Genomic DNA, 67,108 nt, shown 5'->3' with positions numbered 1-67,108 from the left:
GTGACACCAGAAGGAAAGAAGAAAGATAAAGACTGGACTGTATACTCTCTGAAACCTAGGGTGTTCAATGATTGTAATAAAAGGTACAAATATGTTTTTACATGAGGTAGAACAAATGAATGTCAACATACTAGAAACCTAGGGTGTTCAATGATTGTAATAAAAGGTACAAATATGTTTTTACATGAGGTAGAACAAATGAATGTCAACATACTAGAGTGGGGATGTTAAAAATGGGGTGGGATTGGGGAAAAATACAATCAATACATACTAGAGAGTACAGTTAACAGAAACATTATATTATGCTTCCTTTAATATAACATAGGCAATATACGAAAGCTAAATGCATATAGGGGGGTACATAGGGGAAATGTATGGGATTCTTGGCATTGGTGATGTTGTCTGAATCTTTACTCTACTTTAATGCTATCTTTCCTTTTGTTGCTTCCTAGCTGTCATGTTTTGTTTTGGTTTGTTTTTTTCTTTTTGTCTTGTCTCTCTATCTTCTTTGACTCTTCCTCCTCCATTGTGAATAAATGGAAATGTCTTTATAAAGATAATGGTGATGGTGGTGAATACATAAATACATGATTATACAGGGAACCATTAATTGGTTACTTAGGATGGAATGTATGGTGTATGAACAAAACTGTCTTAAAATATGTGTTGATGAAGAAACCTTGAGGGCCCTATATTGAGTGCAATAAGCCAGACACATAAGGACAAATATTTCAGGGTCTCACTAATATGAACGAATTATAATATGTGAACTCATAGACATGAAATGCAAGTTATCAGAATATAGAACAAGGCTAAAGAATGGGGAGCTTATTATGAACAGAATGTTCAACTAGAGTGAACTTAAACATTGGGAAATGGACAGAGGTGATGGTAGCACATTGTGAGAATAACAGTGCTGAATGGTGTGTGAAGGTGGTGGAAAGGGGAAACTCAAAGTCACATATGTCATCAGAAGGAAAGTTGGAGGTTAAAAGATGGGAATGTATAAAACAGTGAATCTTGTGGTAGACAAAGTCTGGGATTAACTGTACAAGTATTAGAAATGTCTCTCATGAACTAGAACAAATATATGACACTATAACTAAAAGTTAATAATAGAGGGGCATATAGGGAAAAACATATACCTATTGCAAACCATATATTACACTTAGTAGTATTTTAACTTTCTTTCATCAACAGTAACAAATGTACTATACCAAAACTATGGCTCAAATAATGGATGGGGGATGATTAGGGGTATGGGAGGATTTGAGTTTCCTTTTTTGCATGTCTTTATTTCTTTTCTGGAGTAATGAAAATATTCTAAATATTGAAAAAAATTAACTGTGGTGATGTATGCATAGCCATATGGTGGTACCATGGGCAAGTGATTGCACACTTTGGATCTTTGAATTATTTTATGGTATGTGAACAATCTCAATAAAAAGTGGAAAAAAAATACAAGAGTTTGGAAAAATATAACAAAGACAGATGAAGGATTAATGTCTATAATATAAAAAAAGACTTTTATAAATTGAGAAAAAAGTTGTAAACGAGCCATTATAAAAATGGACCAACGACACAAAACCATAATTCTCAAAAGATCAAATCCACGTGGCCAGCAAACATTCAAAGGATGTTCAAACTCACTAATAGTCATGGAAATGCAAATTAAAGTACCAATACGTATTATTTTGCATCCATTAGAATGACAAGTTGGGAAGAGCTGTAAGGTCTATTGCTGTTTGAAATACACACCGTATTATTTCATCACATTAGAATAATAGCAAAACCTCAAGCTGCTCTCCCTTCACTGTGTGTATGTTTGACACAGTAAATTGTGAGCCTCTAGAAACACAAGGAATGAAACATAGTAGGCTGCTCACATGAGTCACCTGGAGGAGGAGAAACAAGGTGTGATGGCAAGGGATGGGGAGTAGGGAGATGAGCAAAATTGAAAGCAATTAAAGACTAAACTAAAACAAATCCAGAATATATGATACTATGTATCCCATTATGTAAAATTATGTGTTTTTTCAAAAGACAGAAATTTAAAAAATAGCATTAGTTCTATATCTAATAACTTACATAGATAACCATGATATTGTCCACTGAGAAAGTAAGTTATGGAGTACTATGTATGCTTGATATGCCTAATTCTGTTTTGGACAAAACAAATGATCTATCCCTGTCATCTGTCTATCTAAATCTATCTCTATCAGCTATCAATCTATCTGCTTACCTACACTAGTCCATACAAGGAGAACTTGTGAAAGAAAAAATAAGTATCATGGTGCTAACAATGGTTATCTCAATAGGGTGAAATTTATGGAGGTATAGAGTGGGGGAAGTAAATGATCAACTTATCTTTACATATATTTTTATTGTTTCAGCTACTATAATGCCATTTGTATTATTTTCTTAGCTAAAAAATGGCATAAAGAAAAAAGTTAGGAAAACAGAACACCATAAACATAATATCACTTTTCTACCTCAGCAATTGGAATTTGAAGAATTCTTCATTCATGGTTGAGAATCTTGCAAAGCTTTATGTACCTCATTTAAAATGTGAATTCTCTTTATCTAGGAATGTAATCAGAGCTGATCCTGAAGCATGACATTACCCCTACTTATATGTTGCTGTGAGAATCAGTGGAACTCTGATGGGGGGGAGGGGAAGGGACAATGTACATGCAAATACACCTGTATCTTTTCTAGACATCCATTTTGAATATAAAGTGCCCTTGGGTGGCTTTTTCCCCTTCCAAAATGCCTTGTTCATTTTAGTCTAGAGCAGAAATGCTTGGAAAAAAGGATTCCAGAAGGCCAACTAGTGTGTGATATGATCTGCAACTCTTTAGGGACAACAAAATTTCAACCAACCAAATATAGACCAGGCACTGGTTTCAGAACTGAGGATACAGCAATGAAAAAAAAAAAAAAGAAAAACAAATTCCACTACCTGCAAGGAAGCTGCATACTAATGGTGATTATAATAATAAACAAATGAATAAATACAGAATTTTTTATAAAGATAAATTCTATGAAGATAAATGAAGTAGAATGTCAGTGGGGAGAGTGACTGGACAGTGGTGGCAGATGGCAAAGCATAGTATTAGGTATTTATGGGTTTCTGTAAAGAGACAATATTTAAGCTGAAAAAATAAATAATGAGAAGGACTCAGCCATGCAAACTCTGCCAGAAGAATGTTCAAGCAAAAGTAACAGCATATGCAAATGATTGTCAAGAATATAATCCGGTTGGGTATGAAAAACAAAAAGAAGTCTGATTTGGCTAGATCAAAAGAAAAGGGGAAGTGTGGTACATAATGAGGGTGGAAAATAAGTAGGGTCCAGAAAGTGCAGGCATTGAAGATCATGATCAAGAAGTTTGAGTTATAGTGAATGCAGTAGGAAACTGCTACAGTGTTTTAAGCAGTGGAGAGTAGAAGTAACAAGAGTAGTTAGGAACTCTCAGTATTCCATGTAAAATGAAAGTGATTTGGACCACTGGTGTGGTAGTGAAGAAAAAAGTTGACTGAATCAGGATATATTTTGGAGGTAAGATAAACAGATCTTACTGATAGATAACTTGTGAGGTAAAGAGAGGAATCATAGATGTTATCCAGGTTTTAAAAGAATAACTGAATGGATGGTAGCACCATTTACTAAGATGGAAAAGACTGGGAGAGGAATAGGTTTTGCAAAAGGATATAAGTATTGGTGAGACATATTAAGTTTGTGATGCTTAGTGTGTACAAGAGTGGAGAAGTCAAGTAGGCGATTGGACAGAAGAATTTAGACCTAAATGGAAAGGCCAGGACTGGAGATATTAATTTTGGAATCATCAATGCATAGATGGTATTACTCTTTGGAGTGGATGAATTCAGCAAGAGATTATTGTAGATGGAGAATGTCCAGAACCAAGCCTTAGGTCATTCCAACATTTAATGGTGAAGAAGAGGAGGACCTAATAAAGGAGGTGAAAAGCTACCACTAAGTAGGAAGAAAGACAGAAGGTCATAGTGTTATAGAATTGAAGTAAAGGAAGTATTTCTAGAAGGAGGATAGGTTATTTTATCAAATACTGTCAGATTGTAAAATAAGATGAGAGGAGAAACCATTGAACCTGGCCACATGAAGGTGTTTGGTAACTTTGAGAAGTACAGTTCTACTGGAGTGATAGGGATAGAAAAGTTTAACTAGATGGTATCTATGCATATGGAAGTTTATTAAGGAGACATGACATGAATATATACAAGCACAAAATATATCTTGGAAGTTGCATTTTATAATTAAAATTAATCTTTGACCTCAACCTGTTTTCTTGTGTTTTACTTATTTTTTTTCATAAATAATGATTGTGGAAAAGAATCCCACAATGTGAAGGTCCATTTATCTCATTTACCTTAAAAATTATTCTCCAATATTTTCATTCCTTGTAAATTTTTTGCCTTAGTATCTGTTCATCCATTGACTCAACCCCTAAAGAGAGGAGAAAGGATACCACCTAGAAGAAGGTCTCAAAGCTGAGTTTTTGTGTCCTTTGGGGAAAAATGTATTCAAAACCCAGGATCTGGGGAAGAGAATAGGAATTTCTGAATTCCAAAAATATTATTTATATACGGAGAACAAATGGATGTCTGTAACATAAAATTTTATTATAAACCAAGGATAGAAAGAAGTTGGAATATAAGGTAAAGGAGATCCCTACTAGACCAGGAGAAGAAATAGAATACTCTTTAGAGGAGGAAAGAGAACAATGAGCAGGAGGAGGAGGGGGAAGAAAGATTCAGGAGGAGAGGAAAGAGAAAGAGGAAGAACAGAGGGAAGAAATAAATTAAACTCAGAGCATTATTGGCTTGGCTTCCTTTCCTTCTGAACATTTCCTTTCACACACTCATCTGAGTTTAGCAGGACAGAAGGCAATAGCCCTACCACACTAAGAGAACAGATAATGAACACTGCTTAAAAGAAGAGGAAATTCCTTTCAGCCCAAACCACCACCTTGAAATAATTCATCAAAATGATGAACATTAAGGGAAAGAGGAGAGTCACCCGCTATATATTTTCTAGGCCTCTTAGAAAATATGGAATTGTTCCTTTGACCACATACATGTGAATCTACAAGAAAGGCAATATCATAGACAGCAAGGGAATGGGCACTGTTCAAAAAGATTGCCCCACAAATGTTACCTGGCAGAAATAAAGGCTACAATGTTACCCAGCATGCTGTTGGTATTGTTGCAAACAAGTGAAGGGCACGATTCTTGCCAAGAGAATTAATGTGTGCATTGAGCATATTAAGCACTCGAAGAGCCAAGATAACTTCCTGAAATGTGTGAAGGGAAATGATCAGGAAAAAGGAAGCCAAAGGGAAACGTACCTGGGTTCAACTGAAGCACCAACCTGTTAAACTCAGAGAAGCACACTTTGTGAGAACCAATGGAAAAGAGCCTGAGCTACTGGAAACTATTCCCTATGAATTCATGGTACCAGAGGTGTAAAAAATAAAAAAGTGTTGAATTGTAAAATTAAATTTAAAAAAATAATAAAATAATATAAAATAAGCAGGGGAACACAAGCTCATGGCCATAAACTCTGTGAATGAGTTATACCCCAACAAAAGTTCAGTGAGAACCATTAAGGAAGAATAGCAGGTAGAACAGGAACCAATCCTTCCAAAGTGAGGTTTCTACTTATGCTTTTGCTTCAGCTAGACTAGTTTGAAGAGAAGGGGAAGGGGAGAACCCTTTTAGAAGAGAAATAAAAATATTGACAGAGTATTTACCCCAAAGAGACTGAATAACCTGAAAGAGATTTATAAACCAGAAGAGTCACCTCTAGCAAGTTATTTTTCCTGATATCAGGGAATGAGGACTCAAAGAAGTTTCACTCAGATACGGGTCAAATAACTTACATTTCTTCGTTACTGTACATATGGTTCATAGTATGTTATATTTCTACTCTGCTATACCTGGATTTGGGGTAATTGAGCCTTTAGTCTATTCAGCAACTTACAGGAAATGTCTTTATATCTCATTTAAGTCTGATTCTGATTCAACATCAGGGGAGATTTTAGTCAATTTTCACTTTTGTCCTTTCCTGTGTGTAGAAGAGTTAACCATTCTTCTTTTGTAAAACACCCTCCTTAGAAATATTTTTTTTCAATGACAAGCCAGTTCTCTCTGCTCCATTATAAATAATTCTTATGCTCTTAAACTTTTGAAACTTATTTTATAACTCTTTTGAGTCCTTTTGAAGTACTCTCCACCTTTCTTACCTGCAAGTCCCAAAGTTATCAATATTCCAGCAAAAGGGAGCTATTCTTTTGAGAAAATATGAATTGAAAACTTTGCAACTCATTTTTTATCCAATTTGAGCTAAGAATAAAACAGGACAAACCATACCAAAGGAGCATATCTTGGTTTGGGAGGTGGAGGAGGCATCCTGCACCGACAGAGACGCTTGACCTTAGGCGATGGTGATAAAGGCTCACAAGGAGGTAGCGGTGGTCTTTCTCTTGATGGAGGAATTCTACCTATAATCGTTTTTTTTTCTTTTTCTTGGAAAGTAGTCTTTTTGGACGTCATTTTGAAATCTTTCCTTAGTCCCAGTGCTTCCTTCTTTGAATCTATAGATGTGGCATCTGATTCATCAACTCCTTTCTTTTTAGCTCCAGGTTTATAGAGTGAATCTTCAGATTCGGCATCTGAATCTTTGAATACTGACTTTGAGGGTTTCCTTTGACCTTTCTTTGGATATTCATCAGATTCAGCATCAGTAGACTCTGTATCCTTCTTTGCACCCTTCTTGGAATCTTTCCTTGCATCTTTCCTATCTTTCTTTGAGGTTTTCTTATCTTTCTTTGACTCCCACTCAGATTCAGATTCAACATCAGTAGAATCTGTGTCCTTTTTTGCAAACTTCTTTTTGTCATCTTTCTTTGAATCTTTCTTGTCCTTGCTTTCATCTTTCTTACTCTTCTTTGGCTCCAATTCAGATCCTGATTCAACATCAGTAGACTCTGAGTCCTTCTTTGCTGGCTTCTTTTTGTCATCTTTCTTTGTGTCTTTCTTATCTTTCTTTTCATCTTTTTTACCCTTCTTTGGTTCCCATTCAGATTCAGATGCAGCATCTGTAGACTCTGCCTCCTTCTTTGCATCCTTTTTCTTGTCATTTTTCTTATCCTTCTTTTCATCTTTCTTTGAACCCTTTGAGTCTGCAGATTCAGCATCAGAAGAATCTGCATTCTTCTTTGCATCTTTTTTATTTTTGTCTTTCTTTGAAGGTTTCTTATCTTTCTTTTCATCCTTCTTTGAACCCTTTGAATCTGCAGATTCAGTATCAGACGTATCTGCATCCTTCTTTGCATCCTTTTTCTTGTCTTTCTTTGAAGGTTTCTTATCTTTCTTTGCATCTTTCTTTGAGCCTTTTGAGTCTACAAATTCAACATCAGAGCCCTTCTTTGGATCTTTCTTAGCATCTTTCTTTGTACCTTTCTTTGAATTATTCTGTGAGTAATTCTTGAGCCACATATCAAAATTCATGGATTCAGCACTAGACAACTCTAAATACATCATTAAATCCACATTTGAACTATTCTTTGAACAAGTTTCTGATCCGGCATCAGAATCCTCTGAGCTTTTCTTAGAATATTTGTTTCGATTGCTCTTTGCACATATGATTTCAGTATCTGTTTCCTTGGAATTCTTTGAATCTCTCTTATCTTTTTTTGGATCCTTCTCTGCAATGTACTTAGAATCCTTGGATTCTTGGCTTGTATCTGGTTTGAACTTTGACTTCTTAGATGGTTCACTTTCATATGATGACTTTGATGGAGTTTTAACTGCTTTATGTCCTCCCTTAGATTTCTTATCATTTACTGTTTTCTTGAAAGCTGGAGTTGTTTTATGTGGGCCTGTTGTTTTCTTGGAATCATTCTTCAAAGCTGTTCCTTTTTGGTCACCTTTAGTCTCTTTAGATTCTGACTTTTCAGGATGGGTTTTGGGAGTATAAGGATGTCTGAATGGATCCAGTCTCCTGACAGCAAACAAAATAGATGGCTTTTGGAAATTTCTACTTAAAGAATCACTTATCCATATATGAGCTGACTTCTGACCTTCCTCTAATTTTCTTTTGTCGTGCCTCTGAAAATATTGGTTAGAATAAAGACAAGCCTTTGTGAGTGAGTTATATCTTTTTACATTGCAACATGGAAATAGTTGCTAGCTTTCCATTAATTATTTAAAATTGGAAAAAAAATTCTTACAAGAGTGTGCGTATGTGTGTGTTCATGTGTATGATAATGCCACACTGAGTGTAAGATGACTTTAGGAGAGCATTTAGGATTCCTTCAATGATTCATATTACGATTAGAGAGGTCCACAATGATCCATGACATTCCAGGGCCTGTCCTGATGATCAAAAGTGAGTTCCTTTTGGACCCCTACATGGGAGAGATCATTTGGAACAGTTTGCTCACCCTTCAGCCCTGAATTAGCCATAAATAAGCTTATGAGCTTCAAGTCTCCCATAACATTACTTATGATAGCTATAGGCTTTGGGCCTAGTTTGATTTCTACTACTGCTTTCAAGGTTTCTAACAAAATAAGAGACTCAGACCCCTACTGTGAAGCACTGCAACAAAGAAATGTCTGTTCCATATTAATTTGTGTAGCAGTGGTACAATTTGTTTTCAACTTCCACTCAAACATTTGTTAAGTCTGATTGTCATAAGTGGCCACATAGACTGATTTAAGATTTAATTCTCATATTCCTTCAACTGTCCAGTATAGGTAGCAGTAGTTAATTAAGTGGTTATATGGAATTAAAGGAAGACCATGAAGAGAAGACTGAAACTTGGATCACTTCAGATGTAATGAATGGCTCTTGAATGAATGTGTTGATTTTAACTCTGCTTTGGGACATGATTTAAAATATTTTGCTAACTCCATGGGTGACCTCTGTATGCAAGCTTACTTTTTTTGCTAAAGGTAGGTTATCTCAACTTTATAGAAGCTATAGAAAATATGAATCTCCCGTATCCAGTATGCTAATTTCCATATTTTAAAAAAAATTGGAGGTAATTAAAACTCATCAAGTTCTGCTCCTGGTTCTAAGATTCAAATTTTGGATGTTCATACATTTGGAAAATGTTTCTTGTGAGATCTCACCAGTTGCAACATTTGATTCTCCAGCTTGCCTAGCCTCTTGTCCAAATAATGCCTCTAATTTAGGGAACCATCTATGAATAAAAGTTCAACTAAAACAGGTGGGGGCAACTTGTACTGGGAATTGTAAATTGAAAAACTATCTGCTTCCAACAGTAAAATTTGAATTACATATACCTTACTTATATATTGTTTTGCCAACCCATATTTAGCTTAAAAAATGACCTTTCAATACTCACAGGAACTGTGTTTTGTAATTCCGAAGGTCTTAATCTTAGTCTACCTGGCTGGGCTGGTTTGGGAAATGATTTTCTGCTTAATTCATTGACTAAAATAAGAGAGGATACAAAAGAATTTGAATTTAGTACCAGACTTCCATCATAACTGAAATATCCATGAGTGAAAAATATATCATTTAATTTAAACTAAGATATAATTCAAAATCTAGCTCTCCACAGAGGTTGTAGATAATTTGCACACCAATTAAAGAATATAAAAGCTGATTTTCACATTTAGCATTGAATTTTGTTTAAAATGACATACGTAATTTTATTTTCTAGATTAATCCAATTGTCACAGATTTATAAACCAGGAATCATAATGATTAAAATAATATAATTGAACAGTAGGAATGGAAACAGAGAAAGATTAACTGTTTCCTTTTTAATGTCTCTATTAAATCCTCTATCTTCATTTCTTTTCTGTATGTTGTTTTCGTTAGATTGCAGAAAATATGGCTTCTCCTTTTATATTTCCCCGTAGTTACTAGCACAATGCATAACATAATGTTTGTACTCAGTAAAAGTCTTGAATAATTAAATCTAAGGTATTTTTAGCACACTTCTGACCTCAATCATAACCCAAGACAGAGAAGTTAAGACCACAGGCCCAAACACTGCATTCAATTCTGAGAACCCTATTTAAAGAAGGAGATAGACACATTTGAGGGCATCCACAAAAGAGTGATCAGGAAGCTTAAACTATCTGGAAGCTGTATCAAAAGAGGAATTGGTGAGGACACTCAAGATAGTTCTCTTGGAGGTGAAGAGATCATGGGAAATGTGACCATCAAATTCAAATATTTAAAGAGCTTTTATGTGGAAGGAAGGAAAATAGTAGTAGTAATAGCATAGTATCAACTGCTAACATTTACATAGTGATTACTATGTACCAGAGTCTGTTCTAAGCACTTCATACAGATAAACTCATTTACCTTACAACAACTCTTTGAGGTAGATAATATAATTATCTCGATTGTAAAGATGTGGAAAAATGAACACAGAGGGAGATCATAAAGCAAGTGAGTAGCAGAGCTAACATTCAAACACAGGTAATTGAGTCCCTGAGTCCATGCTTTTAATTACAATATTATAAACTTATTTTACATGTTTTCTGAGGGAAGAACTAAAACCAATGGGTAAAAGTTGCAGAAGTTCAGGTGGATTTCAGCTCAACGAATTAAGGAAAAATTTCCTAAATTTGTAGCTGTTCAAAAACTGGACTCTTCACTAGCTGCTCTCATCCCTCTGACTACATTTGCTTTCTCTCTCTTGAGTTTGTAATTGTGCATTGTGAAAACAAAGGAATCTTATGCAAGAAAGGTTGGTTTGCATTATGAGAAAGAACAAACTAAATAACTCTTTCCTTTTAAACTAGCCAGTACAAGCTTACATCAATGTCAGAAAAATTTAAACACTCACACACATTCATACACATATACACACACCAACATACACATATACACACATGCTCATGTATGTATATATATGGTTCTATTAAATTTTAATAAAAATTAAAGGGCAGATTCTGGCTTTGTTGTACTGAATGAAGAAGAGTAGTCATTTGTCCCTAAAATTATTTTCAAATAAATAAATGTTCAATTCCAAAAATGAATTCTTACTTGGAATGGAATTATATGCTCTGATGTTTACTTCTTGTCTAGTAAAAAACAAAAAAAAAAAGAAAAGAGAAAGAAAGAAAGAAAGAAAGAAAGAAAGAAAGAAAGAAAGAAAGAGAAAATGCTTTAATTGGATTTGTACTATGGTTGACTATAATAACTATTATTATTATGAATAGATATTCAGTAGCAACATTTGATAAATATTGTACATTCTCTGATATCCCATGTCTAAGAATGTTTGTTTATAATTCATATCCCAGTTCCCGTCACCTAGAAAAAAATCATAGATGAAGAAGTATGCGTTTTCATCAGAAACCCGAACAAAAACTAACCTTAGGCTAAAACCTGAAGTAAAAACAATAAACTGACAAATTCTAAAATAAATATATCTTGCTTACATTATCTAGAACTGTAAATTGAAAGATTTTTCTCCCAAATCCTAGTAAACAAATCTAACCCAGGATTAAACCTATGTATTTTCTAAATTCTGTAAGTGACTTCTCAAATATAAGTACAAGTTCTTAATATTTTCAGAAGTTAAATCTAACCATTAATGTTATATGAGGTAGGGGCACACACAGTGTTGGCCTGGATTTTGAATTTTCTCTCCCCACAAGAAAAACTGACCAATGATATTTTCCATTTGGAAGGTTCTCATTTGATTTGATAATAATCAGTATTGTCCACTGATTATATACATGCCATTTGTTTCAAATAAAAACACATTCGTCTTTAAAATTATTTTCTCATTAGTTAGCTGTGATGGGAATTGTGACCATTGCTAACTCTGCAATTGTGCTTGTATACATATATATGCTAAACTTTGATTTTTTGACTGACCTAACCCATCAAGTCAGTAAACATAAAACAAGATAAAATGTCAGTCAAAAATGGCAAAACTATTTACCTTTGAGTCAAATCTATTTTCATTTCTTAAGTTAAGTACAAAACTTGTCCCGTTTTCATCATTCAATAATTCCTGAAATCATTAGGGAAGACATTGGAGACACAAATGAATAAATTATCTAATCCAGTGGTTCTCAGCTAGAAGTAAACATGATAATTAATTTAGAAACCTTTAAAAAGTAAATATGCTTGAGAACTGCCCCCAAACCTAAGAATTGTAATATCTGGAAGTGGGTTAACTTTTCTACCTTTAAAAAGTCTCCAGGGAGAACCTAAGATGGTGGTCAGGTGAGACAGGGCAAAAAACACCTCCATGAAAAATACTAGATAAAAGCCAGAAAGTGACCCAGAACACCAGTTCCAGCGATGCACCATCCAGACAAGGTCTGCTAAATCCACAGGGACCATGCATTTGGTGAAACCAGGAGTCTGCATTCTGAAATAGGGGAGTGAGCCAGCTGAAAGTCCTACAGCCATACTATGGTGTGGGAAAACCATGGGTTGGAGTTTGGAGATAGACTAGTTCTTGAAAAAGAAAACACATGAGTGGCTGTGGTTACAAGGGAGAGAACCATGTAGTAAAGTACAGCAGGAGTGGGCTGGGCCACCAGCTTAGTGTCTGGCATGGAGGACAGCCTACTGCTGATTGTCCTGGGGCCAGGGGGACAGAGGGGATCCAAAAGCAGAAAGAAACTGTGCCCCTTGAAGCCATCACCCCAGCGGGTGGGAGATGCTCCTGCCTGGGCTGGAGCTATAGCCCAGAGCCAGGCCAAGGGTCCTAGGGTGACAGGGAGTATTTCCCACAGCACTGCACACATGCCACAATATCAGCCATGGACAGTGGCCTTTAGTACACCCACAGCTAATTGTCCCAGAGCTGGGAAGGTGGAGCTGTGCAAAAAGGGGAAATTAACACACCCCATTCAACCATGTTTAAAACAGGCTGGGAACACCCCTGCAGCCCAGAGTTTCCCTGGAGGGCAGGCACACACACTTGACATGTGGCACAACCTTCCCTCATCAGAGGTCCTGGAAGAGCATGGCTGAGAAAGGGTTCCCAATTGGAAATCTCAGGGACCCTACACCAATAGGAAGGACTTGTGGGTCAGCAGCAGAGACAATCTGTGGCAAGACTGAAAAGAAAGCTTAGACTTGCAATAGCATTAAATCTCTGGTAGGTTTGACTATTAAAGCTGCCCCACCTCCCTAACCACCCAGACACATGCCCCTCATTCAGGGCAGACAGCACCAACAACACACCCAAACTTAGTACACTAATTGAACCCCACAAGAATCAGATCCCCACACATCACAAAGACAAATATGGGGAGAACTGACTTGAGGAGACTAGGTAACTCATGGATGCCATCTGCTGGTTAGTTACAGAAAGTGTATGCCACAAAGCTGTAGATCTGAAAAATTAGAGATCAGTATTTTTTATACCCTGAAAGAAACTTATCAAGTAAAGCAAATGCCAAGAGGCCAAAAACAACAGAAACTCTTAAAGTATATGGTAAAATCAGACAATAAGTAGAAACCCAGCCCAAACACCCAAATCAAAAGATCAGAAGAGACACAGTATTTGGTGCAATTAATCAAAGAACTACACACAAACAATGAGAGCAAGTCACAGGATATAAAGACAATGAAGAAGAGCATGGGACAGGATATAAAGGACATAAAGAAGACCCTAGAAGAGCATAAATAAGAAATTGCAAGAGTCAATTAAAAAAATAGAAGATCTAATGGAAATAAAATAAACTGTTGGCCAAATTAAAAAGACTCTGGACAATCATAATACAAGATCAGAGTAAGTTGAACCATGTCTCAGCATTCTCAAAGACCACAGAACAGAAAATGAAAGAACAAAAGAAAGAATGAGGAAAAAATTGAAAAAAATTGAAATGGATCTCAGGGATATGATAGACAAAATAAAACATCCAAATTTAAGACTCATTTGTGTCCCAGAAGGGGGAGAGAAGGGAAAAGGTCTAGAAAGAGTATTTAAAGAAATTGTTGGGGAAAACTTCCCAAACCTTCTCACAATATAGATATACAAAGCACAAATGCCAAATGAACTCCAAATAGAATAAATCCAAATAAACACACTCCAAGACATATTCTGATCAGACTGTCAAATACTGAAGAGAAGGAGTAAGTTCTGACAGCAGCAAGAGAAAAGCAATTCACCACATACAAAGGAAACAACATAAGACTAAGTAGTGACTACTCAGTAGCCACCATGGAGGCAAGAAGGCAGTGGCATGACATATTTAAAATTCTGAGAGAGAAAAATTTCCAACCAAGAATACTTTATCCAGCAAAATTCTCCTTCAAATTTGAGGGACATATTAAATTTTTCACAAACAAATGCTGAGAGATTTTGCTAATAAATGTCCTGCCCTACTTCAGATACTAAAGGGAGCCCTACCAACAGAGAAACAAAGAAAGGAGAGAGAGATATAGAGAAACATAATAGACGTATATGATTTGGTGTGTCCTAAATCACCAGGACACACATTCTTCTCTAGTGATCATGGATCTTTCTCCAAAATAGGACATAAAACAAGCCTCAATAAATTAAAAAAAATTGAATTTATTGAAAGTACATTCTCTGACCACAGTGGGATACAAATAGAAGTCAACAACCATTAGAGACTTAGAAAATTCACAAACAACTAGAGGGTAAAAATGAGGAGAAGATGAAAACATTCCCAGATAAACAAAAGCTGAGGGACTTCATCACCAGTAGATCAGTCCTATGAGAAAAGCTAAAGGGAATTGAGCAGGCTGAAAGGAAGGGACACTAAAGAATTGACTGAAACCATATGAAGAAATAAAGATTTCCAGTAAAGATCACATGGTAAATATAAATACCAATATTATTGTATTTTTGATTTGTAACTCCAGTATTTACTTCCTACAGGATCTAAAATATATAAACTGTAATGATAAATCAGTGGTTTTGGATTCAATGTAAAATATGTAATTTTTGACAAGAACTACATAAAGGTGGGGAAATGGAGGAGTATAGGAACATAGTTTACATCTCATATTGAAGTTAAAATGGTATCAAAGAAAAACAAGGTTGTTACAGATTTAAGAGGTTACTTTTAAGCCCTGTGGTAAGCACAAAGAAAGTATCAGAGAATATGACCATAGAGATGAAAAGTAGAGTATGGGTTATGAGAAGTGGGGGAAGGGACAATGGGGAGATAAATGAGTGTAGTGTTTCTGTTTGTGGTGAACAGAAATTTCTAGTAATGGATGATGGGAAGGTGATAGCATTACAACATTCTAAATGTGATTAATCCCACTAATGGAATGCTAGGGAGGGGTTGAAATGGGAAGCTTAAGGCTGTACATGTTTCCACAATTGAAAAAAAAAAGAAAAAGACAGTCTAAATAGATAATGACAATTAAATGCCAAGGATGATCCTGGATGGGATCTGGGGATGGAGGAGAGGAGGCTCAAAGGGACACAGATGGGACATAAGAAAAAAAAAGGAACTATATAATGTAAGTTTTGTATCAATGCTGAATTTCTTGAACTTCTTAGCTGTGCTTAATGGGATTGCATAAAAGAATGTTCTTGATCATGGGAAAGGTATATGTGAATTATATTGTTTGTTCAAGGATGTGTGCAGCTTGCTTTCATGTGATAAGAAGACAGAGCAATAGATGATGGGTGATAGATAGGGAGGGAGGGAGGGAGGGAAAGAAAGAAATGGTGTTGTGACAGGATGTTAAAGTTGGTGGACTGGGGTATTGGGGGAGGGGGTTTGAGGTATGCTGGAGTTCTGTGTATGGGTTTTGTATTGTTTTTGCAACTGTTCCTGTAAGTTTGACTTTATTTCAAAAAAAAAGTCTCCAAACTGATTTTGATATTCAGCTCCAGTTAAAAACCACTACTCTTTGGGTGCAGGGCAAGACAGCAGCATAAGGAGGTGTGGAACTTTGTTAGTCCTCTAGAGCAGCTAGTAGATAACCAGGAGAAAATAGTTAATAGTCTGAACAATGGTTTGGGGGACATCTGTGACCAGAAACATTTTGTACATGAGTCTGGAATGGGTGGAATGACCAAGATCTCAGCATAAGAACTGTAAGTGAAGCCCCCCAAATGGCAGAGCCTGGTGCCCCTCCAACACTGGCATGGCATGCTTAGTTGGAACACTTCCTGTGCAAAAAAAAGAAGCAGTCTCTACTAGGAGCAAGGGAAAATAGATCAACCAAGCTCCAATCACAGTTTCAATGAAGCATCTCAAAGTGTCAGCATGGTTGTCAGCTCCTGAGCTCTCTTGAGTACTCCAGGGAACCAATCAAGACCCACTCTGAATGAGCAGGGGCACACCTCCATGGAAATAACAAAATCAAATGGTCTCACCCACAGTTGAGTGTGTCATGTCCCCAAGGAAGCATTCAATCTAAAGGTTCCAGCCTAATCAAAAGAATAATTTCTGCCTCCATGATATTGCATTAAAGAACATGGTTTTTCTGGGGGACATAATATTTCCAAACTGGCACATTCCACCATGCTTGACCCAAAAAAGACATGTTCTTTCCAAATGCAAAAATACATTAATTCCATCACAGTATAGATAAATACAAAGTCTTATCAAAATCAGTTTCAGGTGTGGTTTGTCCTAAGACAACTTTCCTCTTTTGCTGTGGACATGTGAAACTCAGAACAAGTTATCTGCTTCCAATATAAAAAAGGAGGGGCAGTCACAGAGAAAACACTCCCATTGCCAAAGGAGAAATTGGAATGAAAACAAGGTTTATGGGAACTAAACACTCCTAAAAGCTGCAGGGTCAATTTCATTAGATTTCAAAGTGTGAGAGTCATTTATTGAATGACATTTTATCCTCGAGGCTAGATAGAATGGCATTACCATGCTTTCCAAAGGCCTTGGCAGCAGCCCTTTCCTCCAAACACTGGAATGAGTGCTCTGACATATCCATGCATTGGGGAGACCAGGTTCTTCTTGCCCCCACCATCATCAAGCATTGGGGTGCCACCCAGACTATGCATCTCTGAAGCAAAGACTCTCCCCTCTCAGTGGAGTGGTGGCCAGGCTTTTCCTAAACTCTGGGGAATGTGCTCCATACTCTCTGAGGCCTGAGGCAACAGCACTCTTCCTAAGCATCAAGGTGAAGGCCTGCCCTCTGCCTCTGGGGCAAACTCACCCTTTCCACATGCATGGGATGCTGTGCCCTCCTTGCTCAGGATTTCATGGCTTCAGACCTTGGCTTCCATGGTTCTGCCTCCTCTGAAGAAATTTTTCCTTCAGTCTGTCACTTTTCTGTCCCTTTTAGTCCAGACTGGCAGTGGTTCTATTTATACAGATCTCACACACACAAAAAAAAATGTTGGCTTGGCATGTAGCATGCAGGGCTCAAAACTATCAGACAATAGGACTTTTCACAAATCCTTTCTGGATAACTCCATCTCCAATCTTGGCTTGTACTGAAATGACTTGCTGGTTCCATGTTTCATTTAATCCTCACATGGGTATGAAGCCTCTGGTGTTTCACTTTCTGGAAGTCCAGATTTTTCCAGACCATCAATTTCTGGTTTCTTTTTACCCAAATGTTCATTTCTCAGCTTATCTCTTTCCTCTCACATTTTACTATAACCTTCAAGGAGAAGCCAGGCTGCATTTTCCATATTTAGTTTTGAAATCTCTTCAGCTAAGTATCCCTGCTCATTGCCTTCAAATTCTACCCTCCATCTGACACCAGAACTCAATCTTGCCAAATTCCCTGACACCTTAAAACAAGAATTGTCTTTCTTCCAGTCGACAATGACACATTCTTCATTTCTGTATGAGGCCGCATCAGAAGTATCTTTAGAGTCCATACACCTATCAACAATCTCTTCAAAACATACTAGATTCTTTCTATGAAGCTCCTAACACTTCTAAAATCTTCCTGTTATCCATTTAAAAAGCCTTTCCAACATGTTTGGAATTTGCAAACTCAGCAGAACCCCACTTCTCTGGTACCAAAATCTGTTCCAGTTTGCTAAAGCTACCATTATGCAAAATACTAGAAATGGATTGACTTTTATACAAGAGATTTATTAGGTTACAAATTTAAAGTTCTAAAGCCATGAAAGTGTCCATACTAAAGCATCTACACAAGAATACCTTCACTGAAGAATGACCAATGGCACCTAGAACACCTCTGTCAGCATGAAGGCATGTGACTAGCATCTGCTGATCTTTTGTTCCCAGATTGTTTCAAAATGGCTTTCTCCAAAATGTCTCTGGGCTTCTGTATTTTCTCCCAGTCCTTGTGCTTTCTTGCTTCTTTCTCTCAGGGCATTTCTCTCTAAACATCTGAGGGCCCTCTCTTAGCTTCTCTGGAGCAAACTCAGGGCTTCATCTCTTAGCTTAGCATCTCTAAAACAGCCTTCCATCTGCATCAACAAGCATCTCCCAGCATCAGTGTCTGTGTCAGCTCCTGAGCTCTCAAGTACTCCAGGAAACCAATCAACACTCACCTTGAATGGGTGGGTTCACACCTCTAAGAAATAACCCAGTCAAAAGACCTCACCCACAGTTGAGTGGGTCACATCTTCATGGAATCATTCAATCTAAAGTTCCAACCTGATCAAAAGACTAATACATCTGCCCCCACAAGACTGCATTAAAGAACATGGCTTTTCTGGGGGACATAATATATCCAGATTGGCACACCCACCATTGGTCTATCCACCCCCCAGGCAGGGACAGGGTCTACAGAGAATTAAAAGAAGCACACCTCTTTTCACTTGTGGGGAGCTCTGTACTGACAGGCACCACCTGCTGGGTGGTATAAGAAAAGCACAGAGTCTAGAGACTTCACAGGAAAGTCTGACAACCTGCTGTGTCTCATCCTCAGGGAAACTTGATACTGATTACATTCTATTCCTGAAATCTGGACCTGTCTTGTCTGGGAAAATATGTTTGAGTAGACTCTCCTGAAGAGATGTTTACATATAAGCAGGACAAGAACCAGATAACAAGAGCTGAAAAATTCTGATCAGTTAGAAGCAATGCCAGAGGTCTGGAATAAGTTCAACTGAAAGCCACAGAGGACAAAGAGAAGAAAGCCAAATAACAAGAAAATCCTAGGTAAAAGAGTGAGAATGACCTCTAGAATAAACTAATCAAGGAAACCAGCTGCCTAGACACCAACAAAATATTACAAGTCACTCTCGGATAAAATGAAGATATGGCCCAGTCAAAGGAACAAACTAACACTTCAAATGAGACACATGATTTGAAACAACAAATTAAAGATGTCCAAACAAACATGCTACATCAAGTAAAATATCAAATTAATGTATGGTGGGAAGATATGGCAAAAGAGGTGAAGCATATAATGAAAACACTGGGTGTAAATAAGGTAGAAATTGATAGTTTGAAAAACCAAATGGCAGAACTTATGGGAATGAAAGGCACAATAGAAGAGTTGAAAAACACAATGGGGATTAACAACAGCAGATTTGAAGAGGCAGAAAAAAGGATTAGTGGGCTAGAGGAAAGGACATCTAAAATTCTACACACAAAAGAACAGATAAGGAAAACAACAGAAAATATGAGCAACATCTCAGGGAACTGAATGAAAACATAAGCACATTAGTGTACATGTTATAGGTGCCCCAGAATGAGAAGAGAAGGAAAAGGGGGAAGAAAGAATAACAGAGGAAATAATCACTGAAAATTTCCCATCTCTTATGATAAACATGAAATTACAGATCCAAGAAGAACAGGGTACCCCAAACAAAATAGACCTAATCCAAGACACTTAGTTATCAGATTGTCAAATGTCATAGAAAAGAGAGAATTCTGAAAGCAGCAAGAGAAAAGCAGTCAGTCACAGAAAAGGGAAACTTAATAACATTATGTGCAGATATCTCAGCATAAAATATTGAGGCAAGAAGGCACTGGTAGGATATATTTAAGATATTGAAAGAGAATAATTGTCAGCAAAGAGTTCTATATCTTAGAAAACTATCCTTCAATACTGAGGGAGAGTTAAACTATTTTCTGATAAACAAACACTGAGAGAGTTTTTGAATATAAGGATCAATACAATAGGAATATATAACCATCTTAAATTTGTAAGCACCCATTGCTATAATTTCAGAATATATAAAGCATAAATTACAGAAATAAAAGTAATAGGAAAACTCGCAATTATAGCTGAAGAGTTTAGCATATTTATCTTAGTAACTAGTAGACCATGAACAAAATATATCAAGAGATATAGAACACTTGAATAACATGATTAACAAATTTGACATAACACATAGACACTACACCAAGCAACTGCAAAATACACTTTTTTTTCAAATGTACAGGGAGTGCTTACCAAAATTAATTATATGATCAACAGTAAAGCAGCTATCCAAAATATTTCAGAGCATTGAAATTATACTGAATATGTTCATTGAGAACATATTCATTGTGTCACATTCAATGAAAATTAGATAACTAAAAACTACCTAAATATTTGGAAATTAAGAATAAAATCTATGGGTTGAAGAATACATAACAATGAAAATTAAAAAATATTTTGACCTGAATGACAAAGAAAATATGATCTTTAAATATCTGTGGAATGCAGAAATGTATTTTGAAAATTTCAGTCTTAAATTCATATATTAGAAGAGAACCTGAAAATCTATGATCTAATTGTCCACCACAATGAGCTAGAAATAGAACAGTAAATTTAAGCTGAATTACATAGGAGGAAAAAAATAAAGATAACAGCAGAAAACAGTAACAGAGAAAACAAAAGCTTTATGTTAATAAAATTGAAAATGTAGAGGAAATAGACGTATTTATTAAATAAGAACACACATGAAGGCCGATGTTAGGTTGGATATATGGTAATAAAATATTTTTTCAAAAATCCATGGAACTGAGAATTTCCAGGAAGATAGTGGGATAGATGAGGTGGAGTAAATTTCTCCTCTGTGAAAGGAACTAGAAAAGGGCCAGAAGACACCCAGAACAGTGAGGGACTTCTACAATCCATGGTGGGGACTTGGATGAAAAAGCAGAAAAGCTGCATCTCAATGTATGAGGTAAATTTATTCATCTGGGACCACCTCCAGTGGCTGGCAGTGGCAAAGTGGCTGCTGTGGAGGGAAGTGAGCAGCTCTCCACTCACATGTACTCATCTCAGAAATTAGCTCCACATGGCCAGGAGCTCCCATGAAGAAAACTGGGAAGCAGGGAACCAGTGTTAACTGAATTTACTGTCCCTCCATGAAAGTCTGTGGTGTGCATAGGCGAGAGGTGTGGATAGGCAAGGGCACCACATAGAAGCACAAAGAGCCCCTCCACACCTCAGAGGCTCAGAGGTGTATGGCAGGCAGGGAACAAGGCATGTGAGATATGCAGCCCCACAGTCCAAGAGTGATTCTCTCAGAGGCTCAGGAATCACCAGACCTACTATGCCCTTCAGTAGACTCCCTGTTGTATGGCACAGGGCCCACACTGCACCTACAGGGCTTGCAGTATCCAGCACATATGGAGAAGAGTTGCACTGATTTGATTTACTTATGATTTGGACCCCACAAAGTGCTCAGGGAAAGTTGAGGGAAAGCTGGATTAAGAGTGAGAGAGGCTGAAGGGCACCATCTGCTGGGAAGACAGGGAAAGTGCCCTCCATCAAGGTGTGGCTTTGATACATATATATGTTCAAATAATCCTACATTTCCAGAAATAACCTTATGAAGAAAAGCAAATGCTCTGAAGCTAACAGAAAATCATAAAACACATGAAAAAAGAAGCAGCTCTGGACAAGTCAACCGACCAAATTAAAAAGCTGGAGGAGACAAAGAATTTGGAGCAATTAATCAAAGAAGTACACACAAATCTCCAAAACAACTTCAATGGGTTAGCTAAAGACATAAAAGACATCAAGAAAACACTAGAAGAACATAAAGAATTTGTAAGTGTAAATAAAAAATAGCAGATCTTATGGAACTAAAAAAATACCGTTGATCAAATTGAAAATACCCTGGAGACACACAACAGCAGATTTGAAGAGGCAGAAGAAACCATAAGTGAATTAGAGGAAAAGGTAATTCAATGCAAATGCATAAAAGAACAGATAGTGAAAAAATTTAAAAATTTTAAATGGATCTCAAGGAAATGATGGACAACATGAAGTGCACAATTATAAGAACCATTGGTGTCCCAGAAGGAGAAGAGAAGATTAAAGGGCTAGGAAGATTGTTTGGAAGACATAGTTGGGGAAAAACTTCCAAGACCTTCTAAATGACATAAATTTGCAAATCAAAGATGCCCATGAACTTCAAATGGAATAAATCCAAATAAAACCACTCAGATATGTACTTATCAGATTGTCAAATGCTGAAGATGAGAAAGTAGTGAAAGCAGCAAGAGAGAATTGATTCATCACATGCATGGGAAACCACATAAGACTAAGTACTGATTCACTCAGCAGAACCATGGAGGCAAGAAGGTAGTGGTATGACATATTTAAGACTCTGAAAAGAAAACTTGCCAGCCAAGAATTCTTTTCCTGCAAAGCTCTCTTTCAAAATTGAGGGAGATATTAAAATTTTCACAGCCAAACAACTGCTGAGACAATTTGTTACAAGAGAACTGCCCTAAAAGATATATTACATGGAGTTCTACAGCTAAGAAAAAAAGAAAGGAGAGAGAGAGAGGTCTAGGGAAGGACACAGAACTGAAGTGTATTAGTAAGGATGATTTAAAGGAAAAAAAAAAGAGTTGAGGAGAAATATACCTGACAAATAAAAACCAAAGGTTAAGATGGTTGGTTCAAGAACTTCCTTCACAGTAATAACATTGAATGTGAATGGATTAAACTCCTCAATTAGAAGATACAGAATGTCAGAATGGATTATAAAGTATGATTGATTGATATTCTGTTTGCAAGATATTCATCTTAGACCCCTTGACACAAAAAGGATTGAAAGTGAAAGGATGGAAAAAGTATCCCACACAAGCTGCAGCCAAAAGAAAGCAGGGGTAGCAATATTAATTTTAGATGAAAGAGACTTTAAATGTAAGGATGCCATAAGAGGCAAAGAAGGACACAACATGTTTAAAATAGTCACCAAGAAGAAATAGCTATCATAAATGTTTATGCACCCAATCAAGGTGCTCAAAAGTACATGAGACAAACAATAGCAAAACTGAATAAAGCAATATAGGTTTCCACAATAATTGTGGGAGACTTCAATACATCACTCTCTCCTACAGATAGATCAGACAGAGGAACAATAAGGAAATTGAGAACCTAGAAAAATGAGATAAATGAATGAGATTTAACAGACGTATACAGAGCATTATCCCAAATTACTAGGATATACATTATTCTCTAGTACTCATGGAACTTTCTCCAGGATAGATCATATGCCGAGGCATAAAACAAGCCTTCATACATTTAAAAAGATTGAAAATATTCAAAGCACAATCTCTGACCATAATGGAATGCAACTAGAAGTCACTATGAAAGATCTAGAACAGTCACAAATATCTGGAAGTTAAACAACACACTCCTGAACAATCAGTAGGTCAAAGAAGAAATTGCAAGAGAAGTTGCTAAAGATCTAGAGATGAATGAATATGAGAACACAACATATCAAAACATGGGATGGGGTAAAGTTGGTATTAATGGGGAAATTTATAGCTCTAAATGCATACATTAAAAAGGATGAAAGAGCTAAAATCAGCAAGCTAATGGAACAACCAAAAAAGATAGAAAATGATCAGCAAACTAATCCTAAAACTAGTAGAAGAAAAGAAATAACAAGGATTAAAGCAGAAATTAATGATATGGAGCACAAAAAAAATAGAATAAAAAAACCCAAAAGTTTGTTCCATGAGAAGATCAAGATTGATGCACTGTTAGCTAGACTGACAAAGACAAAAATAGAGAAGACCCAAATAAAATAATAAATGAGAGGGGGTACATTATGGCAGATTCACAAATAAATTTAAGAAATCAAAGAGGATATTATGAACAACTGTGTGACCACAAAGTAGAAAATTTATATAATTTGTTGGAAACAAATGAACAACCTAGAAGGACAAGAGAAGAAATAGAGGACCTCAACATGCTAATCACAAGTATAGATATCCAACCAGTCATCAAAAAGCTTCCTACAAATGAAAGCCCAGACTCAGATGGCTTCACAGGGTAACTCTACCAAGCTTTTCAAAAACAACTGACATCATTCCTACTCAAACTCTTTCAAAAAACTGAAGGAAATGGAACACTACCTAACTAATAATATGAGGCCAACACCAGTCTATTACCAAAACCAGATAAAGATGCTAAAAGAAAAATTACTGGCCAATCTCCTTAATGAATATAGATGCAAAAATTCTCAGCAAAATACTTGCAAATTATATCCAAAGACACATTGAAAAAAATCATACACCATGGCAAATTGGGGTTCATCCCTGGCATGCAAGTGTGCTTCAGCATAAGAAAGTCAATCAACACATTAACAAATCAAAAGCGAAAAATCAAATGATCATTTCAATAGATGCTGGAATACCATTTGTTAAATTCAGCATGCTTTTTTTTTAATTGAGATTGCTCACATACCATACAATTATCCAAAGATCCTAAGTGTACAAACAGTTGCCCATGGTGCCATCACAGAGCTGTGTATCAATCACCACAATTAATTTTTTTCAATTTTTAGAACATTTTCACTATTCCAGAAAAGAAATAAACACAAAAAAGGAAACTTAAATCCTCCCATACCCCTAATCACCCCTCCCTACATTATTGATTCATAGTATTGGTGTAGTACATTTGTTACTGTTGATAAAAGAATGGCAAAATACTACTAACTGTAGTATGTAGTTTGCAATAGGTATATTTTTTCCTATACGCCCCTCTTTTATTAACTTCTAGTTATAGTGTTGTACATTTGTTATAGTTCATGAGACAGATTTCTAACATTTGTACAGTTAATCATAGACATTGTCCACAACAAGATTCACTGTTTTATACATTCCCATCTTTTAACCTCCAACCTTGCTTCTGGTGACATACATGACTCTGAGCTTACACTTTCCACCACCTTCACACACCTCTCAGCACTGTTAGTTATTCTCACAATGTGCTACCATCACCTCTGTCCATTTCCAAACATTTAAGTTCACCCTAGTTGAACATTCTGCTCATAACATATTATAATTAGTTCATATCAGTGAGACCCTGCAATATTTGTCCTTATGTGTCTGGCTTATTTCACTCAGTATATTGCTCTCAAGTTTTCTTCATCAACCCATTTTTAAAGATGGTTTTGTTCATGCACCATACATCCCATCCTAAGTAACCAATTGATGGTTCCCTGTATAGCCATGTATATAGGTATTATCACCATCAGCAGTATCTATATAAGGACATCTCCATTTCTTCCACAAAGAAGGAGGAAGAGTCAAAGAAGGTAGAGAGACAAAAGAAAAAGAAAAAAGAAAGAGAAAAAACACGACAGCTAGGAAGAAACAAAAAGAAAGATAGCATTAAACTAAAGTAGAATACAGTCAGAAAACATCACCACAGCCAAGAGTCCCATACCCATCCCCTATGTCTCTCCTTATATGAATTTAGCTTTGGTGTATTGCCTTCGTTACATTAAAAGAAGCATAATGCAATATTTCTGCCAAGTATAGTCCCAGTTTGAATTGATTTTATATTTCCCCCAATCCCACCCTATGTTTAACACTTGCAATGCTATATTAATTTGTTCTTCCTCCTGTAAAAACATATTTACACCTTGAATCAAAATTGTTGAGCACCCTAGGTTTCACTGAGTTATACATCCCCAGTATTTATCTTTCCTCTTTCCTTCTGGTGTCCCACATGCTCCTAACCTTCTTCTTTCAACCACACTCCCTGTCACCTTTGTTCAGTGTACTTACATTGATGTGCTCCTATCTCTCAAAATTGCATTCCAAACCTCTTTCTCCTGTCTTTTCCTTTCTGTCTGTAGGGCTCCCTTTAGTGTTTCCTGTAGAGCAGGTATCTTGTTCACAAACACTGTCATTGTTTGCCAGAGAATATTTTAAGCTCTCCCACATATTTGAAGGAGATTTTTTGCCAGATATAGGATTCTTGGTAGGCAGTTTGTCTCTTTAAGTATCTTAAATATATCACCCCACTTCCTTCTTGCCTCCATGGTTTCTATTGAGAAATCTTCACATAGTCTTATCAAGCTTCCTTTGTAAGTGATGGATCACTTTTCTCTTGCTGTTTTCAGGATTCTCTCTTTTTTTTCTGACATTTGATAATCTGATTATTAAGTGTCTTGCCATAGGTCTATTCAGATCTATCTGTTTGGGGCATGCTGTGCTTCTTGAATCTGTAATATTATGTCTTTCATAGAAGGTGGGAAATTTTCATTGATTATTTCCTCTATTATTGCTTCTGCTCCTTTTCCCTTCTCTTCACCTTCTGGGAGACACATGACATGTACATTCCTATGTTTCATGTTGTCATTCAATTCCCAGTTATGTTGCTCATATTTTTCCATTCTTTTCCCCATCTGTTCTTTTGTGTGCAGGAGTTCAGGTGTCTTGTTCTCCAGTTCCTAAGTGTTTTCTTCTGCCTCTTGACATCTGCTGTTGTATGTTTCCATTGTGTCTTTCATCTCTTGTGTTGTGCCTTTCATTTCCATAGATTCTGCCAGTTGTTTTTCCAAACTTTTGATTTCTACCTATTTATACCCAGTGTTTTCATTATATGCTTCATCTCTTTTCCCATATCTTCCCTAAACTTTTTGAATTGATTTAACATTAGTTGTTTCAATCCCTGTATCTCAGTTGAAGTGTAAGTTTTTTCCTTTGACTGGGTCATAACTTCATTATTCTTAGTGTAGGCATGTGGTTTCCTTGGTTACCCCAATAATGTTTTCCCAGACCAGAACAGGGTCAGGTCTCAGAAGGAAGCAATAGCATCAGGTTTCCCTGATAGTGTGTCTTAGAAGATTATACACCCTGTGATGCCTCAGATCACTGTGATTTTCTGCCCAGCAGGTGGCATCTGTCAGCATGTCACTCCACACTGGTGTAAGGAGTTGTGTCCTTTGGCTGTATTCCGCCAGGCTCTGGGGTTTTGTTCTGAATGGAATGTGGGTAGTAGAGCTTGGCACCACCTCTTTCCTCTTAGGGAAGATACATGCCCTATGGAGGTATCATTTGCATTTGAATAGTCTCTCTGACTCCACTAACTCCAACCTTGTCTGGGTCAGAGTGCTGGGAACTAAAAATGGCTGAGACTTTCTCCACTGAGCCAAAAAAGCGACACAAAAAGCCCCCCTTCAGGGCCATTCTCTCGCCACCCTCAGTTTCACCTGTCACCGAGATATAGCACCTGGTCCTCTAGGCTCCCCCTCCCTCCAAGTGATGTCCTCCAGCTCTCAAAGGTCAGTCATCACCATAAGCCTCTGTCTGATTGTTTGGGATTCATAGCTCATATCAAGCAATAAACATTTGTTCATTAAAACCTCAGTTGTAGCTGGGCTGAGCTATATTCACTTGTCCAGGCTTTGCAGTTTGGGCTGCCATGGGGAGGAGGGGGCTCTTGGCTTGGGTCTGCAGTTTTTGCTTACAGATTTTCTGCTGCAACCTTGGACATTCCTCCCAATCCAGCTTGGTGTATGATATATGGAGAGTCATGAATGTCCCCCAGCATTTACTAGTTGTTTCTGGTTGTTTATTAGTTGTGCTAGGGAGACTAACTAGCTTCCACTCCTCTCTATACTGCCATCTTCTTCTTACCCCCTCAGCATGCTTTTTTGATAAAAACACTTCCAAAGTTAGCAATTGAAGGAAACTTCATCAATATAAAGGGCATATATGAAAAACCCACAGCCAGCATAGTACTCAATGGTGAGAGACAGAAAGCCTTCCCTGTATGATCAGGAATGATATAAGGATACCTGATGTAACCACTATTATTCAATATTGTGCTTGAAGTTCTAGCCAGAGCAATCTAGCAAGACAAAGAAATAAAAGGCATCCAAATTGGAAAGGAAGAACTAAAACTCTCATTAGTTTCAGATGATATGTTTTTGTATTTGGAAAACACCAAGAAATCAATGACACAGCTACTTGGGCTAATAAACAAATTCAGCAAAGTGGCTGGATAAAAGATTAATGCACATAAGTCAGTAATGTTCCTATAAATTAGAAATAATCTAACTGGAGAGACACTCAAGAAAAACAGATTCCATTATCAGTAGCAACTAAAAATATCAAGTACCTAGAAACAAACATTACCAAGGATGTAAAAGACCTCTACAAGAAAATTATGTAACTTTCCTAAAAGAAAAAACAGGGAACCTAAAGAGATGGAAAGATATTTCATGTTCATGGATAGGATGGATAAACACAATTAAGATGTCAATTCTACCCAAACTGATCTACAGATTCAATGCAATTCCAATCAAATTGCAATAACCTATCTGAAGACTTCAAAAAGGTAGCTATCAAAGTTATTTGGAAGGGAAAGAGGCCTCAAATTGCTAAAAACTTTCTAAAATAGAGAAAAGAAGTGGGAGGAAATTTAATTCCTGGTTTGAAGCATATTATAAAGCCACAGTAGTCAAAACAGCATGGTATTGGCACAAAGATACAAATATTGATCAATGGAATTGAATTGAGAATTTTGAAACAGACCTCCCAATCTATGGTTGACTGATTTTTGATAAGGCCCCCAAATCCACTGAACTGGGACAGAACCATCTCTTCAAAAAATGAGCCTGGGAGAGCTGGTTGTCCATATCCAAAAGAATGAAAGAGGATCCCTACCACATGCCTATACAAAAATTAACTTAAAGTGAATGAAAGGCCCCAATATAAGAGACAGTACCAGAAAACTCTTAGAACATAATATAGGGAAACATCTTCAACACCTAGTATTAGGGGTCACTTTTTAGACTTTAAACCAAAATCACAAGCTTTGGGAGAAAATATTTGGAAACCATATATCTCATAAGAGACTGATATCTTGCATATATAAGGAAATCCTACAACTCAACAACAGTAGTACAAACAGCCCAATTTTAAAGTGGGAAGAAGATATGAAAAGACATTTCTCCAAACAGGAAATACAAATATCTAAAAACACATTTAAAAATGTTCATCTTCACTTGCGATTAGGAAGATGTAAATGAAAAACAAAATGAGATTTCATCTCACACCAATAAAAATGGCTGTCATTAAACAGGAAACTACAAATGCTAGAGAGGATGTGGAAAAATTGGAACCCCTTCTTTTCTGGTGGGGCTGCATAATGGTACAGCCACTCTGGAAGACAGTTTGGTGGTTCCTCCAAAAACTAGGTATCAGGTTTCCCTGTGATCTAGCAACTTCAGAAGATCTGAAAACAGTGACATGAGCCCATATTTGCACACTGATGTTCATAGCAGCATTGTTCACAATTACCAAAAGATGTTGTAATAGTTAGGGCTCTCTAGGAAATAGAATCAATAAGAGATATCTATAAATATAAGATTTTATAGAAGTGTCTCATGCAACTGTGGGTATGCATGAGTTCAAATTCTATAAGGCAGGCAGCAAACTGGCATCTCCAATGAAGATGTTGGATGAACTCCTCAGGCAGTGAACTGGCAACTTCAATTAACTCCTCAGGACATGCTTCACTGGCTAGCTGAAGAAGTGAAAGTCCTCTATCTGTCTCATTTAAAAGTCTTCAACTGATTGGATTAAATCCAGCTGATTGAATTCTCTCATTGTGGAAGACATGACCTACATTGAAGTAATCAGTTGCAGCTGCAGCCAGTTGATGGATGATTTAATAAACCAGCCTTTTGGTTTGTTAACCAGCTACAAATATCCTTGCAGCAATGGTTAGGCCAGTGCTTGGTTGATCAGTCACCTGAACACAATCAGTAGGCCAACTTGACACATGAACCTAACCATAATAGATGGAAACTATCCAAATGTCAGTCAACAGATGGGTGGATAAAAATTGTGGTATTACACACGATGGAATACTACACAGCAGTAAGAAGGAATGAGGTCATGAAACATGGCAACATGGATGAACCTTGAAGACATAATGCTGAGTGAAATAAGCCAGACACAAAAGGAGAGATGTTGTATCTTACCACTAATGTGAACTCCATGAAAAATGTAAAATAAATGTCTTATAATGTACTATATACAGGTCCTAGAGATGGTCAGAAGCTAGTGAAGGGGAAATTATAATCTAACATGTGAAGATATGATAATGAGGGTGAACAAAATGTTATCGAATGGTCAGGTGTAATTATGGTTCATTAACGGCATTGTAAGTTATCAGTGACTCACTGAAAGTGAACATGTTTGTAAATGGTTGTTTATAGGCATGTAACCCACAGAGTAGCTCCACAAAGAGAAATGTGTTAGCTTGATATACTTATAAAGTATGACACTCATGCAGAGGGATAACAACAGAGTGGTATATGGTAAAACTACCCATTACATATTAAAGACTATGTTTAATAGACATACCTTACCAACACTACACTAATACTAGGGATGAATATTTAGCAGCTGATAAGAGCTATGGAATGTATTATGTTATTATAATTGTTTAAAATTGAGTGTGAAGAGGATTGTACAACTAAGTGAAGGTAATGAAAGAAACTGACCATTTAGCTTGGGATAGCATACACATTAAGTGAAATTAGGAACCCACCACTTAATAAATCAAGCCCTTGACTTGAATTTTGCTCTTGTGAAACTTAGGGTTGTAAATGGGAGGCTAAGCCATTCTATAATTATGCCTAAGTGGTAACTCCAGGGAACTTCTTTTGTTGTTCACATTTGGTCTTTCCCTCTCTAAGCCCAACTCAGCAAAGAAATTCATTACCCGCCATGAGCAACATGACTCCTAGGGGAATGAATCTCCCTGGTGACATTGGACATGATGCCCAGGAAAGAGCCAAGCCCTTGCAGTGAGGGATAGAAAATAACTATTTGCCCAAGGGGGGGGGGTAGGTTAAAAAGTGAGGTCACAGTGGCTGAGAGACCCCAAATAGAGTCAGGAGGCTAACCTGGAGGTTTGTCTTATGTAAGCTCCAGCTAGAAGTCCCAAATGGCCACAGTATGCCATGCCCTTACCAAAAGTAGTTCCCAAATACCTATGTTCCTGAGATTCTATAAAATATTCCCTTGCTAAGTTTTGTCTCTCAGCAACTTAAATCTGCCAGGGTGTTCCTCTGCCAGGCAAGTCCTAAAACCAAGTGGCAACAGTCTCTTTAAGAACAATAATCAGATGCAATCCCCATCCCCATACTGTTGACACCCCCTTTCAATAAAGAACAAGTTAGCATGCTATCTGCCTAGACATCCCTGAAGATGGAGAAAGAGATTCAGTGAGAGGAAGGGATAGCAACAAATGAGATAAAGTTCAACCTGGGTCTATGAATACTGAAACTTTACATAAATATGTATTTATTTATATTTGGATGCTGGGGTTTTTGAATAGCTGGAAGGAGGTAAATGACATGGTGAATCTGTAACCTATATCATCCTTTGAAATGTGCTCTGTAGCTATTCATTGAATTGTGCTTTGAAAGTCTTCACCTTTCTGTTTATATCCTATATTGCCTAATAAGGAAAGAACTGAAACTGTGGAACTCTAACCCATAACAATTTTTGAAATTACTTATATAATTGCTTGTTGGGCTGTACATCAAAAGTTAACACCTTTCTGTATGCATGTTATGTTTTACAGGAACAGAAATAGCTGAAGTTGTGGAATTGTGACCTATGATATTCTTTGAAATTGCTCTCTAACTACTTGCTGAAATGTACTTTGAAAGTTAGCACTGTTATGTATACATGTTAAAGTTCACAATTTTTAAAAAACGCATTAAAAATTAAAAAAAAATCTTCCTACAAATTAAAGCCTAGGGCCAGAGGGCTTCCCAGAAGAATTTTACCAAACATTCCAAAAACAACTGACACCATCCTGCTCTAACACTTCCAAAAACTTGAAGAAAAAATGAAAACTACCTTACTCATTTTATGAATCTAACATCACTCTAAAACCAAATTCAGATGAAGATAGTACAAGAAAGGAAACCTAGAGGCCAGTCTCTGTAATCAATATAGATGCCAAAAATCTCAACAAAATGCTTGCAAATTGAATCCAGAAACAAACTAAAAGAATTATATACCACGACCAAGTGGGGTTCATTCCAGGCATGCAAGTGTCGTTCAGCATAAGAAAATTAAGGTAATACAACACATTAACAAATCAAAAGAGAAAAATCAAATGATCATCTTGATAGGTTCTGAAAATGCATTTGACAAAATTCAGGTTCATTTTTTAACAAAAACACTTCAAAAGGTAGGAATTGAAGGAAAATTTCTCAATATGGTAAAAGGGGTATATGAAATCCCACAGCCAGCATAGCACTCAATTGTGAGAGAATAAAAGACTCCATACTAAGACTGAAAATGAGACAAGAATACTCACAGTTACCACTACTATTCAACATTGTGTTACAAATACTAGCCAGAGCAAACCAGCAAGACAAAGAAATAAAATGCATCCAAATTGGAAAGGAAGAAGTAAAACTGTCATTATTTGCAGATGATATACTCATATATTTGGAAAATCCTGAGAAATCAATGACAAAGTTACTTGAGCTAATAAACAAATTCAGTAGAGTGGTGGGATAAAAGATTAATGTGCAGAAGTCAATAATGTTCCTATACACTAGAAATGACCTAACTGAAGAGACACTCAAGAAAAGAATTCCACTTACAATAGCAACTAAAAAACATGAAATACCTAGGAATAAACTTAACTAAGGATGCAAAAGAACTCTGCACAGAAAATTACAGAACTTTAATATAAGAAATAAAAGAGGACCTACATAGGTGGAAAAATATTCTGTGTTCATGGATAGGAAGGCTAAACACCATTAAGATGTCAATCCTACCCAAACTGATCTACCAATTCAATGCAATTCCCATTAAAATTCCAACAATCTATTTTGGAGACAAAACAACCTATTTTGTAAAAGCTAGCTGTCAAATTTATTTGAAAGGGAAGTGGTCTCAATTGCCAAAAACATCCTAAAAAAGAAGAATGAAGTGGGAGGACTTACACTTCTTGACTTTAAAACATAATATAAAGCCATAGTGGTCACAACAGCATGGTACTGGCACAAGGATAGACATATTGACCAATGAAATAGAATCAGGAGTTTGGAAATAGACCCCCAGATTTATGGTTGTCTGATTTTTTCATAAGCCCCCAATATCCACTGTACTGGGACAGAACTGTCTCTTCAACAAATGGGGTTGGGAGAACTGGATATTCACACCCAAAAGAATGAAAGAGGACCCCTACCTCACAGCTGATATAAAAATTAACTCAAAGTTGATCAAAGACCTCAATGTAAGAGACAGTACAACAAAATTCCTAAAATATAATGTAGGGAAATATCTTCAAAACACCTAGTATTACAAGATCGCTTCTTAGACCTTATACCCAGAGCAGAAGAACTGAAAGAAAAAATAGATGAATAGGACCTCCTCAAATTGGCTACTTTTTTCTTCAAAGGACTTTGTCAAAGGGGTGAAAAGGCAGCTACTCAAGGGGAGAAAATATTTGGTGAACATGTTCTGATAAGACACTGATAAGAGACTGATATCCTGCATATCAGCTCAACATCAACAGTACAAACAGCCCAATTATAAAATGGGCAAAAGATGTGAAAAGATTTTTCCAAAGAAGAAGTATAAATGGCTAAAAACCACATGAAAAAAATTGTTCATATTCACTAGCTATTAGGGAGATGCAAATCAAGACCACAATGAGATATCTCACATCAATAAAAATGGCTGCCTTTAAACAAACAGGAAACTACAAATGCTGTAGATGATGTGGAGAAATTGGAACTCTTATTCATTGCTGCTGAGAATGTATAATGGTACAGCCCCCGGTGGAAAACTGATTGGCAGTACCTCAGAAAACTAGATATAGAATTACCCTACAATCGGGCAATTCCAATTCCCAGTATATATCCAGAATAGCTGATAACAGTGACAGTAACAGATATTTGTGCACTGATATTCATAGTGGCATTGTTCACAATTGACAAGAAGTGGAATCAACCCAAGTGTCCTTCAAAAGATGAGTGGATAAACAAAATGAAGTATATACATACCATGGAATACTATGCAGCAGTAAGAAGGAGTGAGGTCTTGAAACATATGACAACATGGATGAAACTTGAAGTCATAATGGTGAGTGAAATAAGTCAGAAACAAAAAGAGAGATATTGTATGTTATCACTAATATGATCTCCCTGAACAATGTAAAAGCAGTGTCCTATAATGTAGAATGTAGGGGAACTAGAGATAGCCAGAGGCTGTTGAAGGAGGAATGATTAACTAATAGGTACAGACATGTTAATGAGTGTGAACTTAAAGGCATGGAATGAACAGAGCTGATGATAGTTCCTTAATGGGATTATAAGTATCAGTACTCACTAAAGGCAAACATGATTGAAAAGTCTTGTTTAAAAGTGTGTATCCCTCAAGTGCTTGCATGATCTATTTCTAAGGTATGTTACTGGTACAAAAAGTTAAAAACAGAATGGTATATGGTAAAACTACATATTGCATATTATACAGTATATGTAATATGGATAGCTTACCTGTACCGCACTACAAGAGATAAATAACTAGGGGCTGATAAGAGCTTTGGGGTGTTTGGGTTATGACAATTATTTAAAATTGAGAGTGATGATGATTGTTCAACTAAGTGAAGATAATGTGAGATATTGATTGTTTATCTTGGACAGAGTGTATGCTATGTGAAATTAGGAACGCCCTACTTATTAAGTCAAGCACTTGATCTTGAGGTTTGCTCTTTTTAAATGAATGGCTGTAAAGGGGAGACTAATCCTACCTACAATTATGCCTAGGACTTACCTCCAGAGAACCTGTTTTTTTGCACAGGTGTGGCCTTTGTCTTTCTAAGCCCAACTCTGAAAATTAATTCATTACCTTCCCCCACTATGTGGAACAAGACTCCCAATACAGTGACTCTCCCTGTCAACATGGAACATGGAATGAGCCTGGTCCAGACTTCAAGGGATTGTGAATGTCTTTTTAACCAAAAGGAGGAAAAGAAAGGCAACAAAATAAGGTTTCAGTGGCTAAGAGATTTCAAATGGTGTTGCTAGGCTATCCTGGAGGATACTCTTATGCAAACTCCAGCTAGATATTCCAAATGCCCACAGCATGCCAACCCTAACCATCAGTAGTCCCCCGAAAACTAAAGAATATACCTAGGTTCCTATCTGAGACTCCTATAAAAGTTTTATTCACTAAGTGTACTGTGCAGAAACTTAAATCTCTACAGCGTTCCTATGCCAGGTAAGTCCCAAAACTCAGAGGCAACAACCTCTCAAAGAACATCAACCAGATCATCTCCATTCCCAATAATACTGTCACCCCTTTTCAATATGAACAAATTAGTGGTCACTGCCCACATATCCGTAAAGATCACGACAGTGATCAAACAAGAGAAAGGGTTAGCAACTGACAAGATATGATTTAACAAATGATCATGAATGCTGAATCTTTATATAAATATATTTTTTTAGTCTCCAGGGTACTACAATAGCTAGAAGGAAGTAACTGACATGGTGTAACTGTAACATATAGCATGCTTCAAAATTTGCTCTATAGCTACTTGTTAAATTATACTTTGAAAGAGATCACATTTCTGTATATATATTATATTCCACAATAAGGAAATAACTGAAATGTGGAACTGTAACCCATAATATTCCTTGAAATTTGGTCTCTAACTGCTTGTTAAATTGTACTTTGAAAGTTATCACTTTTCTGTATATATGGTATATTTCACAATAAAAATGAAAAAAAATGTATGGAACTGTGCTATACAGTCAATCCTATGCTAAACAATGGACTATAGTTAATAGTACCATCATGAAAATGAGCTTTTATCAATTGTGCCAAATGGATCACACTAATGAAAATTATTAATAATAGGGTGGTATATGGCAAACTTGTATTTTATGCATGATTTTTCTGTAAACACATTTCTCTAATAGAAAAAGAACACATATTAAAAGTGAAATATTGGGAATAGAAAATCTGAATTGTATATACATATACAAAACTTTGACTCAGTAATGAAAAACTTACCGACACAGAGAACTCCAGTTCAAGATATCTTCATTAATCAGTTCTTCCAAACACCTATGGAATAAATAACAATAATTATTCATAAACTTTTCCAAAAATAGAGAACACATCAATTTTCTCTATGAGGAGATCATAACCATAATATCAAAATCTGACAAGGTCATTAATAGGAAATAAAATTATAGGTCTATATCTCTCATAAACATAGATGCTAAAATACTTAAAAATTTTTTGGCAAATTCAATACATAGAAAAGATTTTATATCACAACTAAGTGTGGTTTATTTCAGGAATAAAAGCTTGGTTTAATGTTTGAAAATCAATGTAATTCTCCATATTAATTAAAGGAGGGAAATTAGATGATCATCACAATATATGCAGGAAAGGCATTTGATAATATTCAGCACTCATTTAAGGAAAACTTCTTTGCAAGCAATTAATAGAGGGAAACTTCCTCAATCTGATAATGGGAAGCTACAGAAAAGTTACCTAACAAATATAACAACCTATGTTAAAATATAGGAAAGTTTTCCCCTGAACTTGGGAGCAAGACAAGGATGTTCAGTAGTACAACTTTGAGTTATCATTGTACTGTAGTCCCAAGAAAGTAAATGAAACATAGAATTGGAATGGAAGAAATTAAATTGTCATTTATAAGCAGCATGATTGTTATGCAGCAAATGTAAAATATCTGTAGTTACAGTATTAGAACTCATAAGTGAATTTAATATGGTTGTTAAATGCAAAGACAAAGGGTGAAAAAAATCAGTTATATTTCTAAATACCAGCAACAAAACAATTAGAAAGATTTTAATGATCTCATTTATATAATAATATCAGATACATAGAAATAAATCTTAAAAATATGTGTAATACCTCTACACTGAAAAATACAAAATGATATTAAGATAAGTGAAAGAAAAGATGAAAAAATTGGGGGATATGCCATGTTCAGGGATTGGAACACTCATTTTAAATATAACAATTCTCCCCAAATTGATACATTAACTAATGCAATCCTAATATAAATTTTGACATTTTTGGTGATAATTGATATTTGATTCAAAATTTTATGTGGAATTGAAAGAGTCAAGAATAGCCAAGACAATTTGAAAGAAGATCAGCATATCTGAAAAATATACATTACCAGATATCAAAACACCAAATTATTATAAAGTGTCAGTAATATAGACAATGTAGTATTGACACAAAGATAGGAAAATAATCAATGGAACACAAGAAAGAGTGCAAAAACAGACCTACAGAGATAAGGTCACCTGATTTTCCTAAACTTTTAGTGTGCTTGGGAAATATGGTATTTTCAATAAAGGTACTACTCAGTTTTGTATCTACAAGGGGAAAATAGGATTCTCACAGCTAGAGAAGGTTGTGGGGTTAAGAGAAGTTGTTTTTTTTCCCAATGATAGGAACTATTACTATTTTTTGTATGATAATGAGAATGATTTCAGTTTTAAAAATATGATACAAAATAGGAGTTAATTATAAGAGCTATGTCCTAAGTAGGGGAGAAAATCCAAAGCAGAGGTAAAGGAGTTAGATTTAGATCAGGGAAAGAAGAAGGCAGAGAATAGGGGTAAAGGTGCATATAGCTTATTATATTCTTGGTGACAATGTTAAAGTTTTCCCATTTGTCTCAGTTAACTGAGAGCAGGGTGGAGGCAAGTTTCTAGATTTGTAAAAGGAGGACTAGCTGTGAAATATTCATCTTTGGGAGTAGATGACCACTGAATTGACTTAGAAAGCATAATGCCAGGTAGCATTAATGGCCCACTTGAAGCTTGTCATCATAAATTTAAATTGAAGTCAATTGCCATAGTTAAATTCTTCTCTCACACACATTCAAATCACAAAGGTGCATTTGTGGAGTTAAGGGGAGAGGTGGATTTATCCAAAATTAGTTTTATCAGAAGAGATGTGAAAAGTGAGAAAGGGAGTTGAGGATGTATTCATGGGAGTATTTTTGCTGAGTCACCGTGAGTTTGTAAGGATTTAAGATAGGTAAGAATCTATTATGTGTAAGGAAGCATGTGAAGCCAATGGGAAGGTTTTGGTGAGGAACTGTGTTGCAGTTTGCTAATGCTACCAGTATGCAAAACACCAGAAATGGATGGCTTTTATAAAGAGTGTTTATTTGGTTACACAGTTACAGTCTTAAGGCCTTAAAGTGTCTGAGGTAAGGCATCAACAGTTGGGTACCTTCACTGGAGAAAGGCTGTTGGCATCCAGAAAACCTCTGTTAGTTGGGAAGGCACATGGCTGGCATCTGCTTACTCCTAGATTACATTTCAAAATGGCATTCTGCAAAGCATCAGCTTTCAATGGCCATCTTCAAAATATTTCTGTATGTTGCAGCAGTGAGCTCCTTCTGTCTGAGCTTCTTATATAGGACTCTGGTGATTCAATTAAGACACCCTGAATAGACAGGGTCCATACCTCCATGGAAATTATCCAATCAAATGTTTCACTCAAAGTTTATTGATTCACATCTCCATGGAAGCACTCCATCAAAGGATTCCAACCTAATCAACACTAAAATGTCTGGCCCCACAAGATTGTATCAAAGAACATAGCATTTTGGGGGATGTAATACACCCAAACAAGCACTGACAGTGAAAAGGCAGAAGAATGAATAAGTTTAGAGGGGTGAGAAAATTGTTGGAATGGAGGTATTAGAGGTACCTTAGGCAGTGGCTGGACAGAGAAATATTTGAAACTGAGATTTTGGGGGAAAACGAATTGAAGTGAGCCACTGACGGATGGAAGACAAGATAATTGCAGAAGTCAAAGAATTAAGACATCAGAATATGAGAATGATCATACATACAGTGAAATCACCAGAAATTAAGACAGGAGTTCTGTTGCAGTAAATGACAGTGGAACAGAAAGAAAAATAGTGGCAAAATGAAGGGGAGTGACCTAGGAGTCAGTAAATGAATAAGGAAAGGTAGTAGGTGATAACATCTGATGGCATGCCATTAAGAGCTGGCTTTTTTTAGGGAGTGGAGAAGGAAATGGTCTGGAAGTCGTACCACGGATAAAAGCTGACACCTACCTCTTGATCCAGTGGAAGGAAGAGATATGAGAAAGAAAGCAGCCTCTACTTGAGGGGAATGACAGAAAATCAGTGTATTTGAGGGAGAGCCAGGTTTCAGATAGAGCAAGAAGTTGACGGTATTCAGATAGGAAGAAGAGGAGTAAATAAGAAGGAGGATTGCCGACAACAGTGAATTTCAAAGAGGAAATGTCCAATGGTAACATAATCCTGTGACTGTTGTCATGTAAAGGGGAAGATCAGATGTAAACAGCATCAAACTAGGAATATCTTAGTGAAAGCACAAGTGATATGGGGAGCTCCCTTTGGGGAACTCAGTTATACTTTTTGACCTAATCATTCTTTTACTTTCATTCAAAATGTACTGAATTTTCTGATTCTAAAAGTAATACACACATCAAGAAAATTTAAATATAAAAGAAATGTATCAATTAAAAAGAGAAAATTCCTGTAATTTTCTTCTGTGGAATAATTTTCTAGAATTTGAATTTCTGAGTCAAAGATTTTTAAAATTCTCTTTGATTTATTGAGATTTTGCACACTTCTATGTGCTTATTGAACATTCATATTATTTTATGCTACAATGATTGCATTGTTATTACTATTTTTTCCCATTTTATTTTTTATTAATATTTATTCACATACCATACAATCATCCAACGTACATAATCCATTGATTGCATTACCACCATATTGTTGTTCATTCATCACCCCGATCTATTTTTTAACATTTTCCTTGTACCAGAAAAAGTGAAAGCAAGACTATTAAAAAAAGGAGTGAAAACAGAATACCCAAATTGCCACCACCCTCCATTCTTCCTTTAGGTTTTTTTTTTTTTGCCCCCATTTTTCTACTCATCCATTCATATATTGGACAAATGGGGGTGTGATCCATGTAGCTTTCCCAATCACATTGTCACCCCTCATAAGCTACATTGTTATACAATCATCTTCAAGATTCAGGGGTTCTTGGTTGTAGTTTGATGGTTTCAGGTATTTACTGCTAAATATTCCAATTCATTAAAACCTAAAAGATTATCTATATTGTGCATAAGAGTGCCCACCAGAGTAACCTCTTGGCTCCTTTTGGAATCTCTCAGCCACTGAAACTTATTTCATTTCATTTCACATCCCCCTTTTGGTCAAGATGTTCTCCATCCCATGATGCTGGGTCTAGTTTCCTCTTCAGGAGTCATATTCAATGTTGCCAGGGAGATTTACACCCCTGGGTGGCAGATTCCATGTATGGAGTATGGAAGTGATTTCACCTGCCAAGTTGGCTTGACTAGAGAGAGGGCCACAACTGAGCAACAAAGAGGCATTCATGGGGAGACACTTAGGCACAATTATAAACAATTCTAACCACTTCTCTGCAATAACAGTCTTCTCAAGGGCAAGTCCCATGATAGAGGGCTCAGCACATCAAACCACCAGCCCCCAATGTCTGCAAGCACATCAGCAACCATCGAGGTGGGGAAGTTGAATACCCCTGCATTCTCCCCTAGCTCCTCAGGGGAGCTTTGCATATTTTTTTTTTCATTTTTTTAAATTAACTATTAACTACACCAAAAAAATTTAAAAAAAAAAAACATTACAAACAAACCAAAACAATGAATAAGAAAAAGACAACTAAGCTAAAATAATCACTTTACTTCCAACATGTTACTACTCTACCACAAGAAAATACACAGATTATAAACCAGCAGAGGAATAAGAAAGGCAGATAACCTAAAATAGCAACATTTCTGTGAACTTGTTCCTGCCATACCCACCAAAAATTAACAAACCATAGTCATTCCTGGGCATTCCCAGAATGTTAAATTTACCCATGATAACTTATCTGTTCTTATTAGGTTATCATTCCCCGGTCACTAATTGCTCTCTACTGCTAGGTCCCCTACATGCTACATTATAAACCGTTTATTATACATTTTTCAATGTTCACATTAGTGGTAGCATGTAATAGTTCTCGCTCTCTTTTTTTTAATCTTCATTTTATTGAGATGTATTCACATGCCGCACAGTCATACAAAACAAATTGTACTTTCGATTGTTTACGGTACCATTACATAGTTGTACATTCATCACCTAAATCAATCCCTGACACCTTCATTAGCCCACACACAAAAATAACAAGAATAATAATTAGAGTGAAAAAGAGCAATTGAAGTAAAAAAGAACACTGGGTACCTTTGTCTGTTTGTTTCCTTCCCCTATTTTTCTACACATCCATCCATAAACTAGACAAAGTGGAGTGTGGTCCTTATGGCTTTCCCAATCCCATTGTCACCCCTCATAAGCTACATTTTTATACAATTGTCTTTGAGATTCATGGGTTCTGGGTTGTAGTTTGATAGTTTCAGGTATCCACCACCAGCTACCCCAGTTCTTTAGAACCTAAAAAGGATTGTCTAAAGTGTGCGTAAGAGTGCCCACCAGAGTGACCTCTCGGCTCCTTTTGGAATCTCTCTGCCACTGAAGCTTATTTCATTTCCTTTCACATCCCCCTTTTGGTCAAGAAGATGTTCTCCGTCCCACGATGCCAGGTCTACATTCCTCCCCGGGAGTCATATTCCACGTTGCCAGGGAGATTCACTCCCCTGGGTGTCTGCTCCCATGTAGGGGGGAGGGCAGTGATTTCACCTTTCAAGTTGGCTTAGCTAGAGAGAGAGGGCCACATCTGAGCAACAAAGAGGCATTCGGGAGGAGGCTCTTAGGCACAATTATACGGAGGCCTAGCCTCTCCTTTGCAGCAACCATCTTCCCAAGGGTAAAACCTATGGTAGAGGGCTCAACCCGTCAAACCACCAGTCCCCTATGTCTGTGGTCATGTTAGCAACCATGGAGGTGGGGTAGGCCAATACCCCTGCATTCTCCACAGGCTCCTCAAGGGGGCACTACATATTTTTTTCCTTGTTTTTTTTTTTTTTAACTATTTTTTCTTTTTTAAATCAACTATATGGAAAAAAAATTAAAAAAAGAACCATACAATAAAAGAACATTTCAAAGAGACCATAACAAGGGAGTAAGAAAAAGACAACTAAGCTTTACTTCCAACCTCTTCCTACTTTACCCCAAAAAAGTTACCTAATATAGTACATTTCTGTGAACTTGTTCCTACTATATCCATCAGAAATTAACAGACCATAGTCATTCCTGGGCATCCCCAGAATGTGAAATAGCTTATCTGTTCTTCTTGGATTATAGTTCCCCCTTCCTTAATTGTTCTCTATTGCTAGTTACCCTACATTCTACATTATAAACCATTTGTTTCACATTTTTCAAAGTTCACATTAGTGGTAGCATATAATATTTCTCTTTTTGTGCCTGGCTTATTTCGCTCAGCATTATTCTTCAAGGTTCATCCATGTTGTCATATGTTTCACGAGATCATTCCTTCTTACTGCTGTGTAGTATTCCATCGTGTGTATATACCACATTTTATTTATCCACTCATCTGTTGAAGGACATTTGGGTTGTTTCCGTCTCTTGGCAATTGTGGATAATGCTGCTATGAACATTGGCGTGCAGATATCTGTTCATGTCACTGCTTTCCGATCTTCCAGGTATATATGGAGAAGTGCAATCGGTGGATCGAATGGTAACTCTATATCTAGTTTTCTGAGGAAGTGCCAGACTGACTTCCAGAGTGTCTGAACCATTATACAGTCCCACAAACAATGAATAAGACTCCCAATTTCTCCACATCCCCTCCAGCATTTGTAGTTTCCTGTTTGTTTAATGGCAGCCACTCTAATCGGTGTTAGATGGTATCTCATTGTGGTCTTAATTTGCATCTCTCTAATAGCTAGTGGAGCTGAACATTTTTTCATGTGTTTCTTGGCCATTTGTATTTCCTCTTCAGAGAACTGTCTTTTCATATCTTTTGCCCATTTTATAATTGGGCCAACTGTACTATTGTCATTGAGTTGTAGGATTTCTTTATATATGCAAGATATCAGTCTTTTGTCAGATACATGGTTTCCAAAAATTTTTTCCCAATGTGTTGGCTGCCTCTTTACCTTTTTGAGAAATTCCTTTGAGGTGCAGAAACTTCTAAGCTTGAGGAGTTCCCATTTATCTATTTTTTCTTTTGTTGCTTGTGCTTTGGGTGTAAAGTCTAGGAAGTGGCCGCCTAATACAAGGTCTTGAAGATGTTTTCCTACATTATCTTCTAGGAGTTTTATGGTACTTTCTTTTATATTGAGATCTTTCATCCATTTTGAGCTAATTTTTGTGTAGGTTGTGAGGTAGGGGTACTCTTTCATTCTTTTGGATATGGATATCCAACTCTCCCAGCCCCATTTGTTGAAAAGACCATTATGACTCAGTTCAGTGACTTTGGGGGCCTTATCAAACATCAGTCAACCATAGATCTGAGGGTCTATCTCTGAACTCTCAATTCGATTCCATTGATCTATATGTGTATCTTTGTGCCAGTACCATGCTGTTTTGACAACTGTGGCTTTATAATAAGCTTCAAAGTCAGGGAGTGTGAGTCCTCCCACTTCGTTTTTCTTTTTTAGAGTGTCTTTAGCAATTCGAGGCATCTTCCCTTTCCAAATAAATTTGATAACTAGCTCTTCCAAGTCTGCAAAGTAGGTTGTTGGAGTTTTGATTGGGATTGCAATGAATCTGTAGATGAGTTTGGGTAGAATTGACATCTTAATGACATTTAGCCTTCCTATCCATGAACATGGAATATTTTTCCATCTTTTAAGGTCCCCTTCTATTTCTTTTAGTAGAGTTATGTAGTTTTCTTTGTATAGCTCTTTTACATCTTTGGTTAAGTTTATTCCTATGTACTTGATTTTTTTAGTTGCTATTGAAAATGATATCTTTTTCTTGAGTGTCACTTCAGTTTGTTCATTTCTAGCATATAGAAACATTACTGACTTATGTGCATTAATCTTGTATCCTGCTACTTTGCTAGATTTGTTTACTAGCTCTAGTAGCTGTATCGTCGATTTCTCAGGGTTTTTCAGATATAAGATCATATCATCTGCAAACAATGACCGTTTTACTTCTTCTTTTCCAATTTGGATGCCTTTTATTTCTTTCTCTTGCCAGATTGCCCTGGCAAGCACTTCCAGCACAATGTTGAATAACAGTGGTGACAGCAGGCATCCTTGTCTTGTTCCTGATCTTAGAGGGAAGGCTTTCAGTCTCTCACCATTCAGTACTATGCTGGCTGTGGGTTTTTCATACATGCTCTTTATCATAATGAGGAAGTTTCCTTCAATTCCTACCTTTTGAAGTGTTTTTATCAAAAACGGATGTTGGATTTTGTCGAACGCTTTTTCAGCATCTATTGAGATGATCATTTGAATTTTCCCTTTCGAATTGTTAATGTGTTGTAATACATTGATCGATTTTCTTATGTTGAACCATCCTTGCATGCCTGGAATGAACCCCACTTGGTCATGGTGTATGATTTTTTCAATGGGTCTTTGGATTCAATTCGCAAGTACTTTGTTGAGAATTTTTGCATCTATATGCATTAGGGAGATTGGCGGGTAGTTTCCCTTTTTTGTAGTATCTTTGACTGGTTTTGGTATTAGATTCATGTTAACTTCATAAAATGAGTTAGATAGTGTTCCATTTTCTTCAATGTTTTGAAAGAGTTTGAGTAAGATTGGTGTCAGTTCTTTCTGGAAAGTTTGGTAGAATTCCCCTGTGAAGCCATCTGGCCCTGGGCATTTATTTGTGGGAAGATTTTTGATGACTGATTGGATCTCTTTGCTTGTGATGGGTTGGTTGAGGTCTTCTATTTCTTCTCTGGTCAGTCTAGGTTGTGCATATGTTTCCAGGAAATTGTCCATTTCCTCTACATTATCCAATGTGTTGCCATACAGTTGTTCATAGTATCTTCTTATAATTTTTTTCAATTTCTTCAGGATCTGCAGTTATGTCACCTTTTTCATTCATTATTTTGTTTATATGGGTCTTCTCTCTTTTTGATTTTGTCAGTTTAGCTAGGGGCTTGTCAATCTTGTTGATCTTCTCAAAGAACCAACTTTTGGTGATATTCATCCTCTCTATTGTTTTTTTGTTCTCTATGTCATTTATTTCTGCTTTAGTCCTTGTTATTTCATTTCTTCTGCTTGGTTTAGGATTGGTTTGCTGTTCATTTTCTAGCTTCTTCAGTTGATCCATTAGTTCTTTGATTTTGGCTGTTTCTTTCTTTTTAATATATGCATTTAGTGCTATAAACTTCCCCCTCAGCACTGCTTTTGCTGTATCCCATAGGTTTTGGTATGTTGTGTTCTCATTTTCATTCATCTCTATGTATTTAGCAATTTCTCATGCCATTTCTTCTTTAAGCCACTGATTGTTTAGAAGTGTGTTGTTTAACCTCCAGGTATTTGTGAATTTTCTAAGTCTCTCATGGTTATTCACTTCTAATTGTATTCCATTGTGGTCAGAGAATGTGCTTTGAATAATTTCAATCTTTTTAAATTTATTGAGGTTGTTTTATGTCCCAGCATATGATCTATTCTGGAGAAAGTCCTGTGAGCACTAGAAAAGTATGTGTATCCTGGTGATTTGGGATGTAATGTTCTGTGTATGTCTGTTAAACCTAATTCATTTTTCAGATTGTTTAGGTTTTCAGTTTCCTTATTGGTCTTCTGTCTGGTTGATCTATCTATAGGAGAGAGTGAAGTGTTGAAGTCTCCCACAGTTATTGTGGAAACATCTATTGCTTCCTTTACTTTTGCCAGTGTTTCTCTCATGTATTTTGTGGCACCTTGATTGGGAGCATAGACATTTACAATTGTTATTTCTTCTTGTTGAATTGCTCCTTTTATTAGTATGTAGTGGCCTTCTTTGTCTCTCAAAATATCCCTGCATTTAAAGTCTATTATATCTGAGATTAATATTGCTACACCTGCTTTCTTTTGGCTGTAGCTTGCATGAAATATTTTTTCCATCCTTTCACTTTCAATTTCTTTGTGTCCCTGTGTCTAAGATAAGTCTCTTGTATGCAACATATTGATGGTTCATTTTTTTAATCCATTCTACGAATCTATATCTTTTAATTGTGGACTTTAATCCATTTGCATTCAACGTTATAACCCTGAAGGCGTTTCTTGAATCAGCCATCTTATCCTTTGGTTTTTGTTTGTTATGTATATTTTTCCCCTCTCTCTATTAATATCCTTTATTGTACCCATACCAAATCTCTTTAGTACTGAACCTTTCTCCAAGTCTCTCTGTCCTTTCTTTGTTTCTCTGTCTGTAGGGCTCCCTTTAGTATCTCCAGTAGGGCAGGTCTCTTGTTAGCAAATTCTCTCAGCATTTGTTTGTCTGTGAAACATTTAAGCTCTCCCTCAAATTTGAAAGAGAGCTTTGCTGGATAAAGTATTCTTGGTTGGAAATTTTTCTCACTCAGAATTTTAAATATATCATGCCCCTGCCTTCCTGCCTCCATGGTCGCTGCTGAGTAGTCACTACTTAGTCTTATGCTATTACCTTTGTAGGTGGTGAATTGCTTTTCCCTTGCTGCTTTCAGAACTTGCTCCTTCTCTTCCATGTTTGACAGTGTGATCAGAATATGTCTCAGAGTGGGTTTATTTGGATTTATTCTATTTGGAGTTCACTGAGCATTTATGATTTGTGTATTTATGTTGTTTAGAAGGTCTGGGAAGTTTTCCCCAACAATTTATTTGAATACTCTTCCTAGACCTTTACCCTTTTCTTCCCCTTCTGGAACACCAATGAGTCTTATATTTAGACGTTTTATATTATCTATCATATCCCTGAGGTCCGTTTCGACTTTTTCAATTTTTTCCCCATTCTTTCTTTTATGCTTTCATTTTCCATTCTGTCATCTTCCAGGTCACTGATTCGTTGTTCAACTTCCTCTAGTCTTGTACTATGAGTGTCCAGAATCTTTTTAATTTGGTCAACAGTTTCTTTAATTTCCGTAAGATCATCTATTTCTTTATTTAGTCTTGCAATGTCTTCCTTATGCTCTTCTAGGGTCTTCTTGATATCCTTTGTATCCCGTACTATGGTCTCATTGTTCATCTTTAGTTCTTTGAGTAGCTGCTCTAGGTGTTGTGTCTCTTGTGATCTTTTGATTTGGGTGCTTGGGCTTGGGTTATCCATATTGTCTGGTGTTTTCATATGCTTTATAATTTTCTGTTGTTTTTGGCCTCTTGGCATTTGCTGAACTTGATAGGGTTCTTTTAGGATTTGTAGACCAATTGAAGTCCTTATCTCTAATTTATCAGATCTACAGCTTCATGGAGTACACTTTCTCTAACTAACCAGCAGGTGGCATCCATGGGCCACCTGTTCTCCACATGCCAGTTCTCCCCTGCTTTGCCTTGGTGGTGAGCGGGGAGTGAGTCTTGTGGGGTCCAATTGGTGTACCAAGCTTGCGTGTGTAGTTGGTGTTGCACTCCCTGTATATGGGGTGTGTTTCTGGGCAGTCAGGGAGGGGGGTGGCTCTAACAATCAAATCTCCCTGGTGATCCTGGAGTTTTAAAGCTGCTGCAATAGTCTAATCCTTCAATTCAGTCCTGCCACAGTTTGTCTCTGCCACTGACCCACAAGTCCTTGGTATTGGCGTATGGCTTCTGAGACTTGCAAGTGGGTCCCTCTTCCAGGCCGTGCACCCCCTGATCCTCTGCTGAGGGATGACTGTGCTATGTCACAGGTGAGTGCTGTCCCCCAAGGGTGGTTCTGGGCTGCTGGGCTCTGTAGGGAGGCTCCCAGTCTGCTAAAATGATGGCTGAATGGGGCTTTGTTAATTCACACTGCTCCACCTTCCCAACTCTGGGACAATCAGCTGAGGTTGCAGGGAAGGCTAATGTCCACGCCCAGTTTTGTGGTGTGTGCCTGTTATTTGAAGCACTTCCATCACACTGGGTTGTCTGGGGCAGCTCTGGGCTATGGGGGCTGGTGATGGGCAGGAGTGTTTCCTGTCCACCAGGATGATGGCTGTGAGCAGACACCCCCCTTTTCTTGGGAAGTTGTGGTGTTTAGTGAATTTTCTCAGCCACTGGATTATTGCCTTTTGTCTCAGAGCTCTCTTAGTTATGCTCTTGTCTTGACCTGCCCAAATTGCAAGTTTTTGAAGCTTTCTGTATTGGGCTTCTTAGAGTAATTGTTTTAGAAAAAGAAAAAAGGATTAAAAAAAAAAAAGGCCCTCCTCACAGATCTAATGGGTTATTGAAATGCTAAGAGACAAAGCAATTAGGGCCATTAAGGGAAGGTGCAGAGGGCAGAGAGATCAGCTTTTCTTCAGGATTTGCATATGAGCCTGCAGGGCCTGAGCTCTTCCCTTCCCCTTTCTATGTTCACCAGAACTCCAAAAATCCTCGGCTTTTATTTTGGAGTTTTTCGTGTTTTTTTTTCTATGCCTGTCTCCTCTCTGCTGGGCTGGCTGCTCTCAGATTCTCTGGTGTCTGGTCTCAGTCTATCTATGGTTGGAGTTTGGATCAGTAGAATGAGTTTCCGATAAGGGCTGCCACTGCAGTTCTCCCTTCTCCTTCCCGGAGCTGACAGCCCCTCCTCCCACGGGACTGAGCCTGGCAGGGAGGGGCACGGGTCCCCTGACCACAAAAACTTACAGATTTCGCTGATTTCAGCAGTTCCACGTTTTCATGAGTGTTGTATGAAGTATGCCCAAAGTCAGATTGCTCTGTGGTGTCCAGTCCACGCAGTTCCTGGCTTTCTACCTACTTTCCTGGAGGAGTAACTAAAACATACAGCTCACCAGTCCACCATCTTGCCCCACCTCCAGTATTTGTCTTTTTGTGCCTGGCTTATTTCACTCAGCATTATGTCTTCAAGGTTCATCCATGTTGTCATATGTTTCAAGACATCTTTTCTTCTTACTGCTGCATAATATTTCATCATGTGTACATACCACCTTTATTCACTCATCTATTGAAGGACATTTGGGATGTTTCCATCTCTTGGCAATTGTGAATATTGCTGCTATGAACATTCACATGCAGATATCTGTTCATGTCGCTGCTTTCACATCTTCCAGATGCATATGGAAAAGTGCAATCGCTGGATCGAAGGGTAACTCTATATCTAGTTTTCTAAGGAACTGCCAGAGTGTCTTCCAGAGTGCCTGAGCCATTATACATTCCTACCAACAATGGATAAGAGTTCCAATTATTCCATACCCTCTCTAGCATGTAGTTTCCTGTTTCTTTAATGGCAGCCATTCTAATTGCTGTCAGATGGTATCTCATTGTGGTCATAATTTGCATCTCGAATAGCAGGTGTAGCTGAATATTTTTTCATGTGTTTCTTGGCCATTTGTATTTCCTCTTCAGAGAACTGTCTTCATATCTCTTGCGCATTTCATAATTAGGCTGTCTGTTGTATTGTCATTGAGTTGTAGGATTTCTTTACATATGCAAGATATCAGTCTTTTGTCAGATATATGGTTTCCAAAATATTTTTCCCATTGAGTTGGCTGCCTCCTCACCTTTTTGAAAAATTCCTTTAATGTACAGAAACTTCTAAATTTGAGGAGTTCTCATTTACTATTTTTTTTCTTTTGCTGCCTGTGCTTTGGGTGTAAGGTCTAGGAAGTGACCACCTAGTACAATATCTTAAATATGCTTCCATATATTATTTTCTAGGAGTTTTATGGTACTATATTTTATATTCAGGTCTTTGATCCACTTAGAGTTAATTTTTGTGTAGGGTTTGAGGTAGGGGTCCTCTTTCATTCTTTTGGAAGTGAAAAGAATGGAAATGGATATGCAACTCTCCAGTCCCATTTGTTGAAAAGACTGTTATGTCCCAGTTTAGTGACTTTGGGGGCCTTATAAAAAATCAGTCAACCATATATCTGGTGGTCTGTCTCTGAATTCTCAAATCAATTCCATTGATCAGTATGTCCATCTTTTTGCCAGTACCATGCTGTTTTGACAACTGTGGCTTTATAATAAGCTTCAAAGACAGGGACTGTAAGTCCTCCCAATTTGTTTTTCTTTTTCAGTGTTTTTAGCAATTCAAGTCATCTTCCCTTTCCAAATAATTCTGATAAATAGCTTTTCCAAGCCTGCAAAGTAGGTTGCTGGAATTTTGATTGGGATTGCAATGAATCTGTAGATGAGTTTGGGTAGAATTGACATCTTAATGACATTTAGCCTTCTTATCCATGAACATGGAATATTTTTTCCATCTTTTAAAGTCCCTTTCTATTTCTTTTAGTAGAGTTATGTAGTTTTCTTAGTATAGGTCTTTTACATCTTTGGTTAAGTTTATTCCTAGGTACTTGATTTTTTTTAGTTCCTATTCAAAATGGTATCTTTTTCTTGAGTGTGTCTTCACTTCATTCATTTCTAGCATATAGAAACATTACTGAGTTGTATGTTAATCTTGTGTCCTCCTACTTTGCTAAATTTGTTTATTAGCTCTAGTAGATGTATCATTGGATTCTCAGGGTTTTTCAGATATAAGATCATATCATCTGCAAATAATGACAGTTTTACTTCTTCCTTTCCAATTTGGATGCCTTTTATTTCTTTGTCTTGCTGGATTGCCCTGGCTAGCACTTCTAGCACAATGTTGAATAACAGTGGTGGCAGCGGGCATCCTTGTCTTGTTCCTGATCTTAGAGGAAAGGCTTTCAGTCTCTCGTCATTGAGTACTATGCTGGCTGTGGGTTTTTCATATATGCTCTTTATCACATTGAGGAAACATTCTTCAATTCCTACCTTTTGAAGTGTTTTTATCAATAAGAGATATTGGATATTTTCAAATGCTTTTTCAGCATCTATTGAGATCATCATTTGATTTTTCTTTTTGGATTTTTAATGTGTTGTAATACATTGATTGATTTTCTTATGTTGAACCATCCTTGCATGCCTGGAATGAACCCCGCTTGGTTATGGTGTATGATTTTTTTAATGTGTCTTTGGATTTGATTTACAAATATTTTTTGAGAATTTTTGCATCAGTATTCATTAGAGATATTGGCCTGTAGTTTTATTTTTGTAGCACCTTTGTCTGGTTTTGGTATCAGATTAATGTTAGCTTCATACAATGTGTTAGGTAGTGTTCCAATTTCTTCAATGTTTTGAAAGAGTTTAAGTAAGATTAGTGTCAATTCTTGTTGGAATGTTTGGCAGAATTCCCCTGTTAAGCCATCTGGCCATGGGCATTTATTTCTGGCAAGTTTTTTGATGACTGACTGGTCTCTTTGCTTGTGATTGCTTGGTTGAGGTCTTCTGTTTCTTCTCTGGTCAGTCTAAGTTGTATATATGTTTCCAGGAAATTGTCCATTTACTCTAAATTATGCAGTTTGTTGGCACACAGTTGTCCCATTGTATCCTCTTATAATTTTTTTTATTTCTTTGAGATCCACAGTAATGTTGCCTTTCTTATTCATTATTTTATTTACTTGGTTCTTCTCTCTTTTTGATTTTGTCAGTCTGGCTAGGGGCTTGTCAATCTTGTTGATCTTCTCAAAGAACCAACTTTTGGTGATATTTATTCTCTATTGTTTTTTTGTTCTTTAGGTCCTTTATTTCTGCTTTAAGCCTTGTTATTTCTTTTTTCTACTTGGTTTAGAATTAGTTTGCTGTTCATTTTCTAGCTTCTTCAGTTGCTCCATTAGTTCTTTGATTTTAGCTCTTTTGTCCTTTTTGATGTATGCATTTAGTGCTATAAATTTCCTCCTCAATACCGGTCTTTCTGCATCCCATAGGTTTTGATATATTGTGTTTTCATTTGCATTAATCTGTATATATTTAGCAATTTCTCTTACTATTTCTTCTTTAACCCACTAAATGTGTAGGAGTGTGTTGTTTAACCTCCAGGTATTTGTGAATTTTCTAAGTTTCTGATGCTTATTGGCTTCTAATTGTATTCCATTTTTATCAGAGTATGTGCCTTTAATATTTTCAGTTTTTAAAATTTGTTGAGGCTTGTTTTCTGTCCCAGCATATGATCTATTCTGGAAAATGTTCTGTGAGCAATAGAGAAGAATGTGTATCCTGGTGATTTGGGATGTAATGTTCTATGTATCTCTGTTAAGGCAAAATCATTTATCAGATTGTTTAGGTTTTTAATTTCCTTATTGGTCTTCTGTCTGCTTGATCTAACTATAGGAGAGAATAATGTGTTGAAATCTCCCACAATTATTGTGGAAACATAAATTGCTTCCTTTAGTTTCGCCAGTGTTTGTCTCATATATTTTGTGGCAACTTGATTGGGTGCCTATACATTTATGATATTTCTTCTTGTTGAATTGCCCCTTTTATTAGTATTTAGTGGCCTTCTTTGTCTCTCATAACATCCTTGCATTTAAAGTCTATGTTATCTGTGATTAATATTGCTACATCTGCTTTCTTTTGGCTGTAGGTTGCATGAAATATTTTTCTATCCTTTCACTTTCAATTTCTTTGTGTCCCTGTGTCTAAACTGAGTCTCTTGTGTGCAACATACTGACGGCTCATATTTTTTGTTTCCATTCGGCTAATCTATATCTTTTAATTGGGGAGTTTAACCCATTTACATTCAACATTATTACTGTGAAGGCATTTCTTGAATCAGCCATCCTACCCTTTGGTTTATGTTTGTCAGATATATTTCCCCCCTCTCTCTTAATGTCCTTTAATATACCCATACTGACTCTTCTTAGTACTGAACATTTTGCCATATCTCTCTCTTCTTTGTTTCTATGCCACCAGTTCTCCCTTTAGTATCTCAAGTAGGGCATGTCTTTTGTTAGCAAATTCTGTCAGCATTTGTTTGTCTGTGAAATTCAGATTTGAAGGAGAGCTTTGCTGGATAAAGAATTCTTGGCTAGCAATTTTTCTCTCTCAGAATTTTAAATATGTCATGCCATCGCCTTCTTGCCTCAGTAGTGGCCTCTGAGTAGTCAGTACTTAGTCTTATGCTGTTTCCTTTGTAAGTGGTGAATTGTTTTCCTCTTGCTGCTTCCAGAACTTGCTCCTTCTCTTCAGTATTTGACAGTCTGCTCAGAATATGTATTGATTATGTTAATTTGAATTATTCTATTTGGTGTTTGCTATGCATTTATGATTTTTTTTATGTTGTTTAGAAGGTTTGTGAAGTTTTCCCCAACAATTTATTTGAATACTCTTCCCAGACCTTTACCCTTCTCTTCCCCTTATGGAACACCAATGACTCTTATATTTGGATATTTTATATTATCTATCTTATCCTGAGGTCCATTTTGATTTTTTCAAATTTTTCCCATTCTTTCTGATGATCTTTTACTTTCTATTCTGTCTTCTTTGAGGTTGCTGATTCACTGTTCAACTTCCTCTAATCTTGTATGTGATTATCCAGAATCTTTTCAATTTGGTTGACAATTCTTTTTATTTCCATAAGATCATCTTTTTTTTATTTACTTTTGCAATTTCTTCTTTATGCTCTTCTATGGTCTCCTTCATGTCCTTTATATCCTGTGTCATGCACTCATTGTTTGTCTTTAGTTCTTTGATTAATTGCTCCAAGTACTATGTCTCCTCTGATCTTTTTATTTGGGTGTTTGGATTTGGGTTATCCATATCATCTGGTTTCTTCATATGCTTTAAAATTTTCTGTTGTTTTTGGCCTCTTGGCATTTGCTTTAGTAGATAGGGTTCTTTTAGGATATGTAGACTTATTCAAACACTTATCTCTAATTTGTGAGATCTTCAGCTTGGTGGCATACTCTTTCTCTAACTAACCAGCATGTGGTGTCTGTGAGCCACCTATTCCCCACAAGTCAGTTGTCCTCAACTTTGTCTTTGTGGTAAGTCGGGGTCTGAATCTTGTGGGGGTCCAATTGGTGCACCAAGTTTCTGTGCATAGTTAGTGTTGTCTTCCCTGAATGTGGGGCATGTGCCTGAGCAGTTAGGGAGGGAGAGTGGCTTTAATAATCAAACCTCCCAGGTGTTCCTGGAGATTTAAAACTGTTTCAAGAGTCTAAACCTTCAGTTCATTCTCCCCACAGTTTCTCTCTGCCACTGACCCACAACTCCTTGGTATTGTTATATGGTCCCTGGGACTTCTGAGTGAGTCCCCCTTCCAAGCCATGCCCTCCTAAGGCCTCTGCTGTGGGAAGACTGTGCTATGACACAATTGAGCACCATCACCCATGTGAAGTTCTGAGTCACAGGACCATGTAGGGGCATTCCCAGCCTGCTGAAAAGATGGCTGTGTGGGGCATGTTAATTTCCCGCTTTTTTCACACCTTTACCTTCCTAGCTCTGGGACATTTAGCTGCAGGTGCACAAAAGGCTATTGCCCACACCAGATATTTTGGTGCACATGCATGTTGCTGGAAACACTTCCTGTCACAGTGAGTTGTTCAGTACAGCTGTGGGCTGTAGCACCAGGCATGAGCATTCACAGCCCACCTGGGAGATGGCTATATGGGATGTGGTTATTTTCTCTTTTCACTAACCTCTGCTTTCCTAGCTCTGAGACATTTAGCAGTGAGTGCATGAAAAGCTATCATCCATGCCAGATATTGAGGCATGCCCACAGGTTGTGGGGACTCACTTCTCACCACACTTCACTGTGCAGTTCTTGCTGCCATATACACAGCCACTTTTGGGTTTTTCAATCTAGCCCAACTAGGAATGTCAATCCTGATTTCCCCATACTGCAGCATGGCTGCCAGTTATCCAGCAGGCTCACTCACTTGTTTCAGAATGCAGACTGCCAGTTTTACAATTTGCATGGTAACTGTGGATTTAGCAAATTTTGTGTAGCTTGTACATCACTGGAACTGGTGCTCTGGGTCACTTTCTTTTATCTAGTGTTTTTCATGGAAATGTTTTTTTGCCATGTCTCTCCTAACTGCCTTCTTCCAGAAGCCTCTCTTATTGATTTTTAAAAAGCTTTTTACATTAGATTGAACATAGGAAATTTCCATTTTTGTAGATCAAAAATGGTTGAATATTGGCAATTTCATATGGTTCAACTCAATACATAGGGATATTAGTTGTTAGTTTCATGTCAAATGGCCTATATTATCTTAATTTTTATTACTTTCAACATTTTTCTTGTATAGGAGATTGCCCTTTAAAATAAATACCAAGTCCAAAAGAGGTAGCTATTAAAGACTTCAGAATTGTGGTTGTTTAATTTCATATTAATATCATATTATCTACTTAATGATTCCTTTCAAAAATAAATCCACTCACTATTCTTTCTTTATGTGATATAGTAATGTCTTCACCTTTTTGAGAACAATAGAAATGTCTAGTTTTCCTTACACTTACAATTAAATATACAATAACAATATAATTAAACCTTACTGCCTTAAATTTCAAAGTGCCTTCACATTCTCCCTAAAATAAGATGCAGTTATAAGGAAATGGAAATTCAGAGAAATTAAATGGTCAAACTAAATGAAATAGCCAAATCTCTTACCAAAACACCCAAGATATTGATAATTTTATACCTCTGTTTAAAAAACAAATTTTAATATGTAAATGAAATGACTATAAATGAGACATTCTATACATTAAAAAATATAAATATGTAGGCAAATTGAGTATTTTAGTCATTAAACATACTAAAAAAACTATTTAAAAGAGGACTTACAGCCTGGAAACAGACATTTCCCCTGCCTATGTGTTGCTAGGACTTCAGTATTGTAAGTTCAAACTGGTGATGTTGAGTGATGATATCATAAAGAGATTGTAAACAACATGAATTTAAAGGGGAAAGACAGAATAATCAAATTCAACAGGGCATAGATGCTTCTGAAATCCATTTTAAAATTGTGGCTCTGTTCATACATGGTACTTTTAATCTTGAATTGAAAAATTGAGTCAGTCAGTCATTGACTGAATCCATCTGCTGGTTTAATAATTACCTAAATTTTTGGCAGAAGATTATTTTAATACTAGTTTTGAGTGTGTATGAGTGTTTGTAGTCATGTGAACATGTGTGTGTATGTGTATGTGTGTGTGTGAAAGATATATATATATATATATATATATATATAGGCTAAAAGGAAAATAGAATAATATAAACATTTCTCTAAAAATGATCACTTTAATCTGGTACATTTTCCTCATATTAGGTATTTTTTTCCCTAACAACTTCGCATATGTTCACAGGGATTTTTCCTAAAAGTAACTTGAATGTGGTTTATTCTTAAATATGTAAATTCATATTTTTCATGAATAAAATGGACTGATAAATCTGAATTTTTTTCTCCCCAACCACAAAAACAACTGTTGTTCTCTACAGAGCTCTGTTAGAAGGTTATCAGGTACAACTTGATAGGAAATTTACACATGCGAATTTTTTGTTACAGGAAATGGAAATTCTTGGGGAAAATAGGGATATATACACAGGGGCAATTTTGTTTACATGTATTCTGGATAACAGATAAGGAGATTGTTCCTGGAGCAAGGAAAAGAAGCAATTAGTTATTTCCACTACTTTACCTCTTTTTTGGCATTGATGTTTTTCTTAATTTTAACTTTGAAAGTTTATATTTCTTACATATTACTGACCAAATTTTATTTTTAAAAATGGAAGGTAAATGTGATTTAATACAGCAAGTTAGTTTCCTCATAAGAAGTACAGTGCAGTATGATATCTAAGAACCCATCCATAGGTGAAACTAAGTTCACAAGCTAGTTAAATAGCATTGACTTTGGGAGGAAAGTAATGGATTTCATTCAATTATTAAGTAAAAAATAGATCACAATTACATGTTTAAAAGGGATATCACCTGTATATCAACAGCATTGAAAATACTCCAGTCCTCTGACCCAGTAATCCCACTTCTAGGGATACATTCCAAGTAAATTATTGTTTCAGCATAGATATTCATTACAGGGTTATGTACAATATTAAAATTCTGAACACTCTAGATGTTCAAGATTTGGGAATGATTACCATAAGTCAGTAAACTATTATCTTAGACTATAAAATCCATGAAAGAAAGGTTCATGTCTGTTTTGCTTATCACTAACATTTGCATGAAAACAACCAGGGATGTAAAACTGAACATGCACTTTTAAATGTACTATATGAAAGCAAATATATTTATTGGGGAAAAATGAAAGTAAACACATCACAATGCTGATTGTAGTTATCTCTAGTAGTCATATTATGCATAATTTATATTTTCTTTATACAGAGTTTTGCATTTAAACATTCCTACAAAATATGTATATAGAGACACAGAAAAGTAGTATTAAAAATACATGAGAAACATTACAAATTCAAATAGAAGTAAAATTTGGATCACTCATATTCATGGTTTATTGTTGCCAAAAAGAAAATTAGCACACATTTTCAAAACTGTTGGGGTAAAGCCAATTAAAAAAATAGTCATGATAAATGGCTACTCTGATTTTTCTTTTGCTTACTTGTTAGATTTGTTAAAATAATCAAATTGACATATATATAAAATTTAAATTTTGACAGTCAAAAATACTGTCAAAATATCCCTATATGTTAGTTAATTAACTAATATCTATGAATATATAAATCTGTGACTGTCTTATTATAACTTTTGAGGAGCAAGCTCAAACTTGATTTTCCATTTATAAATATTGTTATTGCTTTGAACATGTAAGTCATAGGGAAGGAAATGGGTGGAAAATGTAGCCAGAGGAGGGACTTTTAGCAGGCACTAGGAAAGATCTGGAGGTCAAGTAGAATAAATATCCTTTACAACTCCATCACCAAGGCAATACAGAGGTAGTATTGGGGCTGCTGTCTCTTCCTTCCTTTCTCCCAGGTTTGCTCTTTTGTGACATCTATTCTCCTATCTTCCACCTCTTATTAATTTAAATGAGAGTTTACCTGGATATAAAGCAAGGAGTAGTAAAAGTTTATAGATATATACAATGAGATTTGGCCTGGGCCCTTGGCTTCTCCAAAGATGACCTTGAACTTCAAAGGAGGAAAAATATCCCTTTTCTCTTTTCAGAATCTTTACCAGTATTCATAGTTGGGATGGCATGAGATCACAGCTTCAATTGAACCTAAAGCTCTCATTCCACCTTCTTCACCTTCTCTCATTCTACCTTCTCCTCTATAAAGGCCCTTCACATCACCTTTATCCCCTTTAATTTTTTCCATAGAAATTACCTTCTGTATAACTTACTTTTTATTGATTATCCCCTAACACTAGAATATAAGCTCCATGAGGGAAGGAATTTTTTCTATTTTGTTTACTGGTATAGTCCCTGGGCCTAGAACTGTTCTTGGCTGTGCCAGTTTGAATGTATTATGCACCCCACCAATGCCATTATCTTTGATGCAATCTTGCATGGGCAGATCTATCAGTATTAATTAGATTGTAATTCTTTGAGAGTTTCCATGGAGATGCACCCAACAGTGGGTGATGACTGGATAATTTCCATGGAGGTGTTGGCCCACCCATTGGGTGGTTCTGAATTAAATTACTGGAGCACTATATAAGATCAGACAGAAGGAGTGAGCTACTACAGCTGAGAGGGACACTTTGAAGAAAGCACAGGAACTGCAGATGAGAGACAATTTGAGGATGGCCATTGAAAGCAGACTCTTGCTCTGGAGAAGCTGAGAGAGGACAAATTTCCCAAGTGCAGCTGTGAGTGATGTTCTGAAGAGGAGCTGTGGCCTAGAGAGGAACATCTTGGGAGAAAGCCATTTTGAAACCATAGCTTTGGAGCAGATGCCAGCCACATGCCTTCCCATCTAAGAGGTTTTCCAGACACCATTGGCTACCCTCCAGTGAAGGTACCCAATTGCTGATATGTTATCTTGGACACTTTATTGCCTTAGGACTGTAACTGTGTAACCAAATAAACACCCTTTTATAAAAGCCAATCCATCTCTGGTGTTTTGCATTCCAGCAGAATTAGCAAACTAGAACATTGGCACACAGAAGGCATTCAGAAATACTTGTTGAATGAATGAATGAGTCTTTAATTATTATTATGTAGGGGAATTTCGCCTATCTCATGTGTTTTTCTTCACTAAGGATGCATCATTAATATATGTAGCCACCAACAAATTAAGACTGGAATTAGCAATGTTCTGCCACCTACTAGTTATAGAATAAGTCTGCCAGTAATTTTGAGAGAGAATGTAGGGCTGTTTTGCATTTCCATTTTGAATTGTGAACTGCAGATTATTTAGGCAGTCCTGATGGTGAGGGTTGGAACATATGAGGGGAAATACTTGGGAGTAAAAATATATTGAACTGAAATTCAGGAAACAAGTATTTTAATATTGGCTTTGATACTAGCAATGTGACCCTGAATTAATGTTCCCCCCAAGTTTCAATCTGTAATAGAAATGGGGAAGGTAACTTGTTTACCAGGGTTGACTTGACTGGTAAGATAGCACTGCTATTTCATACTAATTAGATATTTTGATTAGCAATCATATGTTATAGGAAAGATTGCTAATATCACAACATTGTACAGATGTCAAAATTTAAGGTAAAATTTGAACTCTGAAATGGCTCTTCCACCCCTATTCCCACTATTACCCAAGAAGTCCCAGTAGGCTAAAAGGAACTTAAATAACCCCACCTACTTAGAATGGTGGTTTTTAACTCCTATACTGCTAATCCTTCATGACTGTGCTCTCAAACTATGATCAATAGAAAATATAAATGGTTGTTATACGTAGGGATACCCACTGCAATACTGTCAAAATAAAACAAGAGGATGCAGGGAAAGATGGCTGTTTAGGGAAGTGTGGAATTTAGTTAGTCCTCTAGAGCAGCTAGTAAACAGCCAGGAAAAACTAGTAAATAGTCAGTAATAATGGTTTGGGTGACATCTGTGACTGGGCAAACATCATGTGCTAGTCTGGTGTGGGTGAAAGTGCTGAGATCACAGCACTGAACCATAAGTAAAGCCACTAAACTGTGGCACTGGCACTCCTCCCCCACTGGCATGGCATGTTGAGATGGAACACTTCCCTGTGGGAAAATGAAGCAGTCTGCATAAGAGCAAGGGAAGGTGTACTGGTTTGGATGTATTATGTTCCCTAAAATGCCATTATCTTTGATGCAGTCTTGTGTGGGCAGGAAACGTTGGTGTTGATTGGGTTGGAGACTTTTGATTGGATGTTTCCATGAAGATGTGATCACTCAGCAGTGGGTGAGATCTTTCACTGGATAATTTCCATGGGCCTTGATTAGTTTTCTGGGGCACTATATAAGCTCAGAGAGAAGGAGAAAGCTTGCTACAGCCAAGAGGGAAACTGAAGAATGCACAGAAGCTGAGAGAGTAGCTGCAGATGAGAGACAGTTTGAAGATGGCCATTGAAAGCAGATCATTGCTCCGGAGAAGCTAAGAGAGGACAAATACCCCAAGAGCAACAGAGAGTGATGTTTTGAAGAGGAGCTGCAGTCTAGAGAGGAACATCCCAGGAGAAAGCAATTTTGAAACCACAACTTGGGGAAGACACCAGCCACATGCCTTCCCAGCTATCAAGTTTCCTGGACACCATTGGCCATCCTCCAGTGAACGTACCTGATTGTTGATGAATTACCTTGGACACTTTATGGCCTTAAGACTGTAACTGTGTAACCAAATGAACCCCCTTTTATAAAAGCCAATCCATTTCTTGTGTTTTGCATTCTGGCAGCATTAGCAAAGTAGAACAAAAGGTAACTCAACCAAGCTCCAGTAGTTGTTACAATTGATAAATTTAGACTACTAAATACAAGCTATGAGCACAGATAAACCTCAAGCAAACAAGAAATGGACCATGAGGTCTCTCCCAGCAGGGCAGAGGAAGAGCTGATGGAAAAAATAATAAGAAGTAAATAAAAACAGAGACTTTTGGAGCTGACTGAACTCAGAATACTGGAAAATGGCTTTGTTCCAAGAAATGGGGCACATAGAACTGGGTACATCTCTGGCTCTTGACTGGTGAAACTGGGATTTGGGGACTGGCTCTGAAAAGGGGATTTTTTTCTTTTTTTCTTTTTTTTTTCTCTTGTTCTAAGTAACTCATTAGAGAAAGCCTGAGGTATTTTCAATTATAAGTGCTAACCCAGGCAAGAGTGGAGTTAAGATAGATAAAGAAAGAAGTCAAACAAAGGATATGATTACCTAAAGGGCATATCTTCTCTAAGAAATGGAGGGCATGACCTAGCTCATGTGACAGCCCACCCTCAGGGAATTCAGACCCCAGGACCTGGAAAAAACAAAAGCAGTGTAAGCTTTGCTTCTGACTATCCATTGGTCCCTGGCAGGGACAGGGTCTGCTGAGAATTAAAGGCACCAAAACTCTTTAGGCTGGTGGGGAGCTGCAGGCTGACAAGTGCCACCTGCTGGGCAGGATAGGAAAAGAACAGAGTCTAGAGGCCTCACAGGAAAGCCTGAACATCTTCTGGGTCTCATCCTCAGAGAAACTTGATACTGATTACACCTTCCTCCTGAAACCTGGGCCTGTCTGCTCTGGAAAAATCAGATTGGTGTAATCAAGGAAATCAGAGGCCTAGATAATAAAAATCATGAGTCATACCAGGAAAAATGAAGACATGGCAGAGTGAAAGTTACAAATTTACACCTCAAATGAGATAAAGATGTTGAAAGAACTAATTAAAGATATTCAAACAAGTGTGATAAATGAATTCAAAACCCAAAATGAGTGGAGGGAAGATATGACAAAAGAGATGAAGGATATAAAGAAGACATTGGGAAAACATAAGGAAGAACTAGAAAGTTTGGGAAAAAACTGGCAGAACATATTGGAATGAAAGATACAATAGAAAAGATGAAAAATACAATGGAGACATACAACAGCAGAACTGAAGAGGAAGAAGTAAGTATACATGAACTAGAGGACAGAGCACCTGAAATACTACAACCAAAAGAACAGACAAGGTAAAGAATGAAGAAGTATTACTAGGGTCTCAGGGAATTGAATGACAACATGTAGGGCATAAATATAGGTGTCATGGGTACCCGAGAAGATGAGGAGAAGGGAAAATGGTCAGAAAGATTAATGGAAAAAAACAATCACTGAAAATTCCCCATCTCTTATGAAAGACAGTAAATTACAGATCAAGAAGCACAGAGTGTCCCAAACAGAATAGATCCCAACAGACCTACTCAAAGACAGTAAATAATAATTAGATTATCAAATGTCAAAGACAAAGGGAGAATTCTGAAAGCAGCAAGGGAAAAGCAATCCATCACATGCAAGAGAAGCTCAATAAGACTGTGCAGATTTTTCAGTAGAAACCATGCAGGCAAGAAGACAGTGGTGTGATGTATTTAAGATACTGAAAGAGAAAAACTGCCAATCAAAAATTCTATATCTAGCAAAACTCTCCTTCAAAAATGGAGGAGAGTTTAAAATGTTTTCAGAAAATCAGACCCTGAGAGAGTTTGTGGACAAGATACCTGTTCTACAAGAAATACTAAAAGGAGCACTAATGGAAGTTAGGATAAGACAGGAGAGAGGGGATTGGAGAAGAATGTGGAAATGAAGACTATCAGTAAGGGTAAAAAGAGAGAGAAAAATAAAAATAAGATATGACATATAAAATCCAAAAGACAAAGTGGTAGATAGGAGACATGTTGAATGAAATTAGCCATAAACAAAAGGAAAAATACTTTATGGTCCCACTAATATGAACTAACATTACTGAGTGAACTTGGAGAGCTAAAGTTGAGAATAAAAATTATCAGGAGAAAAATAGAGTAGAGATCTGGCATTTGATGCTGAAGGAACACAGAATGTTCAACAGGATTGATGTATAGATCCAGAAATGGATAGCAAAAACTGTGTGATGGTAGCACAATATTTTAATACTCTGAACAAAGATGAGTGTTAGTACAGTTTTTCTTCTTTTATTTTTTTATTCCTCATTTTTTCTCCTTTCCTTTCTTGGAAAAGGAAGAAATGGAAATGTCCTCATATAGATTGTAGTAGTGAATGTATATATGCGATTATACCAGGAATCATTACTTACAATGGATTGTACAGTGTGTGAAAAAAGCTACTTAAAAAAACAAACACAGGAATACAAGTACTGTAGAAAAAGTGGAGAGAGTGATGTACCTCTTCAGTGTTGGTGGGGATGTAGAATGGTGCAGCCCATCTGGAGAGATCTGTGTGGTGGTTCCATAGGAAGCTAAGTATGGGGTTTTCATATGGCCCTGCAACCCATAATTGGGTATATATTTGGAAGAACTGAGATCATGGACATGAATGGACATTTGCACACTGGTGTTTATGGCAGCAGTATTCATGATTTTCAATGGATGTTGGCCTAAGGGTACATTGACTGATAAATGGAATGGTAAACTGTGGTGTATACATGCAATGGAATATTGAGTGGTGGCAAGAAGGAATGAAGTTGTGAGATATGTAACTAGGTGAATGGATCTTGAGGACAGTTTGTTGAGTGAAGTAAGCCAGAAAAGAAAAAAAACAAACACTATAATACCTCACTAATATGCACTAACAATTATGAGAAAAGTCTAAGAATTGAATCTGAGAGCATAGGTTATCAGGGTTAGGCTTATTTTAAATGTTATTAGATTGTAACCTCTTACAGTAGTCACATCTATTCATGATATAAAATGGTTATTTTTAGATTTTGAGATTCTGAACTTTTTTTGTATAACCTGGACAGTCCCTGGTACTTTGGGTATCCTGTATTCAGAGCCAGAGTTGATCAACTATGAATGTCAGCATTACTTCATACAGGAACTCTTAAAGAAGCTGAAAAAGAAATCAGACTTCAATTAGAGATATGAATGAAATGGCCTTGTAGGACTAAAGGGCAAAGGATGATGATGACTTTGTTTAAAAACTTCAACTTCTTTGTGAGGCCAAAGGAAGAGATGTTTATTTGGTGTAAAATCTATATTTTGTGTAGCACAGTATATAATTTAACTTGTCTGGTCAGTTTATTCAAACATTGTAATTACAAGGAACCTTGAATACGGAGTGAGTTCTGGTTGGTTCGTATGGGTTAGCATGAAGCCCAAATGCGTCCCAGAGTAATTTGGGCAGAGAACAAAAAGAATTTGCAAAGTCCCCTTTAGTGCCTGAGGAAAATGTGGAAATAATAAACTTCCCTACCTGGGGAGTTTCTGATACTCTTGCAAGCACTGGGGACTACCAATTGAGTAGGCTGAGCCCTCAATCTTGAGGCTTGCCTTTATGAAGATTGTTACCACAAAGGAGAAGCTAAACCTGTTTATAATTGTGCCTTAGTCACCCCCAGTGACCCTCTTTTGTTGCTCAGATGTGGCCTCTCTTTTGAAGCCAACTCAACATGTGGACTTGCTGTCTTTCTCCCTATTGGGACATGACTCTTGGGGGTGTCAATCTCCCTGGAAACATGGGACATGACTCCTGAGAATAAGCCTCATCATAGGATTGAAAAAGACTTTTCAACCAAAAGCAGGAAGAGAAATGAAACAAAATAACATTTCAGTGCCTGAGAGATTTCAAATGGAGTCAAGAAGTCATTCTGGAGGTTATTCTTATGCATTACATAGGTAGACATTTTTGGTTTTATTTTTTTTATTAGAATAGCTAGAAGGAAACAACTGAAACTGTTGAACTGCAATCCAGTGTCCTTGATTCTTCAGGATAACTGTAGAACTATATAGCTTATATGATGCATCCATGTGACTGTGAAAACCTTGTGGCTCACACTCCCTTTATCGAGTGTATGTACAGATGAGTAGAAAAAAGGAAATGAATAATATGGTGGGTGACAGAGTTTGGGATGTTTTATGTGTTCATTTTTACTTTTATTTTTATTCTCATTTTTACTTTTTGGAGTAATGAAAATGTTCAAAAGCTGATTGTGGTGATGAATGCACAACTATAAGATGATACCATGAACAAATGATTTTACATTTTGGATGATTGTATGGTATGTGAATATATCACAATAAAATTATGTTGAAAAGGAAACGGGATGAGTGTGCCATCTGATAATGAATGGGGTAAAACTTGTAGCTTGTAAGAAGTGGTAGGTGGGATATCAAACTTGAAACAAAGTTCTAATGTCTCCTGGAACATGCAAGGTAAGCACTATATGAAGTTAAAAGTGTTTCTGGTTTTAGTTGTTGCTCTTATTTTAATTCCCCCTTCTTAGATGAGTGCTGGTGCATAATAGGAGCTTAACCGATATTTATTGACTGCATTAAATTGTTAGAGAATACATGATTTTTACTCAAGCAGAGATAAAGAGTTGAAGGTCAGCAAACTGAATAGTACAGAAGTGATGTTTATATAGACCCCAAGAGACATTTAATACTAAAGTAGTTCTTGTGTTGCAAATACAGTGGTCCTACACAGTTTTGTTAGAATCTTGTAATTTGAAATGTGTGGTCATGAATTCTCATTTTCAAACATAACCTATATACATATGCAAAAAAACACAATAGAGAATCACATAATCAGAAGATCTTGTCATTCAAACAAAGTTATTTTCTGCAGCTTATCAGAGAACTCTAAGGCTTCACTAACTGCTATTTTTATATGTAAGATCCCTAATAAATAAATGGAGGCTTAATTTTGAGAAGATAACAGCAGTTCAGTGACAGAGTTCATTATATATTATTTTGGTTGTTAACACAGAAATTTCAAAAGGCAAAGGGTCAGAGGAATACAGAAGCAACATGAATGCACTGGTGATTTTGTTCCTCCTTGTTTTGGTTTGCTAAAGCTGCTGAAATGCAATATACAAGAAATGGATCAGTTTTTACATTAGGGGTTTATTGGTTCAAAAATTTACAGTTGTGAGTTTATGAAAATGTATAAATTAAAGCATCAAGAGGTAGATATTTTTTTCTGAGGAAAGGCTGATTGCATCCAGGTATCCTCTAACTCATGAAAGTCACATGGCTGGCTCTGCTGAACCTCCTTCATGGGTATAGCTTCTGGTTTCAGTTGCTTTCTCCAAATGTATCTGGGCTTCTGCCTTCACTTCTCTCAGTGGCATACTCTGGATTACATAGCTTAACTTCTCAAAATGTCTCTCTCAGCTTCTCTGAGCTCTCCCTCTCTCCGCTTCTCACAGGAACAAAACTGGATTTCATCTCTTAGCTTAGAATCTCCAAATGACGTTCTGTCTACATCTCCAATCATCTCTCTCTGTGTCAGCTCTGAGATGTTTCTCTCTCCCTGAGCTCTCTTAAGGAATCCAGTAAATTATTTAAGACCCACCTTTAATGGGCAGAGCCACATCTAATCAAAAGGTCCCACCCAAAATTGGGTAGGTCACATCTCCATGGAAATAATCTAATCAAATGATCCCAGCCACAGTAGGTCTGCCCCCTCAAGAGTGGATTAAAAGAACATAGTCTTTCATAGGTTTCATAACATATTCAAACCAGCACATTCCCTATGAAGACAAATAATACACACAATACTTCCATATTTCAGTAGGTGGACATGTGGCTTTAACCTATTTCCCCAACCTCTCTTTTGGCCATTTTCCCCAAGCCTTGATAACCTTGCCCACCACAACATTCTGTTATAGGCCTTATGGGTTGTTTACCCAATATTTCTTTCTACCATCTTCCTTGCCTTCCCCCCACTATAGGAGCTAGCAATGACAGACATATTTTCTAAGCCTTCCTTGTAGCTTGGAGTGAACACATGACCAGAGAAAGACTTCTGGGGGAATCTGGGAAAGATTTTCCTTTTTGTTAAAAACCCTACTTCCCTCCAGTTCTGTGAAGGCATGATGCTTGAAAGTGTAGAAGCAATATTACAAACATAAGGGAACATATTGCCAATAGAAAAGAGCACAGCAGAAAAACTAAAGAGGCCTGTGTCCTAGATGGCATTGTTAAACCACTGAATCAATCAATGAACATTTCCTTCCAGAAATCTTGTTAAGAAAACAAGAACAGTTTAAGCCATGGTTAAT

General features: G+C 36.8%; 1 protein-coding gene across 1 annotated transcript; it reads right to left on the bottom strand.

Moving 5' to 3' along the window:
- Positions 1 to 6,383: 6,383 nt before the first annotated feature.
- Positions 6,384 to 39,932, bottom strand: CYLC1 (cylicin 1). Its single transcript, XM_037822769.1, has 5 exons — positions 39,922 to 39,932; positions 36,204 to 36,257; positions 11,074 to 11,111; positions 9,413 to 9,501; positions 6,384 to 8,150 (listed from the first exon to the last, which is right to left on the bottom strand). The coding sequence occupies exons 1-5, from the start codon at positions 39,930 to 39,932 to the stop codon at positions 6,384 to 6,386; spliced, it is 1,959 nt and encodes a 652-aa protein (XP_037678697.1).
- Positions 39,933 to 67,108: the final 27,176 nt, after the last annotated feature.

This window comes from Choloepus didactylus, chromosome Y, assembly GCF_015220235.1.
Source record: "Choloepus didactylus isolate mChoDid1 chromosome Y, mChoDid1.pri, whole genome shotgun sequence".
Lineage (NCBI taxonomy): Eukaryota > Metazoa > Chordata > Mammalia > Pilosa > Megalonychidae > Choloepus > Choloepus didactylus.
This window is presented reverse-complemented; position numbering and strand designations above follow the sequence as displayed.

Bases quoted from the DNA above. Each gene is read 5' to 3' on its own strand.
- CYLC1 (XM_037822769.1), bottom strand. The intron at 11,112-36,203 runs GTAAGTTTTTCA...GTTTTTTACTAG, and splicing joins AACTGGAGTTCTCTGTGTCG to ACAAGAAGTAAACATCAGAG. The intron at 8,151-9,412 runs GTGAGTATTGAA...CAATATTTTCAG, and splicing joins AATTACAAAACACAGTTCCT to AGGCACGACAAAAGAAAATT.